This window comes from Chiloscyllium punctatum, chromosome 33 (assembly GCF_047496795.1).
Source record: "Chiloscyllium punctatum isolate Juve2018m chromosome 33, sChiPun1.3, whole genome shotgun sequence".
NCBI lineage: Eukaryota > Metazoa > Chordata > Chondrichthyes > Orectolobiformes > Hemiscylliidae > Chiloscyllium > Chiloscyllium punctatum.
This window is the reverse complement of record NC_092771.1, coordinates 57,788,328-57,860,416: the sequence shown is the minus strand read 5'-3', so window position 1 is coordinate 57,860,416 and position 72,089 is coordinate 57,788,328.

Sequence of the window (72,089 nt, the reverse complement as noted above, 5' to 3'; positions counted from 1 at the left end):
AGGTGAGTCTTGTCTGTGTATTACCCCGAGGTTTAATCTCCTCTCTCTGGGGAGGGGTCGGGGGTGCGGGCTGGCTTTTACCAGGACTTCTGCTCAACCGGGTCTTGTCGGATTGCGGCCTTATCGTTTTTGAACAGGTTTGAAGCCTGGGGCTAAGGTAACTGGGGCCTTGGGATTTGACACAAATACGTCAACCCTTAACCAGCATCACCCATGATGTGTGTGGGGTTAGATTGCTGCTTGTGGGATCTCACTGTGCGTATGTGGTTATTAATGTTTGTAGCCTCAGGCCAACCGCTCTGCGGGGATGTCTGTGTATTTCAATGTCACTGTGATGGCCAGCAATTCATTCATTCATTCATTCTGCAATCATTAAACTAAACCAGGGTCACATGGGAGATTGGGGAAGGCAGAGAGCTGTGGGATCTTGCTGTGCTTTTGGTGCCACTGTTGTATTTTATTTCAATTTGATTTGTTTTTATTTCTCTGTGTTTCTCCCCACCCCCCCCCCCCAACCCTGGGGGTGAGGAGGAGATAGGATAGAGGAGCTGAAGCTCTGGACGACGCAGAGACAGAGACTTAAATCACTTCTGCCGCAAGGAATCCACAGACAGACACACACACACACACGCACACGCGCGAAAGACAGACACACACACAGACAGACACACACAGACAGGGTGTGGTTCAGGCTGTGTCTGGAATATATACAGACACGGGGGGAGGAGAGGCTTATGTGTTTTTGGGGGGCATTTATGTGAGGGTCCTGCTGTATTTGGATGGAGAAAGAACACGGCATTAACAGAGATGGTGTTTAATAATGCGTGGGGGGGGAATGCGTGGGGGGGAATGCGTGGGGGGGGAATGCGTGGGGGGGGAATGCGTGGGGGGGAATGCGTGGGGGGGGAATGCGTGGGGGGAATGCGTGGGGGGGATGCGTGGGGGGGAATGCGTCGGGGGGGAATGCGTGGGTGGGGTTGGAATGCGTGGGGTTGGAATGCGTGGGGGGGAATGCGTGGGGGGGGAATGCGTGGGGGGGAACATGCGTGGGGGGGAACATGCGTGGGGGGGAACATGCGTGGGGGGGAACGCCCCCACCTCTACTGTGCCCCCGTCTCTCTGTCTCCCCTCTCTTACTGTCCCCACTCTCTCTGCCCCCTCTCTCTGTCCCCCTTGTCCCTGTACCCCCCTCTGTTCCCCGTCTCTCTGTCCACCCTCTCTCTGTCCTCCCTCTCTCTCTGTCATCTCTCTCTGTCCCCCTCTCTCTGCCCCTCTCTCTTTCTGTACCACCTCTCTCTGTCCTCCCTCTCTCTCTGTGCCCTCTCTCTGTCTCCCTCTCCCTCTGCCCCCCTCTCCCTGTCCCCCCTCTCTCTGTCCCCCTTGCTCAGTCCCCCTCTCTGTCCCCCCCCTTCTCGGTCCCAGCCCTCTCTATGTTCCCCCCTCTCTGTCTTTCTCTCGGTCCCCTTCTATCCCTGTCCCCCTCTCTGTTCCCCCTCTCTTTCCCCCCTTCCTCTGTCCCCCCCTCTCTCTGACCCCCCTCTCACTGTCTCCCCTCTCTCTGTCCCCCTCTCTCTGTGTCTCCCATCTCACTGTCCCCCCTCATTCTGTCCTCCACTCTCTCTTCCCCCCTTCCTCTGTCCCCCTCTCTCTCTGTCCCCCTCTCTTTGACCCCCCTCTCTCTGACAGCCCTCTCTCAGTCCCCTTCTCTCTCTCTCCCACTCTCTCTCAGTCCCCCCTCTCACTGTCTCCCCTCTCTCAGTCCCCCTCTCTCTCTGTCCCCCTCTCTCTGACCCCCCTCTCTCCACCCCCCTCTCTCTGACCCTCTCTCTCTCTCTGTCCCCCTCACTTCCCCCCCTCCCCCTCTGTCCACCATCTCTGTACACATCTCTCTCTCCTCTCTCTCTGTTCCCCCCTCCCTGTCACCCCCTTCTCGGTCCCAGCCCTCTCTCTGTTCCTCCCACTCTCTGTCCCCCTCTCTCGGTCCCCCTTCTCTCTGTCCCCCTTCTCTCTCGCCCCCCACTCTCAGTCCGCCCCCTCTGTAACGGGCTCTCTTTACCCCACCCTCTGCCACCCCTCTATCTGTCCCCCCTCTCTCTGTCCCCACGTCTCTCTGTCCCCTTCACTCTCTGTCCCCCTTTTCCCTGTCCCCACTCTCTGTTCACCCACTCTCTGCCCCCATCTCTGTCCCTCATCTCCGTCCCTCCCGTCTCTGTCCCCTCTCTCTGTCTGACCTCTCTCTGACCCCCCCCCCACCTCTGTTCCCTCCGTCCCGCCTTCTTGGTCCCAGCCCTCTCTATGTACCCCCTCTTTCTGTCCCCTCACTCTCTCTGTCCCCCTTCTCTCTCTGTCCCCCTCTCTGTCCCCACGCTCTCTCTGTCCCCCATCTCACTGTGTCCCCCCTCACTCCGTCCTCTCTCTGTCACCTCCCTCTCTGTCCCCCCGTCCTCCCCCCTCTGCCCCCACTCTATCCATCCCCCTCTCTCTGTCCCCCTCTCTCTGTTGCCCTCTCTCTGTCCCTCTCTCTCTGTCCCCCTCTCTCTCCCGTTCTCTCTGTCCCCTACTCTCTGTCCCCCTCTCTCTGTCCCACTCTCTCTGTCTCACTCTCTCTGTCGTTCTCTCTGTCCTCATCTCTCTCTCCCACTCTCTCTGCCCCTCTTTCGCTCTATCCCTCTCTCTTTGTCCCTCTCTCTCTCTGTTCCCCTCTCTGTCCCCAGGCTCTCTCTGTCCCCCCTCTCTCTTTGTCCCCCTCTCACTCCCTCCTCTCTCTGTCACCTCCCCCTCTGTCCCCCTGTCCCCCCTCTGTCCCCCATTCTCTCCATTCCCCACTCTCTGTCCCCCCTCTCTGTCGCCCAATCTCTCCAGCCCCCACTCTCTGTCTCCCTCTCTCTATCCCCCTGCTCTCTGTCCCCATCTCTCTGGCCCCCTCTCTCTGACCCCCTCTCTCTCCCGTTCTCTGTCCCCCTCTATCTGTGCCCCCTTTCTCTCTGTCCGCCCTTTCTCTGTCCCCCTCTCTTTGTCCCCCACTCTCTGTCCTTCCCTCTCTGTCCCCCTCTCTCAGTACCCCCTCTCTCTGTCCCGCTCTCTCTGTCCCCTTCTCTCTCCCGTTCTCTCTGTCCTCATCTCTCTGCCCCCTCTCTCTGTCCCCCCTTTCTCTCTCTCCCTCTCTTTGTCCCCCTCACTCTCTGTCCCCCTCTCTGTCCCCACACTCTCTCTGCTCCCCCTCTGTGTCCCCCTATCACTCCCTTCTTCTCTCTATCACCTCCCTCTCTGTCCCCCCGTCCCCTCCCATCCCCCACTCTCTCCATGCCCCACTCTCTGTCCCCCTCTCTCTGTCCCCCACTCTCTGTCCCCCTCTCTCTCTGTTCCCCCTCTCTTTGTCCCCTTCTCTCTGTCCCCCTCTCTCTCTGTCTCCCTCTCTCTGTTCACTCTCTCTCTCTTCCCCCTCTCTATACCCCCCTCTCTCTCCCCATCTCTCCCCTATCTCTTTCCCCCCACTCTCTGGTCCCCCTCTCTCTCTGTCCCCTCCCTGTCTGTCCTCCTTCTCTCTCTCCCACCCTCTCTCTGTCCCCACTCTCTCTGTCCGTCCCCTCTGTCCGCCTCTCTCTTTCCTCCTCTTTGTTTCCCCCGCTCTCTCTGCCCCCCTCTTTCTGCCCCCCTCTCTTCGCCCCCTCTCTCTCTGTCCCCCCCTCTCTCTCGGTCCCACCCCCCGTCTGTCCCCCCCGTTCCCCTCTCTCTCTGTACACCTCTCTCTGCCACCTCTGCTGCCCTTATTCTGTGACCACCACTCTCTGTGTCCCCCCACCTCTCTCTCTGTCTCTCCCGCTCTCTGTTCCCCCTGCTCTCAGTCCGCCCCCTCTGTCCCCTTCTTTCTTTCCCCCTCTCTCTGTCCCCCCTCTCTCCGTACCCCTGTCCCCCCTCTACTGCCGCCCCGTCTATCTGTCTTCCCTCTCTTACTGTCCCCACTCTCTCTGCCCCCTCTCTCTGTCCCCTTCTCCCTGTACCCCCCTCTGTTCCCCCTCTCTCTGCCCCCCTTTCTCTCTGTCCCCCTCTCTCTGTCCCTCACCCCCTCTCTGTCCCCCTCTCTCAGTCTCCCGCTCTGTCCCCCGCTTCTCGGTCCCAGCCCTCTCTCTGTCCCCCCTCTTTGTGTCCCTCCTCTTCCTCTGTCCTCCTCTCTCTGTCTCCCCCTCTCTCTGTCCCCTCTCTCTGCCCCCCCCCCTCTGTTCCCCCCTTCTCGGTCCGAGCCGTCTCTCTTTCTCTCCCGCTCTCTGTCTCCCTTCTCTCTGTACCCCCGCTCTCAGTCTGCCCCCTCTGTCCCCGTCTCTCTTTACCACTCTCTCTGCCCCCCTATCTGTCCCCCCTCTTTCTGTCCCCCTGTCTCTCCCCTTCACTCTCTGTCCCCCTTCTCCCTGTCCCCACTCTCTCTGTTCCCCCCTCTCTCTGCCCCCATCTCAGTCCCCCATCTCCGTCCATCCCCTCTCTGTCCCCCTCTGTGTCCCCCCACTCTCTGACACCCCTCTCTGCACCACCCCCGTCCCGCCTTCTCTGTCCCCCTCTCTCTCCCTTTCTCTCTGTCCCCCTCTCTCTGTCCCCACTTTCTCTCTGCCCCCTCTCTCTGCCCCCTTCTCTTTGGCCCCCTCTCTCTGTCCCCCTCTCTCTCTGTCCCCCACTTTCTGTCCCACCCTTTCTGTCCCCCTCTCTTTGTCCTCATCTCTCTGTCCCCCTCTCTCTGTCCCCCATTTCTCTGTATCCTTCTCTCTCTGTCCCTCTCTCTCTGTCCCCTCTCTGTTCCCACGCTCTCTCTGTCCCCCGTCTCTCTGTGTCCCCTTCTCACTCACTCCTCTCTCTGTCACCGCCCTCTCTGTCCCCCCTGTCCCCCCGTCCAGCACTCTCTCCATCGCCCACTCTCTGTCCCCCTTCTCTGTCCCACACTCTCTGACCCCTCTGTCATTATGTCCTCCCCTATTTCTCTCTCTCTCTCACCTTATCTCTCCCTTGCCTCTCTCTCTCTGTCTCGCCCTGCTCCTTCTCTCTCTATCCACCTCTCTTACTCTCGATCCCCCTACCTCGGTCTCTCTTTCTCCCCACCTCCCTGTTCCTCTCTGACTAAATCTCTCTCCCTCCTGCCCCTCCCTCCCTCTGTGATGCAGTCTGTCTCCCTGACGCGTCCCTCTCCCTCTGATCCAGAGACTGGGGAGAGTAGGAGTGGTTGGTGCTGTGGCTACATGTGGTTGGAGGGGTGGTTGTAAGATGATAGAGAGATGTGGGAAGTGGGAGGAGGGGGAAAAATGGAGTAGAGACGGAATTGGGGAAGGGAGATAGATGGCAGGAGAGAGAGAGGGTGTAGGGGAGGGCGCAGAGGAAAGAGTGGAGGCAGGTGGAGAGAGTGGGGGAGAGGAAATGGGGAGTCCAGGTTGTAGTGGGGGTACAGAGGGAGTTAAACCCAGCTCCTGAGCTCAGGGCGCGGTGCCCTCCCCTTCCCTGAGGACCAGGACTTGGGGCTGTGTCTGTCTCTCTCCAGCTCAGCTTCTCCAACACAAAGACACACAACAACATCGGTCACTCTGCTGCTCGGCACGCTTTAATCAACATTTTTATTGGTTACAAATGGAAGTGATGGATACAGTCAGTGGGATGGTGCCTTTTCTCACGAGCACCTGAGTTGTGAGAAACATTGAAATGTTTCCCTGTAACCCCCCTGGGGGATAAGGATGGACAAACCAGCGCTACCCTCAGTCTGTTACCATAGCGACAGGCTGCTCCATCGCTGAAACACTGAACTGAAATGAGAAAATCCCGGATGGATTGATTAATGAGGGAATTTGATGGATGGATGGATTTGGTTGAAGGGATATTTCAGCACATTCTTCAGCTGCTGCCTGAACTTAGTCTGGGTCACGGCATAAATCGCGGTGTTTGTGCAGCAACTGAGGAGCTGCAGCATGAAGCCCAATTCCTGCACAAAGGCATCGAGAGACACAGGGGTATACACAATCCACACCATCCGGTACCATATAGAATACAGCATTAACGTTGACCATAACAGGATAAAATTGGCCGAGATCACAAACAGTAAAATGATGGATTTTTTTCGGTTTCTCATTTCAGTGTCAGACTGAGCGTCCCCATTGGTGTGAGCGCGGAGTCTCCTGCGGGCTCTGCTGGTCACTAAAATGTGTCTGACGGTGAGAACATTGAGCAGCAGAATCAGGAGAAATGGGACACACGGGGTTAGAATGTGGTGGAGGAACTCGATTGTGACCCAGACACTGGAGGATAGAACACCGACTGTTACATCACAAAACCAGGGGGCGTTCATCAGCGAATATCGAGCCGTGAGCATAAAATACCAGGAAATGTTCTTTAAACAGCTGAGCACAGTCACTGCTCCCAGAACCACAGCCGCCGTTTTCTCACTGCAATATTTACTTTTCAGCTTCTGGCAACAAATGGCCACAAACCGATCAAAGGTGAAAGTGACGGTGAACCAGACAGAGCAGTCAGTGGCTGCATAAAGCAGGACGGCGTGGATATTACACACGGGGAAGGAGTACATCAGGAAATAAAACTGTTCCCAATAAACAATGGGAATGTGTCTCAGGATCAGGTCGAGGATAATGACCAGGAGATCCGCCGCTGCCATGGCCCCCAGGTAACGTCTGACACATGGAGACAATCCACAATCTTTATAAAGCAGGACGTAGATGGTCACTACGTTAACTGTGAGGAAGGAAAACAAACCCATTATCCATCAGCCTGGAGGCAAAGGGACCCGTTTGATCGGGGACCCAGTGAGATTTACAAATGTGTCCCTGTATTCAGGGATTTATTAAAATAATTGGAGCTGGAATAACAAATGGGAAGGTCGGAATTACTGACAAAAATGTGACATAAACCACAAGAAACCCTCCCTCCCCAAACACACAGAGACACATCCATAAGGACAGATGGTTTCTAGAACATTCCCACACACTCGATCACTCGAGAGCAGACACAGGTCACTCCTTCCCAGTTCCTAATACGGAAAGTGGGAACGTTGCTGTCCTGAAGGATTCTCTCCCAGTTTCCTGAAGACAAATGGAGTTTGGGAATTCCTGTATTTTGGTCTAAATTGTGGTCGATCCTGTGTCGTGGAGAAATGTAAACGCAGGGAAAACGTATTCACCCCTTTAACTGCCTGAGGGTCCTTCGGAACAGTGTCTCCTTCTCCCTGGAACGGGATCTCTTCCCTCGGGATCTTATCGTTTGTTCAATTCACTGATGTCTGGCCGTTCACAAACAATGTCAGGGACAGAACGTTCCGGGGAATGTCAGTTATAGAATGTCGGGGACAGAACGTTCCAGGGAATGGCAGTTATAGAATATCAGGGACGGAACGTTCCGGGGAATGTCAGTTATAGAATGTCAGGGACAGAACGTTCCGGGGAATGACAGTTATAGAATGTCGGGGACAGAACGTTCCGGGGAATGGCAGTTATAGAATGTTGGGGACAGAACGTTCCGGGGAATGGCAGTTATAGAATGTTGGGGACAGAACGTTCCGGGGAACGTCAGTTATAGAATGTCAGGGACAGAACGTTCCGGGGAATGTCAGTTATAGAATGTCGGGGACAGAACGTTCCGGGGAATGGCAGTTATAGAATGTCGGGGACAGAACGTTCCGGGGAATGGCTGTTATAGAATGTCAGGGACAGAACGTTCCGGGGAATGTCAGTTATAGAATGTCAGGGACAGAACGTTCCAGTGAATGGCAGTTATAGAATGTCAGGGACAGAACGTTCCGGGGAATGTCAGTTATAGAATGTCAGGGACAGAACGTTCCGGGGAATGTCAGTTATAGAATGTCAGGGACAGAACGTTCCGGGGAATGTCAGTTATAGAATGTCGGGGACAGAACGTTCCGGGGAATGGCAGTTATAGAATGTCGGGGGCAGAACGTTCCGGGGAATGTCAGTTATAGAATGTCAGGGGCAGAACGTTCCGGGGAATGTCAGTTATAGAATGTTGGGGACAGAACGTTCCGGGGAATGTCAGTTATAGAATCTCAGGGGCAGAACGTTCCGGGGAATGTCAGTTATAGAATGTCAGGGACAGAACGTTCCGGGGAATTCCTTGACCTGTCCATGACCTCCCCCCCCTATTCACCCCACCAACATGGTGTACTGTGCAAAGGCCACAGATCCATCCAGCGTGGGGAGCTGCACTGACCAAATCATTGCATTCTCTATAAACCGCAGATAGTCTGACCAACACAGCAGGATGTGCAGTGATCGCACGGGAATTAATCTGTAAACCAGGAGCAGTTACCCCCCCAGCATGTAGGACTGTGTACCCCAACCCCAGTACATTGATCTGTAACCCAGGTGCAGTTACCCTCCCAGTCATGTAGGGCTGTGTACCCCAACCCCAGTGCATTGATCTGTAAACCAGGAGCAGTTACCCTCCCAGCATGTAGGACTGTGTACCCCACCCCAGTACATTGATCTGTAACCCAGGAGCAGTTACCCTCCCAGTATGTAGGACTGTGTACACCACCCCAGTACATTGATCTGTAAACCAGGAGCAGTTACACTCCCAGCATGTAGAGCTCTGTACCCCAACCCACTGCATTCCTCAGTGACACTGTGTTAGATCCCTGCCCAGTGTGGGGAAACTAGAAGCCCGGGCTGGAAGTGACAGGATGTGCAGCTCCCACCCATTTACAGCTCCATATCTCCATTGTTGCCATGACAAGGGGTGCTGTGGGTGTTAACATCACTTCCAGAGAGAGGTGGCGGGGGAATCAGTTTAAATATCATGACATGGGAGGGGTTTAGGAAATAGACAGAGAGGGGGAAACTGAGAGACAGTGTCATGGAAGGATGTGTTCCCAGGTTGCAGAATGCTGAAATGTGGACACTTTGATAGCATTCTGTAACATGAGCCAGTCTTCCCAGGAAAGATGGGAAAAAAGGATCTTGGTGTGAGGTCAGATGAAACAACAGCTGCTGTGTGGTTTTAAAATTACGTTTATGTAATTTTAATAAGTGTCTTTTTGAAACAGTACATTACTGTAGAGTTGGAGTAGGGTAATAAGCAGTTAAGGAAAGGGGGTCTCAGAGTTGTGAATAGTTGATGTAAAATGTTCAGTTTCAGAGTTAAAAAAATAAATTGATGTTTTTATTTAAACAGTGGAATTTGGGAGTCCTCTGTCACTCATATTTTAACAGTTTACAAGGCCAATTGAGCATTTCTTTATGTTTAGTTTATATTACCAGATGAGCTCAATGTTGTGTCCTACCAATTGCTGTGTGTATCTGTGTATCTGTGTGGGGCAGGTCTGGCAGTCTCTGTGGTGCTTAAAGTGATACAATGCCACCCTCTGCTGGCCTCCACACGCCACTGCACAGGTATTGGCAGAGGGTGAAAACCAACAGGGATTCATTCAGAGATGGGGAGGGAGAGGGCAGCTGCTCACAGCACCATCTAAACTGATGTCTTATCCATGGACTGATCTAAATGTCCTTAAAATGTTGTAACTGTCCCTGCTTTCACCACTTCCTCTGGAAGTTCATTCCACACACAAGCCAGATTTGGTCTAAAATAATTACCTCTCGTGACATTTGTGAATCATTTTTCCTCACAACTTAAAATATCCCTCAGTTTTGAATCCCCAACTCTAGGGAAAAGACATCAGCCCTCCCTTCAGCTTCTCTGTACCCCCCATTATTTTATAAACCTCTGTAAAGTTACTGCTTAATCTCATATTCTTCAGTGAAAAAAATCCCAGCCTAGCTCAATCCCTCCTTTCCCAGCAACCTCCAGGTTAATCTCTTCTGAATCCTCTCCAGCTTAATAATATCAAGGTCAGTAACATCAAAGTGAATAGTCAAGGTATTTTCTTAGGGTACGGGGAGACCAAAACTAGCGGACATCAGCTTAAGGTGAGAGGGGAAACATTTAAAAGTGACCTAAGGGGCAGCTTTTTCACCCAGAGGGTGGTGTGCCTATGGAATGAGCGGGCAGAATGACCAGACTGGACACAGTATTCCAGAAGAGGTCTCACCAATAACCTGTACAACCACAACATGACGTCCCAATTCTGATACTCAAAGGTCTGATCAATGAAGACATGTGTGTTAAACACCTTCTTAACCACACTATCTATATGAAATGCAAATTTTAAAGAATTAAATCTGACGGCCTAGGTTTCTGTTCTACAACATTGCCAAAGGCCCTGCTTTTAATTGTATAGATCCTGCTGTTGTTTGATTTACCAAATCCAATGCCTCACATTCATCCAAACTAAACTCCATCCGCCACCCCTCAGCCCAGTGTGTGATATTACTGTCACCTCAACCTCTCCCTTCAATTTTAAAATGCCCATCCCTCTCCAGGAGGCCTGCACACTCCGGCCTTGAGTTTCACAAAGACCCTGAGCTTGGGTTGCCTTGTGTGGTTAGGGGGAGGAGGAACAGATTGCAAGTACAGTCAGTGGGGAGGAGAGACTGGGCAATAATCAGCGGCCTGGTGTCACTTCATGGTTTTAGGAAGAGGGCAGTCGCAAGTTAGAGGTGGGTAAGAGTGATCGGTGTTTTGGGACCAGAAATTAAGCTCTTCCTTCGTCTCTGGTGTTCAGTAATAAATATCTATTTGAGACCCTTCATTGGGCAGAGTGTGGCTGCAGGATTTCTTTCCTTAATATTGCAGACTTCAGATAATAGCAATTAAAGATGGTCATAGTTAATTTCGATAGCATAGCATATAGAATCAATATCCTACAGTTGAGACAAATATCTTGCATTTGTTTAATAATACAAAGTGTTTTTTGTAATTCAGTAATGGCAACCTGATTATAATCATCCACACCGAACTGAAAATGGGCATTAAAATATGACCCAAAATCTGAGTATGGTAGTTGTATTGGGTAGTGTCCCTGTCTCTGAGCCAGAGATCTGGATATGATTCCAATTCCTGAGCTTGTGTGGTAGTGTTTTGTATATTAACCACACTGAAACCCTCGGCTACATTCCAGGCTTTAACTCACTCCGGGATATCTGTTATTCTGTACATAAACGACTCTGAACCCCTCAATTAGATTCCAGGATGTAACTCAGTCTGGGCTATCTGTTATTCTGTATATTAACCACTCTGAATGCCTCAATTAGATCCAGACTGTAACTCACTCCAGGATATCTATTATTCTGTATATAAACCACTCTGAACCCCCCAAATAGATTCCAGGCTGTAACGCACTCCGGGATATCTGTTAATCTGTATATAATCCACTCTGAACCTCTCAATTAGATTCCAGGCTGTAACTCACTCTGGACTATCTGTTATTCTGTATATTAACCACTCTGAATGCCTCAATTAGATCCAGACTGTAACTCACTCCAGGATATCTATTATTCTGTATATAAACCACTCTGAACCCCCCAAATAGATTCCAGGCTGTAACGCACTCCGGGATATCTGTTAATCTGTATATAATCCACTCTGAACCTCTCAATTAGATTCCAGGCTGTAACTCACTCCGGGATATCTGTTATTCTGTATATCAACCACTCTGAACCCCGCAATTAGATTCCAGGCTGTAACTCACTCCGGGATATCTGTTATTCTGTGTATAAACCACCCTGAACCACTCAATTAGATTCCAGGATGTAACTCACACTGGGCATTCTGGAATTCTGTAAATAAACCACTCTGAACCCCTCAATTAGTCTACAGGCTGTAACTCACTCCGGGATATCTGTTATTCTGTATATAAACCACTCTGAACCCCGCAATTAGATTCCAGAGTGTAACTCACACCGGGATATCTGTTATTCTGTATATAAACCACTCTGAACCCCGCAATTAGATTACAAGCTGTAACTCACTCCGGGATATCTGTTATTCTGTATATAAACCACTCTGAACCCCGCAATTAGATTACAGGCTGTAACTCACTCCGGGATATCTGTTATTCTGTGTATAAACCACTCTGAATCACTCAATTAGATTCCAGGCTGTAACTCACCCTGGGCTTTCTGGTATTTTGTATATTAACCAGTCTGAACCCCTCAATTAGATTCCAGGTTGTAACCCACCCTGGGCTATCTGTTATTCTGTATATAAACCACTCTAAACCCCTCTATTAGATTCCAGGCCGTCACTCAGTCTGGGCTATGTGTTGTTCTGTATATAAACCACTCTGAACCCCTCAATTAGATTCCAGGCTGTAACTCGCTTTGGACTATCTGTTATTCTGCATATTAACCACTCTGAAGGCCTCAATTAGATCCAGACAGTAACTCACTCCAGGATATCTGTTATTCTGTATATAAAGCACTCTGAACCCCTCAATTAGATTCCAGGCTGTAACTCACTCCGGGATATCTATTATTCTGTATATAAACCACTCTGAACCCCTCAATTAGATTCCAGACTGTAACTCACTCCAGGATATCTGTTATTCTGTATATAAACCACTCTGAACCCCGCAATTAGATTACAGGCTGTAACTCATTCCGGGATATCTGTTATTCTGTGTATAAACCACCCTGAACCACTCAATTACATTCCAGGCTGTAACTCACCCTGGGCTTTCTGGTATTTTGTATATTAACCACTCTGAACCCCTCAATTAGATTCCAGGCTGTAACCCACCCTGGGCTATCTGTTATTCTGTATATAAACCACTCTGAACCCCTCTATTAGATTCCAGGCCGTAACTCAGTCTGGGCTATGTGTTGTTCTGTATATAAACCACTCTGAACCCCTCAATTAGATTCCAGGCTGTAACTCGCTCTGGACTATCTGTTATTCTGCATATTAACCACTTTGAAGGCCTCAATTAGATCCAGACTGTAACTCACTCCAGGATATCTGTTATTCTGTATATAAACCACTCTGAACCCCTCAATTAGATTACAGGCTGTAACTCACTCCGGGATATCTGTTGTTCTATATATAAACCACTCTGAACCTCTCAATTAGATTCCAGGCTGTAAGTCACTCCAGGCTATCTGTTATTCTGTATATAAACCACTCTAAACCCCTCTATTAGATTCCAGGCCGTAACTCAGACTGGGCTATGTGTTATTCTGTATATAAACGACTCTGAACCCCTCAATTTGATTCCAGACTGTAACTCGATCTGGATTATCTGTTATTCTGTATATTAACCTCTCTGAAGGCCTCAATTAGATCCAGACTGTAACTCATTCCAGGATATCTGTTATTCTGTATATAAACCACTCTGAACCCCTCAATTAGATTACAGGCTGTAACTCACTCCGGGATATCTGTTGTTCTATATATAAACCACTCTGAACCTCTCAATTAGATTCCAGGCTGTAAGTCACTCCAGGCTATCTGTTATTCTGTATATAAACCACTCTAAACCCCTCTATTAGATTCCAGGCCGTAACTCAGACTGGGCTATGTGTTATTCTGTATATAAACCACTCTGAACCCCTCAATTTGATTCCAGACTGTAACTCGATCTGGATTATCTGTTATTCTGTATATTAACCTCTCTGAAGGCCTCAATTAGATCCAGACTGTAACTCATTCCAGGATATCTGTTATTCTGTATATAAACCACTCTGAACCCCTCAATTAGATTCCTGGCTGAAACTCACTCCGGGATATCTGTTATTCTGTAGACAAACCACTCTGAACCCCTCAATTAGATTCCAGGCTGTAACGCACTCTGGGATATCTGTTAATCTGTATATAAACCACTCTGAAGGCCTCAATTAGATTCCAGGCTGTAACTCACTCCGGGATATCTGTTATTCTGTATATAAACCACTCTGAACCCCGCAATTAGATTCCAGGCTGGAACTCGCTCTCGACTATCTGTTATTCTGCATATGAACCACTCTGAAGGCCTCAATTAGATCCAGACTGAAATTCACTCCAGCATATCTGTTATTCTGTATGTAAACCTCTCTGAACCCCTCAATTAGATTCCAGGCTGTAACCCACTTCGGGATATTTGTTATTCTGTGTATAAACCACCCTGGACCCCTCAATTAGATTCCAGGCTGTAACGCACTCCGGAATATCTGTTATTCTGTGTATAAACCACTCGGAACCTCTCAATTAGATTCCAGGCTGTAACTCACTCCAGGCTATCTGTTATTCTGTATATAAACCACTCTAAACCCCTCTATTAGATTCCAGTCCGTAACTCAGACTGGGCTATGTGTTATTCTGTATAAAAACCACTCTGAACCCCTCAATTTGATTCCAGACGGTAACTCGATCTGGATTATCTGTTATTCTCTATATTAACCTCTCTGAAGGCCTCACATAGAACCAGACTGTAACTCATTCCAGGATATCTGTTATTCTGTATATAAACCACTCTGAACCCCTCAATTAGTTTCCTGGCTGTAACTCACTCCGGGATATCTGTTATTCTGTAGACAAACCACTCTGAACACCTCAATTAGATTCCAGGCTGTAACGCACTCCGGGATATCTGTTAATCTGTATATAAACCACTCTGAACCCCTCAATTAGATTCCAGGCTGTAACCCACTTCGGGATATTTGTTATTCTGTGTATAAACCACCCTGGACCCCTCAATTAGATTCCATTCTGTAACTCACTCCGGAATATCTGTTATTCTGTGTATAAACCACTCGGAACCTCTCAATTAGATTCCAGGCTGTAACTCACTCCAGGCTATCTGTTATTCTGTATATAAACCACTCTAAACCCCTCTATTAGATTCCAGGCCGTAACTCAGTCTGGGCTATGTGTTGTTCTGTATATAAACCACTCTGAACCCCTCAATTAGATTCCAGGCTGTAACTCGCTCTGGACTATCTGTTATTCTGCATATTAACCACTCTGAAGGCCTCAATTAGATCCAGACTGTAACTCACTCCAGGATATCTGTTATTCTGTATATCAACCACTCTGAACCCCTCAATTAGATTCCAGGTTGTAACGCACTCCGCTTTACCTGTTATTTTGTACATAATCCACCCCGAAATCAGCAATTAGATTCCAGGCTGTAACTCTTTCTGGCCTTTCTGTTATTCTGTATAAAACCACCCCGAACCCCTCGATTAGATTCCAGTCTGCCCCTCACTCCTGGTACCTCATATGCTGTATGTAAACCCGAAACCCCTCAATTAGATTCCAGTCTGGAAATCACTCCTGGGGATCTGTTATTGGATCTGTGTAGTGATCCTTGTTGAATGTTAGACCGAAGACAAGATAAAGTAAATGGTCAAATGTTACTTTGGGAGCAGGAACACAGAAAGCTGCTGGTTCATTTCTGTCCTGTTACATATCTCCAAGTTTCAGATTGGACTGAATTTCTGTCACAATGGGGAAAGTCTCAAAAGCTGTTTACTGTCCTGCATGAATGCATCATCATAACATGAATTCTCTTGCAAGATAGGAAATGGAGACAGCTTCTGAAAGGTGTCTGTATCTCTGTGTGTGTGATTCTGTGTGTCTGTGATTCTGTGTGCATGTTCAATGTTTTATATATTTTCAAACTGTATTGATTTTACCAGTCTCTCTTGCTTTTCCTTATTTATAAACTCAATGTCATCATTTTGCTGATATAAAATGGTGGCTGTGGACAAATCTAAAATGTCTGCCTGACTGATTTGTGTCAGGAATACTTTCAGCAAGGGAGAGGGGGCAATATGTCAAAAGCCATTTCCATTCATTGATGCCAGCAGAGATAGGAAATGGAGACAGCTCTTTGAAGGTGGTTAAAATGTAAATCCCAGAACCTGTTTACAGTGAATGCGGAGAGACAATGTGACATTCCAGTCAGGTCTGCCTTACTTTCCAAGCTACTAATATATGAGAGAAACATAATATACAAAACCTGAAAGAGCTCAGCCACTGAATTGTAGATTTGGAGCATTGGATCAGAATAATGCCTGGAGATGCGTTATCCCAAATTGAAGGGTTTCTCAAATCCCACACTGACCTTCTGTGGGTTCAAATTGGTAACCCATTGACTAGATTCAAGGCTGTAAACCACTCCGGGCTATCTTTTTATTCTGTCCATAAACTGCACTGAACCCCTTGATTAGATTCCAGGCTGTAACTCACTCTGGACTATCTGGTATTCTGTATATAAACCACCCTGAACCCCTCAATTAGATTCCAGGCTGTAACTCACTCTGGGCTATCTGTTATTCTGTATACACTCCACTGTGAACCCCTCAACTGGATTCCAGGCTGTAACTCACCCTGGGCTATATGTCATTCTCTATATAAACCGCTCTGAACCCCTCAATTAGATTCCAGGCTGTAACTCACCCCGGGCTATCTGTTATTCTGTATATAAACCACTCTGAACCCCTCAATAGATTCCAGGCAGTTACTCACTGTGGGCTTCAGTTATTCTGTATATTAACGATTCAGAACCCCTCAATTAGATTCCAGGCTGTAACTCACCCTGGGCTATCTGTTATTCTGTATATAAACCACTCTGAACCCCTCAATTAGATTCCAGGCAGTTACTCACTGTGGGCTATCAGTTATTCTATATATTAACGATTCAGAACCCCTCAATTAGATTCCAGGCTGTAACTCACTCTGGGCTATCTGTTATTCTGTATATAAACCACTCTGAACCCCTCAATAAGATTCCAGACTGTAACTCACTCTGGGCGATCTGTTATTCTGTATATAAACGACTCTGAAACCCTCAATTATATTCCAGTCTGTAACTCACCCTGGGTTATCTGTTATTCTGTATATAAACCACTCTGAACCCCTCAATTAGATTCCAAACTGTAACTCATTCCGGGCTATTTGTTATTCTGTATATAAACCACACTGAACCCCTCAATTAGATTCCAGGCTGGATCTCACTCCGGGGAATCTGTTATTCTGTATATAAACCACACTGAACCCCTCAATTAGATTCCAGGCAGTTACACACTCTGGGCGATCTATTATTCTGTATATTAACGATTCAGAACCCCTCAATTAGATTCCAGGCTGTAACTCACCCTGGGCTGTTTGTTATTCTGTATATAAACCAATCTGAAACCCTCAATTAGATTTTAGGCTGTAACTCACTCCAGGCTATCTGTTATTCTGTGTATAAACCACTCTGAAGGCCTCAATTAGTTTCCAGGCTGTAACTCACTCCGGGATATCTGTAATGCTGTACATAAACCACTCTGATCCCCTCAATTAGATTCCAGGCTGTAACCCACCCTGGGCTATCTATTATTCTGTATATAAACCACTCTAAACCCCTCTATTAGATTCCAGGCCGTCACTCAGTCTGGGCTATGTGTTGTTCTGTATATAAACCACTCTGAACCCCTCAATTAGATTCCAGGCTGTAACTCGCTTTGGACTATCTGTTATTCTGCATATTAACCACTCTGAAGGCCTCAATTAGATCCAGACAGTAACTCACTCCAGGATATCTGTTATTCTGTATATAAAGCACTCTGAACCCCTCAATTAGATTCCAGGCTGTAACTCGCTCTGGACTATCTGTTATTTTGCATATTGACCACTCTGAAGGCCTCAATTAGATCCAGACTGTCACTCACTCCAGGATGTCTGTTATTCTGTATATAAACCACTCTGAAGCCCTCAATTTGATCCAGGCTGTAACTCATTCCGGCCTATCTGTTATTCTGTATATAAACCAGTCTGAATCCCTCAATTAGATTCCAGGCTGTAACTCGCTCTGGACTATCTGTTATTCATTATATTAACCATTCGAAAGGCCTCAATTAGATGCAGACTGTAATTCACTCCAGGACATCTGTCATTCTGTATATAAACCACTCTCAACCTCTCAATTAGATTCCAGGCTGTAACTCACTCCGGGATATCTATTATTCAGTATATAAAAAAACTCTGAACCCCTCAATTAGATTCCAGACTGTAACTCACTCCGGGATATCTGTTATTCTGTATATAAACCACTCTGAATCCCGCAATTAGATTACAGGCTGTAACTCACTCCGGGATATCTGTTATTCTGTGTATAAACCACCCTGAACCACTCAATTAGATTCCAGGCTGTAACTCAGTCTGGGCTTTCTGGTATTTTGTATATTAACCACTCTGAACCCCTCAATTAGATTCCAGGCTGTAACCCACCCTGGGCTATCTGTTATTCTGTATATAAACCACTCTGAACCCCTCAATTAGATTCCAGGCTGCAACTCGCTCTGGATTATCTGTTATTCTGTAAATTAACCTCTCTGAAGGCCTCAATTAGATCCAGACTATAACTCACTCCAGGATATCTGTTATTCTGTATATAAACCACTCTGAACCCCTCAATTAGATTCCAGGCTGTAACTCACTCCGGGATATCTGTTATTCTGTATATAAAACACTCTGAACCCCTCAATTAGATTCCAGGCTGTAACCCACTCCGGGATATCTGTTAATCTGTATATAAACCACTCTGAAACCCTCAATTCGGTTCCAGGCTGTAACTCACTCCGGGATATCTGTTATTCTGTATATAAACCACTCTGAACCCCGCAATTAGATTCCAGGCTGTAACTCACTCTCGACTATCTGTTATTCTGTATATTAACCACTCTGAAGGCCTCAATTAGATCCCGACTGAAATTCATTCCAGGATATCTGTTATTCTGTATATAAACCACTCTGAAGGTCTCAATTCGATCCAGACTGAAATTCATTCCAGGCTATCTGTTATTCTGTATATAAACCACTCTGAACCTCTCAAGTAGATTCCAGGCTGTAACTCACTCCAGGCTATCTGTTATTCTGTATATAAACCACTCTGAACCCCTCAATTAGATTCCAGGCTGTAACCCACTTCGGGATATTTGTTATTCTGTGTATAAACCACCCTGGACCCCTCAATTAGATTCCAGGCTGTAACTCACTCCAGGATATCTGTTATTCTGTATATAAACCACCTGAACCCCTCAATTAGATTCCAGGCTGTAACTCACTCCGGGACATCTATTATTCTGTATAAAAACCTCTCTGAACCCCTAAATTAGATTCCAGACTGTAACTCACTCCGGGATATCTATTATTCTGTGTATAAACCACTCGGAACCCCACAATTACATTCCAGGCTGTAACTCACTCCGGGATATCTGTTATTCTGTGTATAAACCACTCTGAACCCCTCAATTAGATTCCAGTCTGTAACTCACGACGGGCTATCTGTTATTCTGTATATAAACCACTCTGAACCCCTCAATTAGATTCCAGGCTGGAACTCACTCCGGGCTATCTGTTATTCAATACATAAACCACTCTGAACCCCTCAATTACATTCCAGGCTGCAACTCACTGCGGGATATCTGTTAATCTGTATATAAACCACTCTGAACCCTTCAATTAGATTCCAGGCTGTAACTCACTCCGGGATATCTGTTATTCTGTATATAAACCACTCTGAACCCCGCAATTAGATGCCAGACTGTAACTCGCTCTGGACTATCTGTTATTCTTTATATTATCCATTCTGAAGGCCTCAATTAGATTCAGACTGTAATTCACTCCAGGATATCTGTCATTCTGTATATTAAACACTCTCAACCCCTCAATTAGATTCCTGACTGTAACTCACTCCGGGATATCTGTTATTCTGTATATTAACCACTCTGAACCCCTCTATTAGATTCCAGGCTGTAACCCACCCTGGGCTATATGTTATTCTGTATATAAACCACTCTAAACACCTCTATTAGATTCCAGGCCGTAACTCAGTCTGGGCTATGTGTTATTCTGTATATAAACCACTCTGAACCCCTCAATTAGATTCCAGGCCGTAACTCAGACTGGGCTATCTGTTATTCTGTATATAAACCACTCTGAACCCCTCAATTAGATTCCAGGCTGGAACTCGCTCTGGATTATCTGTTATTCTGTAAATTAACCTCTCTGAATGCCTCAATTAGATCCAGACTGTAACTCACTCCAGGATATCTGTTATTCTGTATATAAACCACTCTGAACCCCTCAATTAGATTCCAGGCAGTAACTCACTCCGGGATATCTGTTATTCTGTATATAAACCACTCTGAACCCCTCAATTAGATTCCAGGCTGTAACTCACTCCGGGATATCTGTTAATCTCTATATAAACCACTCTGAACCCCTCAATTAGATTCCAGGCTGTTACTCACTCCGGGATATCTGTTATTCTGTATATAAACCACTCTGAACCCCGCAATTAGATTCCAGGCTGTAACTCACTCTCGACTATCTGGTATTCTGTATATTAACCACTCTGAAGGCCTCAATTCGATCCAGACTGAAATTCACTCCAGGATATCTGTTATTCTGTATATAAACCACTCTGAACCTCTCAATTAGATTCCAGGCTGTAACTCACTCCAGGCTATCTGTTATTCTGTATATAAACCACTCTGAACCCCTCAATTAGATTCCAGGCTGTAACCCACTTCGGGATATTTGTAATTCTGTGTATTAACCACCCTGGACCCCTCAATTAGATTCCAGGCTGTAACTCACTCCAGGATATCTGTTATTCTGTATATAAACCACCCTGAACCCCTTAATTAGATTCCAGGCTGTAACTCACTCCGGGACAACTATTATTCTGTATATAAACCACTCTGAACCCCTCAATTAGATTCCAGACTGTAACTCACTCCGGGATATCTGTTATTCTGTGTATAAACCACGCGGAACCCCGCAATTACATTCCAGGCTGTAACTCACTCCGGGATATCTGTTGATCTGTATATAAACCACTCTGAACCCCTCAATTAGATTCCAGGCTGTAACTCACTCCAGGATATCTGTTATTCTGTATGTAAACCACTCTGAACCCCTCAATTAGATTCCAGGCTGTAACTCGCTCTGGACTATCTGTTATTCTGTATATTAACCACTCTGAACCCCTAAATTAGATTCCAGGCTGTAACTCACTCCGGGATATCTGTTAATCTGTGTATAAACCACTCTGAACCCCTCAATTAGATTCCTGGCTGTAACTCACTCCAGTGTATCTGTTATTCTGTATATAAACCACTCTATACCCCTCTATTAGATTCCAGGCCGTAACTCAGACTGGGCTATCTGTTATTCTGTATATAAACCACTCTGAACCCCTCAATTAGATTCCAGGCTGTAACTCACTCCGGAATATCTGTTATTCTGTATATAAACCACTCTGAACCCCTTAATTAGATTCCAGGCTGTAACTCACTCCGGGACAAATATTATTCTGTATATTAAACTCTCTGAAGGCCTCAATTAGATCCAGACTGTAACTCACTCCAGGATATCTGTTAGTCTGTATATAAACCACTCTGAACCCCTCAATTAGATTCCAGGCTGTCACCCACTTCGGGATATTTGTTATTCTGTATATAAACCACTCTGAACCCCTCAATTAGATTCCAGGCTGTAACTCACTCCGGGATATCTGTTATTCTGTATATAAACCACTCTGAACCCCTCAATTAGATTCCAGGCTGTAACTCACTCCGGTATATCTGTTATTCTGTATATAAACCACTCTGAACCCCGCAATTAGATTCCAGGCTGTAACTCACTCTGGACTATCTGTTATTCTGTATATTAACCACTCTGAAGGCCTCAATTAGATCCAGACTGAAATTCACTCCAGGATATCTGTTATTCTGTATATAAACCATTCTGAACCTCTCAATTAGATTCCAGGCTGTAACTCACTCCAGGCTATCTGTTATTCTGTATATAAACTACTCTGAACCCCTCAATTAGATTCCAGGCTGTCACCCACTTCGGGATATTTGTTATTCTGTATATAAACCACTCTGAACCCCTCAATTAGATTCCAGGCTGGAACTCACTCCGGGCTATCTGTTATTCTATATATAAACCACTCTGAACCCCTCAATTAGATTCCAGACTGTAACTCACTCTGGACTATCTGTTATTCTGTATATTAACCAGTCTGAAGGCCTCAATTTGATCCAGGCTGTAACTCACTCCAGGATATCTGTTATTCTGTATATAAACCACTCTGAACCCCTCAATTAGATTCCAGGCAGTAACTCGCTCTGGACTATCTGTTATTCTGGATATGAACCACTCTGAACCCCTTAATTAGATTCCAGGCTGTAACTCACTCCGGGATATCTGTTAATCTGTATATAAACCACTCTGAACCCCTCAATTAGATTACAGGCTGTAACTCACTCCAGTGTATCTGTTATTCTGTATATGAACCACTCTAAACCCCTCAATTAGATTCGAGGCTGTAACTCGCTCTGGATTATCTGTTATTCTGTATATTAACCTCTCTGAAGGCCTCAATTAGATCCAGATTGTAACTCACTCCAGGATATCTGTTATTCTGTATATAAAGCACTCTGACCCCTTCAATTGGATTCCAGGCAGTAACTCACTCCGGGATATCTGTTATTCTGTATATAAACCACTCTGAACCCCTCAATTAGATTCCAGTCTGTAACTCACTCCGGGATATCTGTTATTCTGTGTATAAACCACTCTGAACCCCGCAATTAGATTCCAGGCTGTAACTCACTCTCGACTATCTGTTATTCTGTATATTAACCACTCTGAAGGCCTCAATTAGATCCAGACTGTAACTCACTCCGGGCAATCTGTTATTCTGTATATAAACCACTCTGAAACTCTCAATTAGATTCCAGGCTGTAACTCACTCTCGACTATCTGTTATTCTGTATATTAACCACTCTGAAGGCCTCAATTAGATCCCGACTGAAATTCATTCCAGGATATCTGTTATTCTGTATATAAACCACTCTGAAGGTCTCAATTCGATCCAGACTGAAATTCATTCCAGGCTATCTGTTATTCTGTATATAAACCACTCTGAACCTCTCAAGTAGATTCCAGGCTGTAACTCACTCCAGGCTATCTGTTATTCTGTATATAAACCACTCTGAACCCCTCAATTAGATTCCAGGCTGTAACCCACTTCGGGATATTTGTTATTCTGTGTATAAACCACCCTGGACCCCTCAATTAGATTCCAGGCTGTAACTCACTCCAGGATATCTGTTATTCTGTATATAAACCACCTGAACCCCTCAATTAGATTCCAGGCTGTAACTCACTCCGGGACATCTATTATTCTGTATAAAAACCTCTCTGAACCCCTAAATTAGATTCCAGACTGTAACTCACTCCGGGATATCTATTATTCTGTGTATAAACCACTCGGAACCCCACAATTACATTCCAGGCTGTAACTCACTCCGGGATATCTGTTATTCTGTGTATAAACCACTCTGAACCCCTCAATTAGATTCCAGTCTGTAACTCACGACGGGCTATCTGTTATTCTGTATATAAACCACTCTGAACCCCTCAATTAGATTCCAGGCTGGAACTCACTCCGGGCTATCTGTTATTCAATACATAAACCACTCTGAACCCCTCAATTACATTCCAGGCTGCAACTCACTGCGGGATATCTGTTAATCTGTATATAAACCACTCTGAACCCTTCAATTAGATTCCAGGCTGTAACTCACTCCGGGATATCTGTTATTCTGTATATAAACCACTCTGAACCCCGCAATTAGATTCCAGACTGTAACTCGCTCTGGACTATCTGTTATTCTTTATATTATCCATTCTGAAGGCCTCAATTAGATTCAGACTGTAATTCACTCCAGGATATCTGTCATTCTGTATATTAAACACTCTCAACCCCTCAATTAGATTCCTGACTGTAACTCACTCCGGGATATCTGTTATTCTGTATATTAACCACTCTGAACCCCTCTATTAGATTCCAGGCTGTAACCCACCCTGGGCTATATGTTATTCTGTATATAAACCACTCTAAACACCTCTATTAGATTCCAGGCCGTAACTCAGTCTGGGCTATGTGTTATTCTGTATATAAACCACTCTGAACCCCTCAATTAGATTCCAGGCCGTAACTCAGACTGGGCTATCTGTTATTCTGTATATAAACCACTCTGAACCCCTCAATTAGATTCCAGGCTGGAACTCGCTCTGGATTATCTGTTATTCTGTAAATTAACCTCTCTGAATGCCTCAATTAGATCCAGACTGTAACTCACTCCAGGATATCTGTTATTCTGTATATAAACCACTCTGAACCCCTCAATTAGATTCCAGGCAGTAACTCACTCCGGGATATCTGTTATTCTGTATATAAACCACTCTGAACCCCTCAATTAGATTCCAGGCTGTAACTCACTCCGGGATATCTGTTAATCTCTATATAAACCACTCTGAACCCCTCAATTAGATTCCAGGCTGTTACTCACTCCGGGATATCTGTTATTCTGTATATAAACCACTCTGAACCCCGCAATTAGATTCCAGGCTGTAACTCACTCTCGACTATCTGGTATTCTGTATATTAACCACTCTGAAGGCCTCAATTCGATCCAGACTGAAATTCACTCCAGGATATCTGTTATTCTGTATATAAACCACTCTGAACCTCTCAATTAGATTCCAGGCTGTAACTCACTCCAGGCTATCTGTTATTCTGTATATAAACCACTCTGAACCCCTCAATTAGATTCCAGGCTGTAACCCACTTCGGGATATTTGTAATTCTGTGTATTAACCACCCTGGACCCCTCAATTAGATTCCAGGCTGTAACTCACTCCAGGATATCTGTTATTCTGTATATAAACCACCCTGAACCCCTTAATTAGATTCCAGGCTGTAACTCACTCCGGGACAACTATTATTCTGTATATAAACCACTCTGAACCCCTCAATTAGATTCCAGACTGTAACTCACTCCGGGATATCTGTTATTCTGTGTATAAACCACGCGGAACCCCGCAATTACATTCCAGGCTGTAACTCACTCCGGGATATCTGTTGATCTGTATATAAACCACTCTGAACCCCTCAATTAGATTCCAGGCTGTAACTCACTCCAGGATATCTGTTATTCTGTATGTAAACCACTCTGAACCCCTCAATTAGATTCCAGGCTGTAACTCGCTCTGGACTATCTGTTATTCTGTATATTAACCACTCTGAACCCCTAAATTAGATTCCAGGCTGTAACTCACTCCGGGATATCTGTTAATCTGTGTATAAACCACTCTGAACCCCTCAATTAGATTCCTGGCTGTAACTCACTCCAGTGTATCTGTTATTCTGTATATAAACCACTCTATACCCCTCTATTAGATTCCAGGCCGTAACTCAGACTGGGCTATCTGTTATTCTGTATATAAACCACTCTGAACCCCTCAATTAGATTCCAGGCTGTAACTCACTCCGGAATATCTGTTATTCTGTATATAAACCACTCTGAACCCCTTAATTAGATTCCAGGCTGTAACTCACTCCGGGACAAATATTATTCTGTATATTAAACTCTCTGAAGGCCTCAATTAGATCCAGACTGTAACTCACTCCAGGATATCTGTTAGTCTGTATATAAACCACTCTGAACCCCTCAATTAGATTCCAGGCTGTCACCCACTTCGGGATATTTGTTATTCTGTATATAAACCACTCTGAACCCCTCAATTAGATTCCAGGCTGGAACTCACTCCGGGCTATCTGTTATTCTATATATAAACCACTCTGAACCCCTCAATTAGATTCCAGGCTGTAACTCACTCTGGACTATCTGTTATTCTGTATATTAACCACTCTGAAGGCCTTAATTTGATCCAGGCTGTAACTCACTCCAGGATATCTGTTATTTTCTATATAAACCACTCTGAACCCCTCAATTAGATCCAGGCTGTAACTCTTTCCGGGCTATCTGTTATTCTGTATATAAACCAGTCTGAATCCCTCAATTAGATTCCAGGCTGTACCTCACTCCGGGATATCTGTTATTCTATATATAAACCACTCTGAACCCCTCAACTAGATTCCAGGCTGTAACTCACTCCGGGATATCTGTTAATCTGTATATAAACCACTCTGAACCCTGCAATTAGATTCCAGGCTGTAACTCGCTCTGGACTATCTGTTATTCTTTATATTAACCATTCTGAAGGCCTCAATTAGATCCAGTCTGTAATTCACTCCAGGATATCTGTCATTCTGTATATAAACCACTCTGAAACCCGCAATTAGATTCCAGGCTGTAACCCACCCTTGGCTATCTGTTATTCTGTATATAAACCACTCTGAACCCCTCTATTAGATTCCAGGCCGTAACTCAGTCTGGGCTATGTGTTGTTCTGTATATAAACCACTTTGAACCCCTCAATTAGATTCCAGGCCGTAACTCAGTCTGGGCTATGTGTTATTCTGTATATAAACCACTCTGAACCCCTCAATTAGATTCCAGGCTGCAACTCGCTCTGGATTATCTGTTATTCTGTAAATTAACCTCTCTGAAGGCCTCAATTAGATCCAGACTGTAACTCACTCCAGGATATCTGTTATTCTGTATATAAACCACTCTGAACCCCTCAATTAGTTTCCAGGCAGTAACTCACTCCGGGATATCTGTTATTCTGTATATAAAACACTCTGAACCCCTCAATTAGATTCCAGGCTGTAACCCACTCCGGGATATCTGTTAATCTGTATATAAACCACTCTGAACCCCTCAATTCGGTTCCAGGCTGTAACTCACTCCGGGATATCTGTTATTCTGTATATAAACCACTCTGAACCCCGCAATTAGATTCCAGGCAGTAACTCACTCTCGACTATCTGTTATTCTGTATATTAACCACTCTGAAGGCCTCAATTAGATCCCGACTGAAATTCATTCCAGGATATCTGTTATTCTGTATATAAACCACTCTGAAGGCCTCAATAAGATCCAGACTGAAATTCATTCCAGGCTATCTGTTATTCTGTATATAAACCACTCTGAACCTCTCAATTAGATTCCAGGCTGTAACTCACTCCAGGCTATCTGTTATTCTGTATGTCAACCACTCTGAACCCCTCAATTAGATTCCAGGCTGTAACCCACTTCGGGATATCTGTTATTCTGTATATAAACCACCCTGAACCCCTCAATTAGATTCCAGGCTGTAACTCACTCCGGGACATCTATTATTCTGTATATAAACCTCTCTGAACCCCTAAATTAGATTCCAGACTGTAACTCACTCCGGGATATCTACTATTCTGTGTATAAACCACTCGGAACCCCACAATTACATTCCAGGCTGTAACTCACTCCGGGATATCTGTTATTCTGTGTATAAACCACTCTGAACCCCTCAATTAGATTCCAGTCTGTAACTCACGACGGGCTATCTGTTATTCTGTATATAAACCACTCTGAACCCCTCAATTAGATTCCAGGCTGGAACTCACTCCGGGCTATCTGTTATTCAATACATAAACCACTCTGAACCCCTCAATTACATTCCAGGCTGTAACTCACTGCGTGATATCTGTTAATCTGTATATAAACCACTCTGAACCCCTCAATTAGATTCCAGGCTGTAAGTCACTCCGGGATATCTGTTATTCTGTATATAAACCACTCTGAACCCCGCAATTAGATTCCAGACTGTAACTCGCTCTGGACTATCTGTTATTCATTATATTATCCATTCTGAAGGCCTCAATTAGATCCAGACTGTAATTCACTCCAGGATATCTGTCATTCTGTATATTAAACACTCTCAACCCCTCAATTAGATTCCAGACTGTAACTCACTCCGCGATATCTGTTATTCTGTATATTAACCACTCTGAACCCCTCTATTAGATTCCAGGCTGTAACCCACCCTGGGCTATCTGTTATTCTGTATATAAACCACTCTAAACACCTCTATTAGATTCCAGGCCGTAACTCAGTCTGGGCTATGTGTTATTCTGTATATAAACCACTCTGAACCCCTCAATTAGATTCCAGGCCGTAACTCAGACTGGGCTATCTGTTATTCTGTATATAAACCACTCTGAACCCCTCAATTAGATTCCAGGCTGGAACTCGCTCTGGATTATCTGTTATTCTGTAAATTAACCTCTCTGAATGCCTCAATTAGAACCAGACTGTAACTCACTCCAGGATATCTGTTATTCTGTATATAAACCACTCTGAACCCCTCAATTAGATTCCAGGCAGTAACTCACTCCGGGATATCTGTTATTCTGTATATAAACCACTCTGAACCCCTCAATTAGATTCCAGGCTGTAACTCACTCCGGGATATCTGTTAATCTCTATATAAACCACTCTGAACCCCTCAATTAGATTCCAGGCTGTTACTCACTCCGGGATATCTGTTATTCTGTATATAAACCACTCTGAACCCCGCAATTAGATTCCAGGCTGTAACTCACTCTCGACTATCTGGTATTCTGTATATTAACCACTCTGAAGGCCTCAATTCGATCCAGACTGAAATTCACTCCAGGATATCTGTTATTCTGTATATAAACCACTCTGGACCTCTCAATTCGATTCCAGGCTGTAACTCACTCCAGGCTATCTGTTATTCTGTATATAAACCACTCTGAACCCCTCGATTAGATTCCAGGCTGTAACCCACTTCGGGATATTTGTTATTCTGTGTATAAACCACCCTGGACCCCTCAATTAGATTCCAGACTGTAACTCACTCCGGGATATCTGTTATTCTGTGTATAAACCACTCGGAACCCCGCAATTACATTCCAGTCTGTAACTCACTTCGGGATATCTGTTGATCTGTATATAAACCACTCTGAACCCCTCAATTAGATTCCAGGCTGTAACTCACTCCGGGATATCTGTTATTCTGTATATAAACCACTCTGAACCCCTCAATTAGATTCCAGGCTGTAACTCACTCCGGTATATCTGTTATTCTGTATATAAACCACTCTGAACCCCGCAATTAGATTCCAGGCTGTAACTCACTCTGGACTATCTGTTATTCTGTATATTAACCACTCTGAAGGCCTCAATTAGATCCAGACTGAAATTCACTCCAGGATATCTGTTATTCTGCATATAAACCATTCTGAACCTCTCAATTAGATTCCAGGCTGTAACTCACTCCAGGCTATCTGTTATTCTGTATATAAACTACTCTGAACCCCTCAATTAGATTCCAGGCTGTCACCCACTTCGGGATATTTGTTATTCTGTATATAAACCACTCTGAACCCCTCAATTAGATTCCAGGCTGGAACTCACTCCGGGCTATCTGTTATTCTATATATAAACCACTCTGAACCCCTCAATTAGATTCCAGACTGTAACTCACTCTGGACTATCTGTTATTCTGTATATTAACCAGTCTGAAGGCCTCAATTTGATCCAGGCTGTAACTCACTCCAGGATATCTGTTATTCTGTATATAAACCACTCTGAACCCCTCAATTAGATTCCAGGCAGTAACTCGCTCTGGACTATCTGTTATTCTGGATATGAACCACTCTGAACCCCTTAATTAGATTCCAGGCTGTAACTCACTCCGGGATATCTGTTAATCTGTATATAAACCACTCTGAACCCCTCAATTAGATTACAGGCTGTAACTCACTCCAGTGTATCTGTTATTCTGTATATGAACCACTCTAAACCCCTCAATTAGATTCGAGGCTGTAACTCGCTCTGGATTATCTGTTATTCTGTATATTAACCTCTCTGAAGGCCTCAATTAGATCCAGATTGTAACTCACTCCAGGATATCTGTTATTCTGTATATAAAGCACTCTGACCCCTTCAATTGGATTCCAGGCAGTAACTCACTCCGGGATATCTGTTATTCTGTATATAAACCACTCTGAACCCCTCAATTAGATTCCAGGCTGTAACTCACTCCGGGATATCTGTTATTCTGTGTATAAACCACTCTGAACCCCGCAATTAGATTCCAGGCTGTAACTCACTCTCGACTATCTGTTATTCTGTATATTAACCACTCTGAAGGCCTCAATTAGATCCAGACTGTAACTCACTCCGGGCAATCTGTTATTCTGTATATAAACCACTCTGAAACTCTCAATTAGATTCCAGGCTGTAACTCACTCCAGGCTATCTTTTATTCTGTATATAAACCACTCTGAACCCCTCAATTAGATTCCAGGCTGTAACCCACTTCGGGATATTTGTTATTCTGTGTATAAACCACCCTGGACCCCTCAATTAGATTCCAGGCTGAACTCACTCCAGGATATCTGTTATTCTGTATATGAATCACCCTGAAACCCTCAATTAGATTCCAGGCTGTAACTCACTCCGGGATATCTATTATTCCGTATATAAACCACTCTGAACCCCTCAATTAGATTCCAGACTGTAACTCACTCCGGGATATCTGTTATTCTATATATAAACCACTCTGAACCCCTCAATTAGATTCCAGGCTGTAACTCACTCCGGGCTATCTGTTATTCTGTATATAAACCACTCTGAACCCCTCAATTAGATTCCAGGCTGGAACTCACTCCGGGCTATCTGTTATTCTACATATAAACCACTCTGAACCCCTCAATTAGATTCCAGGCTGTAACTCACTCTGGACTATCTGTTATTCTGTATATTAACCACTCTGAATGCCTCAATTTGATCCAGGCTGTAATTCACTCCAGGATATCTGTTATTCTGTATATAAACCACTCTGAACCCCTCAATTAGATTCCAGGCTGTAACTCATTCCGGGATATCTGTTATTCTGTATATAAACCACTCTAAACCCCTCAATTAGATCCAGAGTGTAACTCACTCCAGGATATCTGTTATTCTGTATATAAACCACTCTGAACCCCTCAATTAGATTCCAGGTGTAACTCACTCCGGGATATCTGTTATTCTGTATATAAACCACTCTGAACCCCTGAATTAGATTCCAGGCTGTAACTCACTCCGGGATATCTGTTAATCTGTATATAAACCACTCTGAACCCCTCAATTAGATTCCAGGCTTTATCTCACTCCGGGCTATCTGTTATTCTGGATATGAACCACTCTGAACCCCTTAATTAGATTCCAGGCTGTAACTCACTCCGGAATATCTGTTAATCTGTATATAAACCACTCTGAACCCCTCAATTAGATTACAGGCTGTAACTCACTCCAGTGTATCTGTTATTCTGTATATGAACCACTCTAAACCCCTCAATTAGATTCGAGGCTGTAACTCGCTCTGGATTATCTGTTATTCTGTATATTAACCTCTCTGAAGGCCTCAATTAGATCCAGATTGTAACTCACTCCAGGATATCTGTTATTCTGTATATAAAGCACTCTGACCCCTTCAATTGGATTCCAGGCAGTAACTCACTCCGGGATATCTGTTATTCTGTATATAAACCACTCTGAACCCCTCAATTAGATTCCAGGCTGTAACTCACTCCGGGATATCTGTTATTCTGTGTATAAACCACTCTGAACCCCGCAATTAGATTCCAGGCTGTAACTCACTCTCGACTATCTGTTATTCTGTATATTAACCACTCTGAAGGCCTCAATTAGATCCAGACTGTAACTCACTCCGGGCAATCTGTTATTCTGTATATAAACCACTCTGAAACTCTCAATTAGATTCCAGGCTGTAACTCACTCCAGGCTATCTTTTATTCTGTATATAAACCACTCTGAACCCCTCAATTAGATTCCAGGCTGTAACCCACTTCGGGATATTTGTTATTCTGTGTATAAACCACCCTGGACCCCTCAATTAGATTCCAGGCTGAACTCACTCCAGGATATCTGTTATTCTGTATATGAATCACCCTGAAACCCTCAATTAGATTCCAGGCTGTAACTCACTCCGGGATATCTATTATTCCGTATATAAACCACTCTGAACCCCTCAATTAGATTCCAGACTGTAACTCACTCCGGGATATCTGTTATTCTATATATAAACCACTCTGAACCCCTCAATTAGATTCCAGGCTGTAACTCACTCCGGGCTATCTGTTATTCTGTATATAAACCACTCTGAACCCCTCAATTAGATTCCAGGCTGGAACTCACTCCGGGCTATCTGTTATTCTACATATAAACCACTCTGAACCCCTCAATTAGATTCCAGGCTGTAACTCACTCTGGACTATCTGTTATTCTGTATATTAACCACTCTGAATGCCTCAATTTGATCCAGGCTGTAATTCACTCCAGGATATCTGTTATTCTGTATATAAACCACTCTGAACCCCTCAATTAGATTCCAGGCTGTAACTCATTCCGGGATATCTGTTATTCTGTATATAAACCACTCTAAACCCCTCAATTAGATCCAGAGTGTAACTCACTCCAGGATATCTGTTATTCTGTATATAAACCACTCTGAACCCCTCAATTAGATTCCAGGTGTAACTCACTCCGGGATATCTGTTATTCTGTATATAAACCACTCTGAACCCCTGAATTAGATTCCAGGCTGTAACTCACTCCGGGATATCTGTTAATCTGTATATAAACCACTCTGAACCCCTCAATTAGATTCCAGGCTTTATCTCACTCCGGGCTATCTGTTATTCTGTATATAAACCACTCTGAACCCCTCAATTAGATTCCAGGCTCTAGCTCGCTCTTGGACTATCTGTTAGTCTGTATATTAACCACGCTGAACCCCTCAATTAGATCCAGACTGTAACTCACTCCAGGATATCTGTTATTCTGTATATAAACCACTCTGAACCCCTCAATTAGATTCCAGAGTGTAACTCACTCCAGGATATCTGTTATTCTGTATATATACCACTCTGAAGGCCTCAATTAGATCCAGACTGAAATTCACTCCAGGATATCTGTTATTCTGTATATAAACCACTCTGAACCCCTCAATTAGATTCCAGGCTGTAACTCGCTCTGGACTATCTGTTAGTCTGTATATTAACCACGCTGAACCCCTCAATTAGATCCAGACTTTAACTCACTCCAGGATATCTGTTATTCTGTATATAAACCACTCTGAACCCCTCAATTAGATTCCAGAGTGTAACTCACTCCAGGATATCTGTTATTCTGTATATATACCACTCTGAAGGCCTCAATTAGATCCAGACTGAAATTCACTCCAGGATATCTGTTATTCTGTATATAAACCACTCTGAACCCCTCAATTAGATTCCAGGCTGTAACTCGCTCTGGACTATCTGTTAGTCTGTATATTAACCACGCTGAACCCGTCAATTAGATCCAGACTTTAACTCACTCCAGGATATCTGTTATTCTGTATATAAACCATTCTGAACCCCTCAATTAGATTCCAGAGTGTAACTCACTCCAGGATATCTGTTATTCTGTATATATACCACTCTGAAGGCCTCAATTATATCCAGTCTGAAATTCACTCCAGGATATCTGTTATTCTGTATATAAACCACTCTGAACCTCCGGGGAATGTCTGTTTTAGAATGTTGAGGATAGAACGTTCCGAGGAACTCCTTGACCTGTTCCCCCGACCCACCCCACTAACATGATGTTACGTGCCTGGGCACACTGTAACATTCATGGAGTGAGAGACGGAGAGTCCAATCACAGGAATGGGAACTAAAGGCATTGCCAGATCAGCTGAAATGGTTCGATTTACCACATTCTCAATCCACCTCACAGACCAGCCTAGACACCATAAACCCAGTGGAGATATCTGTTCACCGTTGAACACGCTGTAGACCAGGCCAGTGTACTGCTCAGTACAACCCAGCAATCTGTCCAGATTCATCCATTGTCCTGGTCAATACAATCCAGCGATCTGTCCAGAGTGGAGCACTGTGCAGACCACAGCAGTGCATTGATCTATAAACCCAGACTAGATATCTGTCCAGAACGGGGAGCTGCACAGACCACATCATTGTATTATCTATAAACCTCAACTAGATAGTCTGACCAGCTCAGCGACCTGTGCATTGATCACCCGTGAATTAATTTGCAAACGAGGCGCAGTTACCCTCCCAGCATGTAGGACTGTGTACACCACCCCAGTGCATTGATCTGTAACCCTGGAGCAGTTACCCTCTCAGCATGTAGGACTGTGTACCCCACCCCAATTGCATTGATCTGTAAACCAGGAGCAGTTACCCTCCCAGCATGTAGGACTGTGTACACCACACCAGTGTATTGATCTGTAACCCAGGAGCAGATACCCTCCCAGCATGTAGGACTGTGTACCCCACCCCAATTGCATTGATCTGTAAACCAGGAGCAGTTACCCTCCCAGCATGTAGGACTGTGTACACCACCCCAGTACATTGATCTGTAAACCAGGAGCAGTTACCCTCCCAGCATGTAGGACTGTGTACCCCACCCCAGTGCATTGATCTGTAACCCAGGAGCAGTTACCCTCCCAGCATGTAGGACTGTGTACACCACCCCAGTACATTGATCTGTAAACCAGGAGCAGTTACCCTCCCAGCATGTAGGACTGTGTACCCCACCCCAGTACATTGCTCAGTAACACTGTGTGAGATCCCTGCCCAGTGTGGGGAAACTTGCAGCCCGGGCTGGAAGTGACAGGATGTACAGCTCCCACCCATTTACAGCTCCATATCTCCATTGTTGCCATGACAAGGGGGTGCTGTGCGTATGAACCTCACTGCCAGAGAGAGATAGTGGGGGAATCAGTTTAATATCATCACATGGGAGGGGTTTGGGGTATAGACAGAGAGGGGGAGACTGAGAGACAGTGTCATGGAAGGATGTGTTCCCAGGTTTCAGAATGCTGAAATATAGACACTTCAATAGCATCCTGTAACAAGAGCCTGTCTTCCCAGGAAAGATGGGAAAGTGGGATATTGGTGTGAGATCAGATGATGGAGAGTTTTGTATGAGCATTTGTTCTACAGCTTTGTAAATGGAGTCGTTCATGGCTGGAGGTACACACCATCACCCAGATACCCCTGGATATTCTGTGATCCCTGACACTGATGTCATTTTTAAAAGCATAATGGTCACACGATTGAGCTTTCTCAGCTTGGAGGGGCCCTGCACAGTTTACCCCGAGCATGGCAGATAAGGGACAATTACACCACGGTTTGTCAACAGGGGCATGGAGGTCCTGGTGGATGGGCTAGTACAGAGGGCGACCATTCTCTTCTCAGAGGGGGTGACACCACCAGACCTACCGAGCATGGTCTGAGCTCCCCACCCAGCTCAGTACAGTATCTGTGGTCTGAAGAAATACCCAGCAATACAGGGCAAGCATCAATAACCTTCCCCACTCTGTCAGGATAAGGGTCACCATATTCCCTCTGCTCCCTCACACTCACTGTATATCTGTTATAGCACCGACCCCCGAACAAGGCTCATGGTCCACCACACTCACTGCCTCATGCTGCACCTTCTCTCTCTGTCTCAGTGTCTCCCTCTCCCTCTCTCTCCCCTCCTCCCTCCACTTCACCCCCACACTAATAACACTGCATGGATACAACACTGTGGACTGACTCCCTCCGGACACCTCACCATTATACCATTATCCCCACCGATACCAGCACTAACAGCAGGGCCACCCACTCCCACCCTCACTCCCTCCCTCCCTTTCTCCCATTCCAGGAGAAACAGCCTGAAAGAGGACAGAAAGGGCCAAGCCGGGTGGTGGAGTGCCTAATATCCGTTCCCTCACCCCCCTCCCCCTGCCATGTTGGGAGGACCCTGGTACGAGCCGGAGAGGACCGGGACGCCTCGTGTGGAGATTCGGAAACATCCACGTCCCACCGACCGAGTAAGGAGCAATGTTCATTGAAGGGCAATTCTCACTTTAAACCCACTGGCAGCTCCGTTTCCCCCCGGCACAACTTAGAAGCCGTGGCCCTGATGACATCTCCCTTTTGTGTCGAGCTGGTACAAATTGAATCCCCACGGTCTCGGTGGGCAGGAGGGTGGGCTCACAACACATCGTCACCTCCACCTCCCAGGAAGGGAGCACGGAGACTCCCTCCTACGCCTCCTCCTGTAAACAGCTCAGATACTGAAACTAATCTGTGATAGTTACTGCTCTCCCCACCTGCCCTGATATCTTCAACAATCTGTGCTCATATACACCCAGGGCCCTCTGCTCCTGCACCCCCTTTATAATGGCACAGCCTGTTTTAAACTGTCTTTCATTGTCTTTCCTACCAAAGTGTCTCACCTCAAACTGCTCTGCACTGATCCCCATCTGCCTGAAAACTACTCCAACGTATCACTGTCCTGTCAGAGTTCCACACTGTCCTCCATAGACTTCAGAGTTCTTCCAGGTTCGCTGCCACCTACAAACATTGAGATTGTCATAGCGTCACAGTCCCCATGAAACAACTGAAATCCTGCCCCACATACACGAGTGTGAGCAAGTGAAATACTGATATATTCCTATGGACAAAGTCGAATAATGACATGCTGTCAATGAAGCAACAAAAGTCCTGACACACACCAGACGGAGCGAATGAAATATTGACCAACCACAGAGCAAGAGGAATCCGGATAGGTCCCACTTATCGATATTCATCAGGGTATAATGTGATGAAGTTGAAAGCGTGTACTATACCTTTAAGAGAGAGGGAATGCTGTTCTGAACTGAGAGCTTACAAACTCCTGTGATACGAGAGGGTGGCAGACCCTGAAACAGAATATTGCTATAGAGCTGGAGTCGGGTAATAAGCAGTTAAGAGAAAGAGAGTCCCAGAATTGTGAATAGTTGATGTAAAATGTTCACTTTCAGAGTGAAAAAACGAAATTGGTCGTTTTATTTAAACAGTGGAATTTGGCAGATCTGTCCCTCATATTTTAACAGTTTACGAGGCGAATTGAGCATTTCTTTATGTTTCATTTAAGTTACCAGATGAGCTTCACACCGTGTCCTAACCATCCCCGTGTGTGTATCTGTGTGTCTCTGTGTGGGGCAGGTCTGGCAGTCTCAGTGGTGCTTAAAGTGCTGCAATGCCACCCTCTGCTGGCCTCCACACGCCACTGCACAGGCATTGGCGGAGGGTGAAAACCAACAGGGATTCATTCAGAGAGGGGGAGGGAGAGGGCAGCTGCTCGCAGCACCATCCAAACTGATGTCTTATCCATGTACTGATCTAAATGTCCTTTAAATGTTGTAACTGTCCCTGTTTTCACCACTTCCTCTGGAAGTTCATTCCACACACAAGCCAGCTTCTGTCTAAAATAATTACCTCTCATGACTTTCGTAAATCTTTTTTCCTCGCACCTTGAAAATCCCTCAATTTTGAATCCTCAACTCTAGAGAAAAGACATCAGTCCTTCAGCTTCTCTGTACCCCTCATTAATTTATAAACCTCTGTAAAGTTACTGCTTAATCTCATATTCTTCAGTGAAAAAAGTCCCAGCCGATCCAGCCTCTCCTTGCAGCTCACTCCCTCCTTTCCCAGCAACATCCAGGTTAATCTCTTCTCAATCCTCTCCAGCTTAATAATATCAAGGTCAATAATATCAAAGTGAATAGTCAAGGTATTTTCTAAGGGTACGGGGAGTCCAAAACTAGAGGACATAGGGTTAAGGTGAGAGGGGAAACATTTAAAAGTGACCTAAGGGGCAAACTTTTCACCCAGAGGGTGGTGTGCCTATGGAATGAGCGGGCAGGGTGACCAGACTAGACACAATATTCTAGAAGAGGTCTCAACAATGTCTTGTACAACCACAACATGACATCCCCATTCCGATACTCAAAGGGTCTGACCAATGAAGACATGTGTGTTAAACACCTTCTTAACCACACTATCTATATGAGATGCAAATTTTAAAGAATTATACCTGACGGCCTAGGTTTCTGTACTACAGCACTGCCAAAGGCCCTGCTTTTAATTGTATAGGTCCTGCTGTTGTTTGATTTACCAAATCCAATACCTCGCATTAATCCAAACTAAACTCCATCCGCCACCCCTCAGCCCAGTGAGTGACATTACTGTCACCTCAACCTCTCCCTTCAATTTTAAAATGCCCATCCCTTTCCAGGAGGCCGACACACTCCGGCCTTGAGTTTCACAAAGACCCTGAGCTTGGGTTGCCTTGTGTGGTTAGGGGGAGGAGGGACAGTTTGCAGACACAGTCAGTAGGGAGGAGAGGCTGGACAGTAATCAGTGGCCTGGTATCATTTAATGGTTTTAGGAAAAGGGGAGTCGCACGTGAGAGTTGGGTAAGAGTGATCAGTGTTTTGGGGCCAGAAATTAAGCTCTTCCTTCGTCTCTGGTGTTCAGTAATACATATCTATTTGAGACCCTTCATTGGGCAGAGTGTGTTTGCAGGATTTCTTTCCTTAATATTGTAGACTATAGATAATAGCGATTAAAGATTTTTATAGTTAATTTTGATGGCACAGCACGTACCCTCAATATCCTACAGTTGAGAACAACTATCTTGCGTTTGCTTAACAATACAAAGTGTTTTGTGCAGTTCAGTAATGGGAACCTGATTATAATAAATCCACACTGAGCTGAAAGTGGGCAATAAAATATGACCCAACATCTTGGTATGGTAGTGTAGTGTGTAGTGTCCCTGTGTATGAGCCAGAGCTCTGGATTTGATTCCAATTCCTGTACTAGTGTTCCTAGCTCTGGACTAGAAGGCCTGGATTCAAGTCCTGCCTGTTGCAGAGGTATGTCCCAGCATGTCAGAACAGTCTGATGAACAAACACACAGGAGAATAATGTTACAGCTTTATGGGTATTGTTGAGTGATGCTAGTGTCCCTGCCTCCGGGCACAAAGGTCCAGGCGTAAAGCCCACAGAAGTGTCTCAGGATACATCTGAACAAACTGATTAAAATGGATTTAAAATTGTGACTTGATGGAGAAGGAAGAGGTGTCAATATTGCATTTCAGAATGTAGCCCAGAATGAGTGAAAGTACATCCATCCGTGTTGATTGGGGTCACATTTCACACCAGTGAAGGGTTTATAAAGTCAAAATGGCCATGGATAGGGTGAGTTGTCAGGGGTTTTTCCCCAGGTTAGGGTCGTCCAAAAATAGAGGCCATTGCTGGAAAGTGAGAGGGGAAAGGTTTTGAGGAGGCCTAAAGGGCAACATTTCACGCAGAGGGTGGTGTGCGTATGGAATGAGCTGCCAGAGGAAGTGGTGGTGGCTGGTACAACTACAGCATCTGGGTACTGAGAGACCTGGTGAGCTTCTCCAGCAATTCCTGTATTTCTTTTAAAAATGCATTCAGTTTAACACAGGTATTCTGAATAAATTAAACATTTTTATTTTTTAATGACGCAGGGACATATAAATATATCTTCAAATTGACCGAGACTATTTTCTGTGAAGGGTATGGCTCTGTGTATGACAGCAGCAATGATGCACCGACATGCAACAGGGAATGTGATGGAGACATAGTTTGGACAATGTACAAGGAGACCTCACATGGTCCAGTTTGGGAGAGGATGACATTACTGTGTGATTCAACTCAGAGAGTGAGAAAATGTAATCTGCCTGAGAAGGAATGGCCTATTGCACTCTTTCTCCTTCATTGTTCCTCATCACAGCAATGTGTGCGAGCTAAAAAAAAAACCTCGACAGTCATCGTTACCATTCGTATTTTTATGGAATCCCTGCAGTGTGGAAACATGCCCTTCGACCCAACAAGTCCATAACAACCTTCCCAAACCATTCCCCTATACTTACCCCTGACTAATTCACATAACCAAGATTTCCATGAACATTACAGACAATTTAGCATGACCAACCCACCGAACCTACACAGTTTGTGGTCGGAAACTAGATCACCCATTAGAAGTTCACACAGGTAAGGGGAGAATGTGCAAACTCCACACAGACAGTCACCCAAGGCTGGAATCGACCCCAAGTCCCTGGTGCTGTGAGGCAGCAGTGCTAACCACCGTGCTACACTTTGGATGATCCCGAACCAGAATTCACTGGAATCTATTCATTGCCTAAAGCAAAGGGAGTTCAGCCAAATCCAAACTCTCCCAGGATGAAATCACATTGCTAGCAGCTTGTGTGAGTACAATATCTTCAGAAGCAGAATAACGTTTTGGACAATCTCACAATTTTTCCATTGTCATGAGTTCCAATAATACTTTGGACCAAGTTCTTTCAAGTTAAAATTGTATGTGTGTTTGTGTGTGTGTGTGTGTGTGTGTGTGTGTGTGTGTGTGTGTGTGTGTGTGTGTGTGTGTGTGTGTGTGTGTGTGTGTGTGTGTGTGTGTGTGTGTCTCAGTGTTTTTAGAATGGGAAATATTGATTATATAATTACAATACCCAAACAGTTTGCCATTCAGCTTTCCACCATAGTTTGAGTAACATTGCTCTGGATCATAAACGTGTTGCTTTAGCAGATTAAAGAAACGAGCCTGATTTGTTCCTAAAACTGACCCTGACCCAGTCTGAGACCGATATCATCGGCCATATCACCGACCTGGTCACATTTAACATTTGTTGTGAGCAGTGGAGGAGTAGGACTAGAAAAGGAAACAGTGACCCAAAAGTCGGGGAACGATAGACGGGTGAGCCTGATGTCAGTGGTGGGTAAGTTGTTGGAGGGGTTTCAAAGGGATAGCATTTACATACATTTGGGAAGGCAAGGGCTGATTGGGGTAGACAACGTGTCTTTCTGTATGAGAAATCATGTCTCATTAATTTGGTTGAGTTTTTTGAAGAGATGACAAAGAAGATTGATGAAGGCAGTTTGGTAGACATTGTCTATATGGACTTCAGCAAGGTGTTCATTTAAAGAACAAAGAACAAAGAAAATTTACAGTCCAGGAACAGTCCCTTCGCCCTCCAAGCCTGAGCCGATCCAAATGTACTGTCTAAATCTGTCGGTCAATTCCTAAGCATCTGTATCCCTCTGCTCACCACCTACTCATGCATCTGTCCAAACGCATCTTAAATGAATCTACCATGCCTGCCTCTACCACCTCTGCTAGCAACACGTTCCAAACGCCCACCACCCTCTGTGTGAAGTACTTACCGCGTGTATCCCCCTTAAATATTCCACCTCTCACTTTGAAAGCACGACCTCTCATTACTGAATCCTTCAACCTGGGAAAAAGTTGATCTCTATCCACCCTGGCTAGATTTTGCAAACGTTAATCAGGTCCCCCCTCAATCTCCTTTTATCTAGTGAAAATAAACCTAGCCTACTCAGCCTGCCTTCATAGCTAGTATTTCATTCTGATTGGAAGACAGATTAGTAAGTTTCAGTCACATAAGATACAGAGGAAGCCAGTCACAAATGGCGTGAAGGAAGAGGGATATTTTTTAGCCTGGAAGCTTGTGAGCAGCAGTGTGCTGCAAGAATCAGTACTGAGTTCACTGCATTTCATGATTTATGTAAAGGATTTAGATGTGAATATTGGGGCCATAGTTAGTAAGTTTACAGATGACATTAGAAAGGTGGTGTGGTAGATTATCTCAGAGTACAACTAGACCACAATTAGATGGGACAAAGGGGCAAGGAGTGACAGATGAAGTCTAATTTAGATAAATATGAAGCTTTGCATTTTGGGAAGGCAAATCAGGGCAGATATTATATACTTCATGGTCAGGTCCTGGGGCATGTTGTGAATCAAAGGGACATAGGGCTGCAGGTGCATTGTTCCTTGAACGTGGAGTCGCAGGTAGACAGTGTGGTACAGAACACATTTGGCACATTTGCCTTAATCAGTCAGAGCATTGAGTATAGGAGTTGTGGTGGTATGTTGTATCTGTACAGGATGGTGGTGAGGCCACTTTAAGAATACTGCGTACAATTCGGTTTTCTGCAGAAATGACTGACACGGATGTTCCAGGACTGGAGGTTTAAGCTTTAGGGAGAGTTTGATTAGGTTGAGGTGTTTCCCGCTGGAGTGTCAGAGGCTGAAGGGTGACATTGTGGACGTTTATATAATCATCAGAGGCATGGATATTCTGAACAGCCACGTTCTGCTCTCCAGGATTGGGGAGTCCAGAACAAGAGGGCATAGGCTGAAGGTGAGGGGGATTGATTTAGAAGGGACCTGAAGATAAATGTTTCACACAGAGAGTGGTGTGTACAGAAAGTGCTGTCAGAGGAAGTGCTGAAGGCGGTTACAACCGCACATTTAAAAAGTATCTGAAAGAAGAGGGACATTGGCCAAATGCTGACAAATGGGACGAGATCGGATTTGATATCTGATCGGAGTGAACAGGTTGGACTAACGGGTCTGCTTTCGTTCTGCATGACTCTCTGATTCTATAAGAGGAATAGTGAAAAAATCTGTAATGTCCTTTCAAGTCGGACTTCTCTTCTCTGGAGGTTTATCGTGCCTCTATGTTTACATTGATTGAAAGCTGCATTGGTTAAATATTTGACAAAGAAGTGAGTCACGGATATTGGGATACAGACAGGAAAGTGGGGCTGAGACCCCAACCTGATCAGCCACAATCTTCGTTCCTGGTGGAGAAGGCTCAAAGTATCTAATGACCCACTCCTGCTCCCACGTCCCATGTTCCTGTGTGCCATTCAGCCCCTCATACCTGCTAGACAGGAACAGTTGGAGGCCACTTGCTCCTATAACCTGGTGCACAGAAACAGAGGAGACCATTCAGTCCCTCAAGACTGTCACACACGCTTTGAGGTGATTTGGAAAATGTAATTGGAAAATCCAGCCTGGGTGTGAAAGAGGCCCCTCATCTCTCTTTAGAAAGCTTCCCCTAACTGCAGCTTGTGCTCCATTTGTTGGTCATGTTGTACACCCAGATTCAGTGTGAATACAGCCCACATACCTCACCCAGAGATGGCTCACAAAATCATCTAGTCTCCCTGACTGCAATATGCAATACCAGAATCATTCATAAAAATAACACCCACTAACTTTCCAATAACAGAGGGGGAGAACATCAGAAACAGGGGCATGTCGTTCACTCCCCAAACCTGCCTTGCCCTTCACTAAGATCATGGCTGATCTGCTCCTGGCCTCAAATCCTCTTTCATACCCAATTCTTCATAGCCCTCACCTCTCTGACAGGTCAATATCCATCTACCTCCTCTTCAAATACTTTCAGTCATCTAGCTCCCCGAACACTCTTGAGAAGAGAAATCCTGACATTCAATCCCACCTGTTTGAAGAAAACACGTGCTGCTCCTATATCATGGACTATTGATATGAAAAAAAGAGGTTCCCGGTAAAAATGAATGGCCCTGATATCAAGACAATGGTTGACTTCTGTTGACATCAAGGAGCTGAACTTAATGGGAATCAGAGTAAACTCTCCAGTGTTTGGAGTCAAACATGGCACAAAGGAAGATGTTCATCATCTCAGTCCTGGGCCAGCTCTGTGGGAGATCCTCAGGGTAGCTTCCTCTTCACAAACATCTTTAGCTGCTTCATCAATGTCTCCCCACCCTCACCCGCCCCACCATAAGATCAGAAGTGGGGATGGTCACTGAAGATTCAACAATGTTCAGAACGTTTTGTCCCCCGTCAGCTCCTGAATTGGTCTGTGTCTGTGTGCAGCAAGACCCAGACTCCATTGAGGCTTGTGCTGCTGAAGTATCAGTAACATTCATATACCAGCACTGCCTGACACTGCACATTGCCACAATAAAACAAGAGTTCATTCAGCACCTCACTCTGGTTTCACAGGAATATGAGGAAGTCGTTCAGCCCATTGACGTTACTGGAGATGAACTGGGATAGCCTATTCAGTGCCTCCAGCCTATTACTCAGGAGGAGAAGAAGTCTAGTATGATGGACCACAACAGAGCACCTCGAAAATATTTGATGGCAATAGCCGAGATTTTTATGTTTTCTTATTTTAAAGGAAATGTAAAGTGTCTGTTCCAGATGCAATGTGACTGGTCAAACTACTCGGTGGTAAGCAAAACACCATCTATTTCAACACGAAAGAAGAAATAACACCACAGAAAGAGGAATTTAGAATAACGTAATTGTATTGACAGCTTAACAGAATAATAGATCTAGGAACTATTACTAATGAACTGTTCCAATATAGGGAAATCCCATAAACACAGCCCTTGGCAAAAAGAAATATTCAGACACAGAATGTCACAAATATTTCTCCAATCCAGGAATTAAAAACAGCATCAAGAGAAAATTCAGAGAGAGTAGCAGCCAGGAAACATTCCCTGAAGCTTCCAACTCTGTGGAGACCCCAATAGTTTCTGATGTTACTGAGAAACCAAAACCCAGAGATCCTTATCTGTGAGAGCTGGCCACACCCATTCAGGCTGCATTAAAATAAACACAAGGCTTCCCTAGCTGTTACTCAAGTGGTCTTAACTAGCCAGCTTGGTAACAATCGTTCAATCTCTCTCATAAAAGAAACCAGGATAAAAATAACCTCTTTAAGCTGCAGCATTGTCACACTTGTCAGCACATCTAGCTGTTAAACAGGAACCAGGGGTAACCAGCCAGTCCCTTGGCCCTATCCAATTGGACGAGGAAGAAGCCAGTCAGTCCCTTGAGTCACTTATACAGGAACAGTAGAAGGCCATTCCCACCTCAATGCACTTACACGGGGGCAGAATGAGGTAATTGATGCTGATTCCTGATGAATGTCTTATGCCCAATACGTCGATTCTCCTGCTTCTCGGATGCTGCCTGACTTGCTGTGCTTTTCCAGCAATGACTCTCTACTCTGATCTCCAGCATTGGCAGTCATAGGTGTCTACTAAATGATGCTCTAACATGATGAACAAGTGGGGCAGAGGCTGCACAGACAGACTGTTCCACGTTGTGCCAGGTGGCTCCGTTGCTCATGATAAACATGTGGGACTTTAACATGGCTTTCTAGTGGTAAGCAGGGAAGCCATATGTCTTGTGTGAAGTCTCAAGAAGGCACCTTACATCTCTGAGAAGACAGTCTGGTGTCCCCGATGTAGGGCGGAAGCTGGTGGGAATTGGTACCTGCTTCAGACGGAAGGTATTGTGGCTGCTGTTGGGGATTGTGAGCAACCTGACGTTCAGTACAGGGTTCACGCACCGACTGCACAATAACATGGGGAGAGTTATTTTAGGCATATAAACTATTAGGATAGTCACGTTAGACTGATAAATGGACTCTCTAAGTTCAAATAATCGTGATCTTGTTCATGTTGATCTTGTCCAGTGCACGTCCTGTGCAGTGTAACCTGTGTGCCTTACTCTGTCCAAGTCTATTTCCACCCTATGATCTGTCTGGCCATGCTCACTATGATCCTCCTCCACTGCTCATAAACAAAGTGTTTCCCTGGACTGAGATACACATGGCAATAAATCAAACCAATCAATCCTGGGTAAAGTATGGAATTTCTCACCCTATCAATGTCTCTTTTGGAAATAAGAGTTCGCTGTCACTCCTCGTGATTCAGCATCACCATTTCTTCATCTCTCACAGCTCTCCAGATTAAACACTCAGCTTATTCACTCTATCCCCATGTTACCATCACCGGTGTCTGTCGTAAGCAGATCATTCCTTACAAAGGAGATCAAATCTGCACAGAGTGCCCCTAATGCTCTCTCAGGAAGGCTCTACAACAGCAGGAAGATGGCTTTACTTATGTACTTGAATCATCTTACAATAAAGGACAGCATACCATTGACTGCATCCATTACTTACACAGGGTTTGATTCAGACCGGTCAGCATAGACTTGTGAGTGGGAGATCATGCTTGCCAAATTTCTTAGAGTCCTTTGGTGAAGTGACCAAGAATGTTGATGAGGGCAGAGCGGTTAACGTAGTTTCTATGGATTTCAGTAAGGCCTTTGATAAGTTTCCACATGGCAGGCTGCTCTGGAAGGTTCCATCACGTAGAATACTGGGGGAAATTGGCCAATTGGATACACAGTTGGCTTGTTGATAGGAAGCAGAGGGTTTACTGGAAGGATGCTTGTCAGACTAGAGGTTGGGTCCATAGCTGTTTGTTATCTATGATTTGGTTGAGAATATACAAGGCATGATTAGTAAGTTTGCAGATGACACTAAAGTAAGTGGCAGCATGATCAGTGAGGAAGTTTATAAGAAATTGCAGCAGGACATTAATCAGGTGGGGAAGTGGGCTGAGAAATGGCAAATGGAATTTCATATAGATGTGTGAGGTCTTGCAGTTTGGAATCTCAAATCAAGGTGGGAGTTTCACGGTGAATGGGCGGGCCTTAAGGGGTGTAATGGGCAGAGAGACCTTGTAATTCATGTGCACAGTTCCCTGACAGTGGAATCACAGGTAGGCATTGAGTATAGAAGTTGGGAATTTATGTTGCAGTTACACAGGGCATTGGTAAGGCCGCACTTGGAGTATTCTGTTCAGTTTTGTCAACTTGTTATAGGGAGGATATCATGAAATTAGAAAGAGTGCAGAAGACATTTACAAGGACGTTGCCAGAACCCAATGGTCTGAGTTATAGGGAAAGGTTGGACAAGTTAGGAGCTTTTCTTTAGAGTGCAGGAAACTGAGGGGGACCTTATAGAGCTGTATAAGATCATGAGGGATATGGATAGGGTGAATGATCTCAGTCTATTCCAAAGTTTAGAGAATCAAAGACGAGAGGGGACCAGTTTAAGGTTAAAGGGGAAGGAATAAAAGGGAACCTGAGGGACCACTTATTTACATAAATGGCTGGTACGTGGATGAGCTGCCAGAAGATGTGGCTGAGGGGGGTGTATTAACAACATTTCAAAAGCATTTGGATAAATATGTGGATAGGAAAGGACTAGAATGATATGGGCCAACTGCAGGGAAATGGGGTTAGTGTGGATGGACATTTGCAAGCTGGAGTCAAACCCCTTTGTTAATAAAAACCAAACACCCAGAAAAGCTCGCCTCACATCGTAATCTGTTAACATATGAGTGACACAGATCTCCGACATTCCACTATTTAAACAAAAATTAACAAGTTAGTTTCTTAACTTTTATAGTGAACACTAAACAAAAACTATTCGCAAATACAAGCCCCTCTTTTCTTAGCTACTTACTATCTGACTCCAACTCTGTAAAATATATGCTGTTCCAACAACCCACATATTAAACGTTACAATCTCAAGACCGCACAGTCTCTATCTTCCCCGCTGTGTTCACTCTTTCAGCTGCTGATCTCCCTGGGTCATTTTTTTTTAATGCAAGTACGTTTTACATGAACATGTGTCTTTGATAGAGAGTGTTTGAGATGGTCAGTTAGCACTCCTGCTCTACAGCATTTAATCTGCTGTTGGATGGCAGCGGCTCTCCCTCTATTTTCAAAATGCTGGATTTATTTACTTTCCATGATACAATAATGATCATATTTTGATTGATTTCCAGGTGTACGAATAATAATATTCAAATTCCATTGGCTTCGGATATTCTGAGCATTATTTAAAGTCTAAAATTGCATTTGAATTGCTGTCAAAACAGCAACCAAAACTCATGCTTCCATTTCCCAGCTAATTGTTACATTTGGAACAGTCTGACCTTTATCTGGCATCTGTGGATGTACTTTCGATTCAGCAAAACCCGTCCTATCTTAAAGTGAACAGACATTGATTACATTCCAGGCAGTAACACATCCCGGGCTATCTGTTATTCTGTATACTAACCTCCTTGAACCCCTCGATTAGATTCCAGGCTGTAACTCAATCCGAGATATCCGTTAATCTGTATATAAACAACCCTGAACCCCTCAATTACATTCCAGGCTGTAATTGAGTCCGGGGTATCTGTTAATCTGCATATAAACCACCCTGAACCACTCAATTAGATTCCAGTCTGTAACACACCCCAGAATATCTGTTATTATGGATATAAACCACGCTGAACACGTCGATTCGATTCCAGGCTGTAACTTCCTGTCAGGTTTGAAAGGGAAGGCTGGTAGTTATAGGCAATGCTGGCTGACTAATGAAATTGAGGGTTTCGTTCAGAAAAAGAAGGAAGCATATGTCAGGTATAGATCGAGTGAATCCTTAGAAGAGTAGAAAGGAAGTAGGAGTATACTTAAGAGGGAAATCAGGAGGGCAAAACGCAGACATGAGATAGCTTTGGAAAATAGAATTAAGGAGATTCCAAAGTGTTTTTACAAATATATTAAGGCCAAAGGGTAACTAGGGAGAGAATAGGGCCCCTCTATGATCAGTAAGGCGTCCTTTGTGTGGAGCCACAGAAAATGGGGGAGATAGTAAATGAATATTTTGCATCAGTATTTACTGTGGAAAAGGATATGGAAGATATAGGCTGCAGGGAAATCGATGTTGACATCTTGCAAAATGTTGCAGATATACAGAGGAGGAAGTGCCGGAGGTCTTGAAATGGTAAAAGGTGGATAAATCCCCAGGTCCTGATGAGGTGTACCTGAGAACTCTGTGGGAAGCTAGAGAAGTGATTGCTGGGCCTCTTGCTGAGATATTTGTATCATCAATAGTCACAGGTGAGATGCTGGAAGACTAGAGGTTGGCAAACATGGTGCCAATATTTAAGAAGGGCGGTAAAGACAAGTCAGGGAACTGTAGACCAGTGAGCCTGACCTCGGCGGTGGGAAAGTTGTTGGAGGGAATCCTGAGGGACAGGATGTACATGAATTTGGAAAGGCAAGGACTGATGCGGGATAGTTAACATGGCTTTGTGCGTGGGAAATCATGTCTCACAAACTTGATTGAGTTTTTTGAAGAAGTAAAAAAGAAGATTGATGAGGGCAAAGCAGGAGCAGTAGATGTGATCTATATGAACTTCAGTAAGGCATTCGACAAGTTTCCCCATGGCAGACTGATTAGCAAGGTTAGATGTCATGGAATACAGGGCGAAGTCGCCATTTAGATACAGAACTGGCTCAAAGGTAGAAGACAGAGGGTGGTGGTGGACGGTTGTTTTTCAGACTGGAGGCCTGTGACCAGTGAAATGCCACAAGGATCAGTGTTGGGCCCTCTACGTTTTGTCATTTATACAAATGATTTGGATGCGAGCATAAGAGGTACAGTTCGTAAGTTTGCAGATGACACCAAAATTGCAGGTGTAGTGGACATCGAAGAGGGTTTCCTCAGATTACAACAGGATCTGGACCAGATGGGCCAATGGGCTGAGAAGTGGCAGATGGAGTTTAATTCAGATAAATGCGAGGTGCTGCATTTTGGGAAAACAAATCTTAGCAGGACTTCTACATTTAATGGTGAGGTCCTAGGGTGTGCTGCTGAACAAAGAGACCTTGGAGTGCAGGTTCATAGCTCCTTGAAAGTGGAGTCGCAGGTAGATAGGATAGTGAAGAAGGCGTTTTGTATGATTTCCTTTATTGGTCAGAGTACCGATTACAGGAGTTAGGAGGACATGTTGCGGCTATACAGGACATTGGTTCGGTCACTCTTGGAGTATTGCGTGCAATTCTGTTCTCCTTCCTGTCGGAAAGATGTTGTGAAACTTGAAAGCATTCAGAAAAGATTTACAAGGATGTTGCCAGGGTTGAAGGATTGGAGCTACAGGGACAGGCTGAACAGTCTGGGGCTGTTTTCTCTGGAGAGTCGGAGGCTGAGGGGTGAACTTATCGAGGTTTACGCTGGGGTAAGGGAGTCCAGAACCACAGTGAATAGGTTTGGTTTGACAGGGGAAAGATATGAAAGAGAACTAAGGGACAACTTTTTCACGCAGAAGGTGGTACGTGTATGGAGTGAGCTGCTAGAGGAAGTGGTGGAGGCTGGTACAATTGCAACATTTAAGACGAATTTGGATGAGTATATGAATAAGAAGGGTTTGGAGGGACATTGGCCAGGTGCTGCCAGGTGGAACTAGATTGGGTTGGGATATCTGGTCGGCATTGACAGGTTGGACCTAAGGGTTTGTTTCCATGCTGTACATCTCGATGATTCTATGACTCTATAACTCACTCCGGGCGACCTGTTATTCTGCATATAAACCACCCTGAAACCCTCGATTAGATTCCAGTTTGTAAGTCACTCTGGAGTATCTGTTATTGTACATATAATCGTCCCGAATCCCCTTGATAAAATTCCAATCTGTAACTGACTTCCAATTTTAAGGGACTCTGTACATTAGCCACTTCAATCGTTAGATCAGATTCCCATCTGTATCACACTCCTGGGTATCTGTTATTCTGTATTTTAACCATCCAATCCAAACCCTGTTGAAATTGTCCACAGTGTTCAAGGATATGTACGTGAGGTGCATTAGTCAGGGGCAAATGTGGGGAAATGGATCTGGGTGGGTTATTCTTCTGTGGGTCAGTGTGGTCTTGTTGGGTTGAAGGGCTTGTTTCGCCACTGTCGGGATTATATGAATCACCTGGAACCCTCTCGATTAGATTCCAACGTGTAACTCACTTCCATGTATGTGTGACTGGCATGTTTCAAAAACACCCCAAAACCTTCAATTCTATTCCACTTCGATAAACACGAGGCGCTGCATTTTGTGAAAGCAAATTTGAGCAGGACTTATATCTTAATGGTCAAGTGCGAGGGAGAGTTGCTGAACAAAGAGACTTTGAAGTGCAGGTTCGTAGCTCCGTGAGAGTAGAGTGGCAGGCGGATAAGATAATGAAGGCAGCGTTTGGTTTGCTTTCCTTTATTGGTCAGTGTTTTGAGTATAGGCATTGAGAGGTCATGTTGTGTCTGGACTGGACATGGTTTAGGCCACTGTTGGAATATGGCATTCAATTCAGGTCTCCTTCCTATCGGAAGGATGTTGTGAAACTTGGAAGAGTTCATAAAAGATTTACAAGCAGGATGCCAGGGTTAGAGGATTTGAGCCACAGGGAGAGGCTGAATAGGCTGGGGCTGTTGTCCCTGGAGTGTCAGAGGCTGAGGGGTGACCTTATCAAGGTTTATAAAATCATGACGGGCATGGATAGGAGAAATAGACAAAGTCTTTTCCTTGGGGTGCGGAGTAAAGAACTAAAGGGCATAGGTTTAGTGTGAGAGGTAATATGAAAGAGACCTAAGGGGCAACTTGTTCACTCAGAGGGTGGTACATGAATGGAATGAACTGTCAGAGGGAGTGGTGGGGGCTGGTATAATTGCAACATTTAAAATGCAGTTCGATGGGTATATGAATGGGAAGGTTTGGAGGGAGATGGGCCAAGTGCTTGAAAAAGAGACTAGAGTAGGTTAGGATATCTGGTCGGCATGGTCGGGTTGGACCAAAGGGTCTGTTTCCATGCTGTACATCTCTATGACTGTATGACTCCGTGATTTTGTGACTCATTCCTTGTTATCCGTTGTTCTGTATGTAAACCACCTTGAACCCATCGATTAGATCCCAGTCTGTAACTCACTCCTGGGTATCTCTTCTGCTGTGTGTAAACCCTAAACCCCTCAATTAGATTCCAGTCTGGAACTCACTCCTGAGGATCTGTTATTGGATCTGTGAAGTGATCCTTGTTGGATGTTAGGCCGAAGACAAGATAAACTAAATGGTCAAATGTTACATTGAGAGCAAGAACACAGAAAGCTGCTGGTTCATTTCGGTCCTGTAACATATCTCCAAGTTTCAGATTGAGACTGAATTTCTGTCACAATGGGGAAAGTCTCAAAAGCTGTTTACTGTCCTGCATGAATGCATCATCATAACATGAATTCTCTTGCAAGATAGGAAATGGAGAAAGCTCCTGGAAGGTGTCTGTATGTCTGTGTGTGTGATTCTGTGTGCGTGTTCAATGTTTTATATATTTTCAAACTGCATTGATGTTGCCAGTCTAATTTATACACACTCAATAGACAATAGACAAAGACAATAGGTGCAGGAGTAGGCCATTCAGCCCTTAGAGTCTGCACCGCTATTCAATATGATCATGGCTGATCATTCCTAATCAGTATCCTGTTCCTACCTTATCTCCATAACACTTGATTCCACTATCTTTGAGAGCTCTATCCAACTCTTTCTTAAATCCAAGACTGGGCTTCCACTGCCCTCTGGGGCAGAGCATTCCGCACAGCCACCACTCTCTGGGTGAAGAAGTTTCTCCTCATCTCTGTCCTAAATGGTCTACCCCGTATTTTTAAGCTGTGTCCTCTGGTTCGGCACTCACCCATCAGCGGAAACATGTTTCCTGCTGCAAGAGTGTCCAATCCTTTCATAATCTTATACGTCTCAATCCGATCCCCTCTCAGTCTTCTAAACTCAAGGGTATACAAGCCCAGTCGCTGCAGTCTTTCAGTATAAGGTAATCCCACCATCCCAGGAATTCACCTCGTGAACCTACGCTGCACTCCCTCAATAGCCAGAATGTCTTTCCTCAAATTTGGAGATCAGAACTGCACACAGTAGTCGTGCAGTTTTACTGATATAAAATGGTGGCTGTGGACAAATCTAAAATGTTTGCCTGACCGATTTGTGTCAGGAATACTTTCAGCAAGGGAGAAGGGGCAATGTGTCAAAAATCATTTCCATTCATTGATGCCAGCAGAGATAGGAAATGGAGACAGCTCTTTGAAGGTGATTAAAATGCAAATACCAGAACCTGTTTACAGTGAATGCGGAGAGACAATGTGACATTCCAGTAAGGTCTGCCTTACTTTCCAAGCTCCTAATATATGAGAGAGACATACTATACAAAACCTGATAGAGCTCAGCCACTGAATTGTAGATTTGCAGCGTTGGATCAGAATCCTGCCTGGCTAGGCCTCATCCCAAATTGAAGGGTTTCTCAAATTCCACACTGAACTTCTGTGGGTTCAAATTTGTGTTATCTACAAATAAAAGAAAATAATGCACCTTCAATTGAACAAAGCGTTTCTGGAACTTTGTGTCTCTGTTGGTTTAAGTATCTTTCAACGGGATTGAATATCAATGAGACAGTGAGAGATAGGTCGCACTATAACCAGAATGTCAGTGCAGTATAAAAGGTATATTAATACTTTCAGTGAAAGGGGAAAACAGAGGAGGATAGTCCTCAAACAAGGAAAATTGGGAGTCAGTAAAGTTGTGTAGTTTGTGACTGCATTATGTTTATTTGAGTCAAGATTTGAAACCACTTGGCCAATAGTACACTTTGTGACTCACTCCCAGTTACAAGTTATTTCACATAAAAAGGTTAACATATCCCTCGATTAGATTCCAGGCTGTAACTCACTCCGGGCTATCTGTTATTCTGTATCTAAAACTCCCTGAACTCCTCGATTAGATTCCAGGCTGTAACTCACTCCGGGCTATCTGTTATTCTGTATCTAAAACTCCCTGAACCCCTCCATTAGATTCCAGGCTGTAACTAAATCCAGGGTATCTGTTATTCAGTACATAAACCATCCTAAATCCCTCGATTAGTTTCCAATCTGGAACACACTCCAGGCTATCTGTTATTCCGTATATAAACCACCCTGAACTCCTCGATTAGATTCCAGACTGTAACTGACTCCATGGCATCTGTTATTCTGTACATAAACCATCCTAAACCACTCGATTAGGTTCCAACCTGTAACACATTCCAGGCTACCTGTTATTCCGTTTATAAACAACCCTGAACCCCTCAATTGGATTCCAGGCTGTAACTCACTCTGGGCTATCTGTTATTCTGTATATAAACTACCCTGAACCCTGCAATTAGATTCCAGGCTGTAACTCACTGCGGGCTACCTGTTATTCTCTATATAAACCACCCTGAATCCCTCGATTAGATTCCAGATTGTAACTCAATCCGGGGTATCTGTTATTCGTATATAAACCACCCTGAACCCCTTGATTAGATTCCAGATTGTAACTCAATTCGGTGTATCTGTTATTCGTATATAAACCACCCTGAACCCCTTGATTAGATTCCAGATTGTAACTCACTCCGGGGTATCTGGTATTCTGTATATTAACCACCCGAACCCCTCGATTCGATTCCAGTCTGTAACTCACTCCGGGCTATCTGTTATTTTGTATATTAATCACCCTGAACCCATTGATTTGATTTCACTTCCTGACATGTTGAGCTCATGTTTCCAACACAATTTAATCTCAATAATGATTAATGTATCACTGGTCCTCCTATCTGCTGGCACTACCATCATGTTAACTTTCTGATGTTAACATACATGATTACATGTAGCAGTGAGTCGCAGGTAGACAGAGTGGTGCTGAACACATTTGGCACATTTGCCTTAATCAGTCAGAGCATTGAGTACAGGAATTGTGGTGGCATGTTGCATCTATACAGGATGTTGGTGAGGCCGCTTTAAGAATACTGCGTACAACTCGGATTTCTGCAGAAATGACTTACCCGTATGTTCCAGGACTGGAGGTTTGAGCTATTGGGAGAGGCTGATTACGTTGAGGTGCTTCCCCGTGGAGTGTCAGAGATTGAGAGGCAACATGATAGAGGTTTATAAAATCATCAGGGGCATGGATATTCTGAACAGCCATGTTCTACTCCCAAGGATAGGGGAGTCCAGAACAAGACAGCATAGGTTGAAGGGAAGAGGGCGAATGATTTAGAAGGGACGTGAAGGTAAATATTTCACACAGAGAGTGGTGTGTGGACAGAAAGTGCAGTCAGACGAAGTGGTCAAGGCGGGTACAATCACAGAAGGAATATTGACCAAATGCTGGCAAATGGGACTAAATCAGATTTGATATCTGATCGGAGAGAACAGATTGGACTAATGGGTCTGTTTCCATTCTGCATGACTCTCTGATTCTATAAGAGGGATGATGACTAATTCTGAAAGGACCTTTCAAGTCGGAATTCTCTTCAGTGGAAGGTTATCGTATCTCTATGTTCACATTGATTGAAAGCTGCGTTAGTTAACTATTTGACAAAGAAGTGAGTCATGCACAATGGGACGCAGACAGGAATTTGGAGCTGAGACCACAACCTGATCAGTGACAATTTTAGTGCCTGGTGGAGAAGGCTCAAAGTATCTAATGACCCACTCCTGCTCCTCAGTCCCATGTTCCTGTGTTTCATTCAGCCCCTCAAACCTCTAGACAGGTGCAGTTGGAGGCTACTTACTCCTGTAACCTGTTGCACAGAAACACAGGAGACCATTCAGCCCCTCAGTACTGTCCCAGGCGGTTTGAAGTGAATTGGGAATGTAATTGGAAAACCCAGTCTGGGTATGAAAGAGGCCCCTCATCTCTCTTCACAGAGCTTCCCCTCTCTGCAACTTGTGCTTCATTTGTTGGTCATGTTGTACACCCAGATTCAGTGTGAATACAGCCCCCATACGTCACTCAGGGATGGCTCACAAAATCCTCTGGTCTCCCTTTCTGCAACATTCAATAAGAGAACATTGATGAAAATAACACCCACTAACTTTCCAATAACAGAATGGGAGAACATCAGAAACAGGGGCATGTTGTTCACTCCACAAGCCTGCCTTGCCCTTCACTAAGATCATGACTGATCTGCTCTTCGTCTCAAATCCTCTTTCATATCCAATTCTTCATAGCCCTCAACTCTCTGACAGGTCAATTTCCATCTACCTCCTCTTCAAATACGTTCAGTCATCTAGCTCCTCGAACACTCTTGAGAAGAGAAATCCTGACATTCAATCCCACCTGTTCGAAGAAAACACTTGCTGCTCCTATAACATGGCCTATTGATGTGAACAAAAGAGGTTGAGACAAGGGTTCAGGTAAAAATGACTGGCCCCGATATCAAGGTAGTGGTTAACTTCTGTTGACATAAAGGAGCTTAACAAAACTGGACTTAGTGGGAATCAGAGTAACCTCTCCAGTGTTTGGGGTCAAACATGCCACAAAGGAAGATGGTCATCATCTCAGTCCTGGGTCACCTCTGTACGAGACCCTCAGGGTAGCTTCCCCTTCACAAACATCTTCAGCTGCTTCATCAATGTCTCCCCGCCCCCACACTCCACACCATAAATCAGAAGTGGGGATGGTCGCTGAAGATTCTACAATGTTCAGAACATTTTGTCCCCCGTCAGCTCCTGAACTGGTCTTTGTCCATGTGTAGCAGGATCCATACTCCATTGAGCCTTGTGCTGTTAAAGTGTCCATAACATTCATGTAACAGCACTTCCTGACACTGCATATTGCCACAGTAAAATAAGAATTCATTCAGCACCTCGCGCTGGATTCACAGGAATATGAGGAAGCCATTCAGCCCATTGACACGATTGAAGAAGAACAGGGACAGCCCATTCAGTGCCTCCAGCCTATTACTCAGGAAGGGAAGGAGTCTAGTGTGATGGACCACACCAGAGCCCCTCAAAAATATTTGAAGGCCGTAGCGTAGATTCCAATGTTTTCGTATTTTAAAGGAAATGTAAAGTGTCTGTTCCAGATGCAATGTGACTGGTCAAACTACTCGGTGTGAAGAAAAACACTATCTCCTTAAACACGAAAGAGAAAATGAAACCAAAGAAAGAGGAATTTAGAATAACGCAATTCTATTGGACAAGTTAACAGAACAATAGATCTAGGAACTATTACTAATGAACTGTTCCAATATAGGAAACTCCCATAAACACAGCCCTTGGCAAAAAGAAATATTCAGACACAGATTGTCACAAACATTTCTCCAATCCAGGAATTAAAAACAGCACCAAGAGAAATTTCAGAGAGGGTTGCAACCAGGAAAAATTCACTGAATCTTCCAACTCTGTGGAGACCCCAATAATTTCTGATGTCATTGAGAAACCAAAACCCAGTGATCCTAATCTGTGAGAACTGGTCACACCCATTCAGGCTGCATTAAAATAAACACAAGGCCTCCCTAGCTGTTTACTCAAGTGGTCTTAACTAGCCAGCTTGGTAACAATCGTTCAATCTCTCTTAAAATATTCCAGGACAAATTAACCTCTTAAAGCTGCAGCATTGTCACACTAGTCAGTACAATGAGCTGTCAAACAGGAACCAGGGTTAACCAGTCAGGCCCTTGGCCCTTTCCAATCGGACGAGGTTGAAGCCAATCACTCCCTTGAGTCACTTACACAGGAACAGCAGGAGGCCATTCCCACCTCAATGCACTTATACGGGGGCAGAATGAGGTAATTGTTGCTGATTCGTGATGAATGTCTTATGCCCAAAACGTTGATTCTCCTGGTCCTCGGATGCTGCCTGACCCACTGTGCTTTTCCAGCAATTGATGCTCTACTCTGATCTCCAGCATTGGCAGTCCTCACTGTCTCCTAATTGATGCTCTAACATGATAAACAAGTGGGACAGAGGCTGCACAGACAGATTGCTCCACGTTGTTCCACTTGGCTCTGTTGTTTATGATACACATGTGGGACTTTAACGTGGTTTTCTAGTGGTGAGCAGGGAAGCGATATGTCTTGTGTGAAGTCTCAAGAAGGCATCTTCCACCTCCAAGAAGACAGCCTGGTGTTCTCTATGTAGGGTGGAAGCTGGTGGGAATTGGTACCTGCTTCAGACGGAATGTATTGTGGCTGCTGTTGGGGATTGTGAGCAACCTGACGTTCAGTACAGGGTTCACACGCCAACTGCACAATAACGTGGGGAGCGTTAATTTAGGCATATAAACTATTAGGATAGTCACGTTAGACTGATAAATGGACTCTCTAAGTTCAAATAATGCTGGTCTTGTTCATGTTGACCTTGTCTAGTGCATGTCCTGTTCAGTGTAACCTGTATGTCTTACTCTGTCCAAGTCTATTTCCACCCTATGATCTGTCTGGCCATGCTTACTTTGATCTGTCTCCACTGCTCATAAACAAAGTGTTTCCCTGTACTGAGATACACGTGGCAATCAATCAAACCAATCATTCCTGGGTAAAGTATAGAATTTCTCTCCCTGTCACTGTCTGTTTTGGAAATAAGAGTTCGCTGTCACTCCTCGTGTTTCAGCATCACCATTTCTTCATCTCTCACAGCTCTACAGATCAAACACTCAGCTTATTCACTCTATCCTCATGTTACCATCACCAGTGTCTGTGGTAAGGGAATCATTCCTTACAAAGGACATCAAACCTGTACAGAGTGCACCAAATGCTCTCTCAGCAAGACTCTACAACAGCCGGAAGATGGCTTTACTTATGTACTCGAATCATCTTACAATGAAGGACAGCATACTATTGTCTGCACCCATTACTTTCACCGGGTTTGATTTGGAGCAGTCAGCATAGACTTGTGAGTGGGAGATCATGCTTCCCAAATTTCTTAGAGTCCTTTGATGAAGTTACCAGGACGTTTGATGAGGGCAGAGTGATAGACGTAGTCTCTATGGAGTTCAGCAAGGCCTTTGATAAGGTTCCACATGGCAGGCTGCTCAGGAAGGTTACATCTCGTAGAATGCGGGGGGACCTGGCCAATTGGATACACAGTTGGCTTGATGGTAGGAAGCAGAGGGTTGTGTGGAAGGATGTTTGTCAGACTGGAGACTGGGTCCATTGCTGTCTGTTATCTATGATTTGGTTGAGAATGTACAAGGTATGATTAGTAAGTTTGCAGATGACACTAAAGTAATTGGGAGCATGATCAGTGAGGAAGTCCATCAGAAATTGCAGCAGGACCTTAATCAGGTGGGAGATGGGCCGAGAAATGGCAAATGGAATTTAATATAGAAGCGTGAGGTCTTGCATTTTGGAAACTCATATCAATGTAGGAGTTTCCTAGTGAATGGGAGTGTCCTGAGGGGTGCAGTGGGCAGATGGACCTTGGTGTTCAGATGCACAGTTCTCTGAGAGTGGAGTCACCGGAATACAGGGAAGTGAAGTAGGCTTTTGGCACATTGGCCTTCATCAGGCAGGATATTGAGTATAGAAGTTGGGACCTTATGTTGCAGTTACACAGGACTTTGCTAAGGCCGCACTTGGAGTATTGTGTTCCGTTTTGTCACCTTGTCATGGGGAGGATGTTATTAAATTAGAAAGGGTGCCGAAGAAATTTGCAAAGACGTTGCCAGGACCCAATGGTTTGAGTTACAGGGAGAGATTGGACAAGCTAGGACCTTTTCTTTAGCGTGTAAGAGACTGAGGGAGTCCTTATAGAGCTGTATAAAATCACGAGGGGTATGGATAGGGTTAATGCTCTCAGTCTTTTTCCAAGGTGTAGAGAATCGAGGATTTGAGGGGATCAGTTTAAGGTTAAAGGGGAAGCAATAAAAGGGAACCTGAGGGGCCACTTCTTTACACAGAGGGCTGGTACTTGGATGAGTTGCCAGCAGATGTGGTTGAAGGGGGTACATTAACAACATTTCAAAAACATTTGGATAAATATGTGGATAGGAAAGGACTGGAAGCATATGACCCAACTGCAGGGAAATGGGGTGAGCGTGGATGGACATTTACAAGGTGGACTCGAACCCCTCTGTTAATTAAACTCAAACACCCAGAAAAGCTCGCCTCACCTTGTAATCTGTTAAAATATCAGCGATACAGATCTCCTACATTCCACTATTTAAACAAAAATTATCAAGTTAGTTTCTTAACTTTTATAGTGAACACTAAACAACAACTATTCACAAATACAAGCCCCTCTATTCTTAGCTACTTACTATCTAACTCCAACTCTGTAAAAATATGCTGTTCCAACAACCCACATATGAAACATTAAAATCTCAAGACCATGCAGTCTCTATCTTCCCCACTGTGTTCACTCTTTCAGCTGCTGATCTCCCTGGGTCATTTTTTTTTTAAATTGCAAGTAGGTTTACATGAACATATGTCTTTGATAGAGAGTGTTTGAGATGGCCAGTTAGCACTCCTGCTCTACAGCAGTTACTCTGCTGTTGGATGGCAGTGGCTCTCCCTCTATTTTCAAAATGCTGGTTTTATATATTCCCCATGATATAATAATTCACATAATCTGATTGCTGTCCAGGTGTCCAAACAATAATATTCAAATTCTGTTGGTTTTGGTATCCTGAGCGTTATTTAAACTCTTTGGTTGGAATTGAATGGCTGTCAAAACAACAACCAAAACTCAGGTATCCATTTCTCAGCTAATGGTGACATGTGGAACAGTGTGACCTTTTGCTGGCATCTGTGGCTTTAATTTCTAATCAACAAAACCCGATGTGTCTTAAAGTGCCCATACATGTTTTTGGCTTCATAAAATCTTCCCACTTCAGAAAATAAAATGAACCAGCAGAATGAAAAGATGGCATCATTTCTTTTCCTCTAATTCTTAATCCCAACTATATGAAATACAAAAGTATTAATCTCAGTTATATCATTCATATTAATTCTGCACACCAATACAACACTGGAATAAGTCAAATCTTATCTCCACTGCTTTCCTTTAAATCCGCGAAAACCCATCTGCTATCACATTGTAGGAGCCGCAGCATGTACATTTTGTGAGTTTAAAGTCGGTAAGGTAAGACTCCAATTAAATAGTCTCATATTCTGGTCTTTAAATATTCCAAAAAATGCGAGAGATTTGTCGTTGTCCACAACCATCTCCGACAATTTGTTTGTCATATACACATTAAAATATTGTCAGGCCAGTGTGAAACTTAATCATTCTTGTTCAATAATGGAGATTTTGTATTTTTTTTCTGGTGGATATTGAGTTTTTCAACAAGTAGCCAATTAGCCATTCAATTCCATCATCCGAATTCTGTATCAAAACATCTCTGACCCCTATATCCCAAGCATCAAAAACAATTTTCAAAGGGTTTCAGAATATTTGGTGTATCTAAAACTGGTGTGGTGATTAATCCTGCTTTAAAATTCTCAAATGCCTCCTGGCATTGTTCTGTCCACCACAACTCTGTGTTCCTCTTTAATAAATCCATCAGTGGTGCCCATACGCTGCTGACATTTGGAACAAACTTCCGATAGAATCCACTCAGTTCCAAAAATCGAAGCACCTCTTTCTTCGAGGATGGTCGTGGAAATTCCTCAAATCCCTTTGTCTTTGTGTTCCATGGGGTCAACCTTCCATGTCCAATGTAATGTCCCAAGAAAATCCATCTCTGCTTTCGTGAATTCTGTTTTCTTTAAGTTTATTACCGAGTTTGCTTCTTGTAATCGTTCAACATGCTCTGTCAACTGTAAAATGTGAGCTTTCAATCACTTGGTAAAGATCACTACATCATACAGATAAGCTGCACAATTTGTTCATCTGGCCACAACTCTGTTTCTGGGTCTTAAATGTGGCTGGTGCATTATTCATCCATATGAAATACTCGATAAAGTTTTTTGTCATCTCTGGTATCTTTACTAGATAGTTTAACTGACTCCACGTTTTTTAAAATTTGAAACGGGCCACTAAACCTGGATTTAAAGAGATTTCTTACCATTGGTGGCAATACTAATACGTCATCCCCACGGGAAATCTTCAATTTTTCAGTGTTTTTATCTGCCACCTGCCACCTATTCTGTGCTCTTCATATACTGTTTAGCAAACTCACCGACTCCATTTACTCTCTCCTTTACCTCGTACACATAACCCAGGTGTGAGATTTATGACTTCGGTCCTGTCAATTTATATTTAATTAATTTCAAAGGACCTCTCACTTCATGTCCGAATATTATCTCAAAGGAAGTAAAGTGAGTAGATTTATTTGGGGCATCGCTAATGGCAAGCAATTTAATGGGGCACCTTTATCCCAATCGTTTGGCCAACCATGACAGTACGCTGTTAATATGGTCTTCAGCGTCTGATGCTAACTTTCCAAGGCTCCCTGGGATTCAGGATGGGACGCCCTTGATTTGAAGTACTGTATGCCTAAGCCATCCATGACTTCCTGAAACAGCTGAATGGTAAAATGAGACCCTTGCTCTGACTGAATCTCTGTGGGCAGTCCACAGTGAGTAAAGAAAGCTACCAACTCCTCCACCTCCCTTTTTGCCTTGATACTCCAATCATTGAATTGCCTCTGGAAATCTGGTAGACACATCCATTATGGTCAGCAAATATTGGTTTCCACTTTTACTTTAGAAAGGGGAGCGACACAATTAATCATAACCCACGTGCAAGGTTCTTCAAATGCAGGAATTGGCAAGAAAGGTGCTGGTTTTATTACTGCCTGTTACTTACCTACCATTTGGGAAGTATGTCACGCACAACAAAAATTAACAGCGTCCTCGTGCATTCCAGGCCAGTGGAAATGCTTCTGCACCTTATCTTGAGTCTTCTGTACACCTAAGTTACCGCCTGCAGTTAGTTTATGAGCTACCCGTAACACTGTACGTTACTGCTAACACAATCTGGTGCACTTCGGACCATTTCCTTTCTGCAGTAACCTATCGGGGTCTCCATTTTAATTTTATGATTCTTTCTTTAAGTTAATAACGTTCAACAATATATTCTGATTCCTTTTCTGTGTGTGTGCATGTGTATGTGTGTGTGAATGTGTGTGTATATATCTGTTGTAAGTCCATTAGCCTTTCTGGACTAAATCTCCCTGCCTGACCCTCTGCCTGTTTAGGTTTATCCTGCACCGTTACATCAAACAGGGGGTCAGTTCACTGAGCATCACCCCATTTGTCTTTTTCGTTCGTTTTTCCTTCCTGCTGTAACTTATGACAGTGGGATCTTGTTACTACACAGTCTGGAAATTTTTCTTTTAACTCACCAATTCCCTCGTCTTCCTTTGGCTTCTCCACCACGAGGGGTGCCTCTCCCACCTCACCTCCTGCTAAATCGTTCCCAAGAACAAACTATATTCCTGGATCTGACACTCTGTTACTCACTGTCACTGTTACTTCCCTAATCTTGTTTGGCATTCCATCCCGATGTTACACAAGGGAATGCTTAATTTCTGTTCTCATTCCACATGTTAACACGGTCTTGATTAACACGCCAGAAAGAGTGAAAAAGACTTTCATCTCTTACTATTAGAGGGTGAAAGAAAGTGAGGGCTGCAGATGCTGGAGATGAGAGTTGAAAAATGTGGGGCTGGAAAAGCACAGCACGTCGGCAGCATCCGAGGGGCAGGACGTTGACGTTTCAGGCATAAATGCTTCATCAGGAAAGTGGGAGGTAAGGGAGGGGGAAGGAGGTTGAAAAATAAATGGGAGGGTGGGGGTGGAGCTTGGAAGGCGATAGGTAGATGCAAGTGGGGTGTGATGGTGATAGGTCGGACAGGAGGGTGATAGGACTCCTATCGGTGGTAGGACAGCTGGAACCCTCAAACCGTATAGCATCAACGCTGACTTCACCAAATTCCAAATCTCCCCTCCACCAACCTCTCCCAGATCCAACCGTTCAATCTAGCATTGCCCTCTTGGACTGCCCTAACTAGCCATCTTCCTTTCCACCTATCGACTCCACCCTACCCTCCGACATATCACTATCAATCCCACCTATATCTTCTTATTGCCTTCCCAGTGACCCTTCCACCAGCTCAGCTACTACCCTCGTATTTATCTTTCAGCCCCCTTGTCCCCCCGCCATGTTCCTGATGTTGGGTTTCTGCCTGATATTCGACTGTCCTGCTGTCTGGATGCTGCCTGATCTGTTGTTCTTTTCCGGTGTCTCACTTCTCAACTATTAGAGACTGAGCAGATCCCGTATCTCACAAAATTATAACTTCTTGTTCTTCTCCCCCTGTTCTTTCTGAGTAAACTTTATCCACAGAGGTGAATTCTTTCGAGAGATCAGGCACTGCCTCCATACCCAGCCCTTGCCTAGGCTGTGCAATTTCCTGCAGCTCCTCGGCTCCACTTGGGGTCTCCTTTACCAGTTTCACTAATGCCACTGGGCTTAGCCTCTTCTACAACATCTTTCCCCAAAGTGTCTTCCTTTAACGCCCAGCACGGTGTGTCCCAGCTTACTGCAGTGAAAACAACTTTTTCCCTGTGCCCTTCTTAAACCACCAGCATTGTAATTTTATGTTTTCCACTCCCTTATCGTGAGAGCACCTGAGGCCTTTCACCACCTTTCAACCCCCTTGGGCTTCTTACTTCACCTGTAGTAAACTATTGTGAGCTACTGTTCCCTTTGTAATGTGTGATCGTCCCTTCTCCCAATTTCTATCCCTCACAGGATGAAATTCCTGCCAGAAGCTAAATTTCATCACATGCCCCAGTGCATATTTACCTGCCATTTCTGCCGCACTTCTCACTTCTTGAACTTTCGATTCATTCACATGAATTCTTACTATCTCTGGAAGTGAGTCTTTTAACTTCTCCAGCAGATTAATCTCCCTTCAAGCCTCACAGGTCTTATCCATTTTTAAGGCCAGCACCCACCTGTCAAAATGACTGTGGTTAATTCTTTCAAACTCAATATAAGTCTGACCTTGTTCCGTCTCTATTTTTCTGAACTTCTGTCCATATACTTCTAGTACCAATTCATAACCAATCAAAATAGCCAATTTCACATCTTGATAATCTCTTGATCCCTCATCTGACAGCGCTGCACATACCTCACCAGCTGTGCCCACCAGCTTAGTCTGAACTAGCATGATCCACAAGTTCACTGGATACTACATCTGCCTAGCCATTTTTCAAATGAAATAAAAAAGGTTTTGACATTTTTCTCACCGAAATATGGCAAGTTACTAACCTAGTTGTATACATCCCTACGTTCTCCCTTCATCTCTATCCTGTTAATTTAACTTTCTTGTCTAATTCCTAACTTCTGAATTTCAAATCCCCTCTCTCTTTCTTTTTCCTCTCTTTCTCTTTCGTCTCTCTCTGTTTCCGTTCCTTTATTTATCTTCTATCTCCAGTTGCCACATTTGCAATTTAAGTTTTTATAACTCTACTGCAATTACCTATTTCTCTGATGCATTAAAGTGCTTAACTAACTCCATTACAATTTCAGCTTCCCTTTTCTCCCTGGTTAAACACAATTCCAACCTATTTGCTAATTCTAAAAAAATGTCCTCCTTCTGTCTTTCTAAACTTCCTTGGAAAATTTGGGAACCTCTTTCGTAATGGTAAAAGCTATTTCCCTCACATTTCATTTTACCAACCACAAGTAACAAAATTAAATGAATTTTCCCACTGGTTTTATTTGAAGATCAAAGACACTAATTCCAATGAGTTGGAATTTACTGGGACCTGTTGTATCTCAAATCTGTTCAAGTCGGTCCAAGTGCCACACGGCAAGGTCCCAAACTGTTATGACATCAATGTCGAACCCCTTTGTTAATTAAAATCACACACCTAGAAAAGCTCACCTCACATCATAATCTGTTAAAACGTGAGCGACAGAGAACTCCTAAATTCCACTAATAAACAACAAATAACAATTTATATCTCTGCAAGTTAGCTCACTGAGCTTGAAGGCATGTTTTCAGAAGTTTCGTCACCATGACTAGGTGACATCATCAGTGAGAGTATCTGCTGAAGTGCTGGTGGGATGTCCCGCCTCTCTATTTATAGGTCTTGGTTTCTTAAAGTGGGTGATGTCATTTCCGGATATTTTAACAAGACAATGTAGACAGGATCTAAATTAATGTGTTTATTGATGGGCTTCTGGTTAGAATACCATTCCTCTGAGAAGGTCCTTGCGTGTCTTAATATGTGTGTGTGCTTTGTACCAGTCAAAGTGGTGCCCTTCTTTGTCTGTATGTATGGAACATAGTGATAGTGCGTCATGTCTTTTGGTGGTTAGCTGGTGTTCATGTATCCTCGTAACACAACAACAGGACAGTTTCAATGGTGGAAAAATGATTTTATACACACTGTTTAATCAATGTGTGTGTGCAGATAAGTCGCATTTTTCATATGTGCACAACACATTGTAAATGAACAACAGAGACACAGTTAACGAAAAATGATGCATATGATGTATAAAATTAATAAAAAAATTAACTTGATTTGATCCTCTCAACGTTCCCTCCTTTTCTGGAATTCCCAACTCTAATCTCTCATTCTTACCAGGATGTGTGCTCCAAATTCTTGATTCTGGTGTCCCAACTTATTTCAGTTAACCCCCTTTCTACCGGGACTTCAATATGTTGGCCTGCTGGTATCTTTCCAAAGCTAGGGTCTGTCATATTATTGGAGATAAATATTCTGGCATCAGTTCAGCATTTAAACATATTACTCTGTTGTGCATGCACTGTACCAAGGGCCACAGCACAGAGGCATTGCTAAAACATTGGGGGATGTTCATCTACTTCTTTCGATAATGTAGTTTTCTCATTTTCCACATCTACATATCTGTATCCTGTCTCTCGTTCTCCCTTTGTATCTAGTTGAGAAATCCACCAATTATTCTTCGTGTCCCATCTCCCAAAACTCCTTTTTTTCAGTTTATATCTAATGCTCTCTTCAAGATGTAATGTGGTTATAATTAAGCAATGTAACTACCGAGACATGCAGGAGGAGCTGGCCAGAGTTAATTGGAAGGGGAGCTGAACAGGGAGGACCATGGAGCAGCAATGAAAGGAGGTTCTGGGGATAATTCGGAAGATAATACCAGAAATGCAACCCCAAGAGCTTGAAACATACTCATGGGAGAACATGGCAGCCATAGGTGATAATGTTTCAAACCAAAAGAGAAAATATACAATGTGGTGAAGATGATTGGGAATCCAGAGAATTCATTGGCTTTGCAATTACATAACGCTGGCATCACTGACACTACAGAGCTCTTAATCATAGTCAGGGAAAGAAACAGAGGAAAAAACATTCACTTTAAATACAGAAGATGCTATTTCTCAAGGAAAAAGATTCAGGTGAATTAAACATTTGCATTAAGATCAGTTAAATTCTTTTGCGGAATGTGTCAGATTGGAAGCAAGACCCAGGGAGAGACCCTCAGCAGAAAGAGATTATGAAAATGGAAGTATTTCCACATCAGAAACCAGGCTAGGTCACTGAGTGCAGGGCTGATGGGTGAATGGGTCTCAGGGAGAATTGGGGAACAGACAGCAGAATTGCAGTGCAGATATTGCAGCTCGAAACTGCGTATTCATGTCGTGCTGCAGACCACAGCAGCAGGAGAAGGAGAACACCATTCAACCACAAACTGTAACTTTTTGCCAGGATAACACCTCAGTTTGTCATCACCATCAACACCACCTATGGCTCAGTGACGAGTGTGGGTGAAGATATCAGAGTCAGAATCACATGAACTTTAACCTGATGCTAACTCATTAAAGCTACCAGACTTGACCAACAGATCGGATCGAAGCACTGCAGTCCTGTCACATTCAGTCATAAATGATGATGGACGATTAAACAAATGACTAAAGGAGAGGGATCAACAAACATTCCCATCCTAAATAATGGAACAGACCTCCGCATCAGTGTAAAAGATATTTTACCTGCATCATCTTCTGCCAGAAGTGTTGAGTCGATGATACACATCACCCTCATCATGATGCCCACAAAATCACAGATGCCAGTCTTCAACCAATTTGATTCGCTGCACGTGACAGGAAGAAACAGGTGGACACAGTGGAAAGGACACAGACAATGGGTCCTGACTCCATTCCTGCAATAGGACTGACGACTTGTGCTGCACAACAAGCCGTGTCCCTGGGGAAGCTGTTTCATTCCGGCTCCAACTCTGGCATCTCCCTGGCAATGTGGAAAATTACTCAGCTATTTCCAGTCCCCGAAAACGGGAAAAATTACAATCTGAACAATTACCACCTCCTCAGTCCCATCATGACAGTCAAATTGCTGGGAGTTCTTTTTGACAGAGCTGTCCAGCAGTACAGAAATAACCTGCTCAGTGTGGTTTTTGACAGGTGAAGATGATGTGAAGGTGGTGCTGTTGTGGAAATGTTACTGGATTACTAATCCAGACCAGGCTAATGATCTGGCAGCGGGTGGAAGTTAAAGACAATTAATAAAATATCGAGATCTAAAATCTGGGGTCAGTAACAGTGACCTTGAAGCCAATATCGATTGCAAACAGAATTTCCTTCTCCAATGTAGTTTTAGGAAGTGAATCTCCCATGATTTCCTGTGCTGGCCTAAAAGTGACTCCAAAGACGCTGACATGTGATAAACATTTCAATGGTCTCTGAAATTGCCAAGCAAGGGCACTCATTTGTATCAAACTACTCCAAGGTCTGAAAGGATGAAACCGGACAGAACACCCGGCCTCAGCATCAATGGGAACACAGTCCTGTCAACCCTGCAGAGACCTCCTTCCGAACATCTGAGAGCTTGTGATAGCGTTTACAGAGCTTTCCCAAGGACTGCACAGAAACATCGGGAATGGAAAACACATTTAGCCTCCCCATTCTAATTCATGGAAAAAAATCTCCTAAATGCACTTACCCCACACGATATACATATCTGTTAATGTGAGTAACCTTGGGAAGCTATAAAAATAGGTGGTGCAGTAGTACGTTTGGTCCTTCGAGTATGCTAACCAATTCAATATAATGATGGTTGTCCCTTCATTTCCATACCGTACTCCTGCTCTCCCACCATCCCTTTACTGTCTCTAAATCCTTACTTATAATCAGTGTCTCGGTTTCCAGGTGCGAGCGAATTCCCCAGGTTCCCCAGTCAGTGAGAGCAGACATTTATTATCATCTAAATGCAGAGAGACTGCCTGTACCTAATATTGTGGCCCCGTGTTTTAGAAGTGCCAGCCAGGGGAATTATCATCCCTGCTTCCAATCTGTCTCACCCTATCAGAGTTTTATATATCTCACTGAGATCTCCACTCATTTTCCTAAATCACATGAAATACTGGCCCAGTCACCCCAAACTCTGCTCCCACAACAGGCCTGTCATCCCAGACATCAGTCTGGTCATCCTTCGCTGCTCTCCCTCAATGTCAGGTTTGTCCTTTATTAGGTAAAGAGACCAAAACTGCACACAATACTGCACAAGGTTCAAGATGATATCTCACCAAGGCCCTGTACAGCTGCAGTAAGACACCTTTTCTCCTGGACTCACATTCCCCTGAAATGAAGGTCAACACTCCATTTATCTTCCTCACTGCTTTCTGTTTCTGCAATATTACTTTCAGCGACTGGTGTACAAGGAGATGCAGATCCTTTTCAATGTTACAGCTCCCCACTTGGTGGATCTGTGTACACTGGGCAGCGTGCCAATGCCATGCCCAGTATTGACTTCTGGTTGCAGAACTCACTGCACTGCATGGGCCTCAGAGGTTTATGCAGAAGGAAACAACAAAAAGGAGCATACGTCCCTTTGTAGATCAACATGTTTCAACCAATCCCTTTCAACTGGTAGGCTGCCAATTTATCGTTTCCACCAAAAGGCACACTGTCTCCTCTTTCCACATTGTTCTCCATCTGTCACGTATTTACCCATTCACTCCACGTGTCTTACTCTTCTCGGTGCTTTTTTATAACCTCCTCACCCACTCATAATTCCACATCCGTTAGTGCTGTCAGCAGGCTGGGATATATTGTATCTGATTCCAGCAACCAAATGTTTAAAGGGCATTGTGAACAGCTGGGCCCCAAGCACCGATCCCTGCGACACCTCAGCAACCGTCCTCTGTTAATTTCTATTTATTTATTTTGTGAATCTCGGAGTCACTGGCTGGGCCAGCATTTATTGCCCGTCCCTAGTTGCCCTTGAGAAGGTGGTGGTGAGCTGCCTTGTTGAACGCTACAGTCTCCCTGCTGTGATTGACCTCCAATGCCATTAGGGAGGGAATCCCAGGATTGTGACCCAATGACTGTGAAGGAGCGGTGGTATATTTCCAAGTCAGGATGCTGAATGGCTTGGAGGGAACCTGAAGACAATGGTATTCCCATACATCTGTAGTCTTTGTCCTTCTAGATAGACATGGTCGTGAGTTGGGAAGATTGTCTCTGAGGATCTTTGGTGAATCATTTCATTGCAGCATGTAGATAGTAAAACACTGCTGCTGCTGATGAGCGTTGATTGTGGAGCATTGTTGATGAAGGGACAGTCAAACTGGCTGCTTTGTCCTGGATGGTATAAAGCTTCTTGAATGTTGTTGGGGTTGCACTCATCCAGGCAAATTGGGAGTCTCCTATTACACTTCTGACTTATGCGTTGCAGGTGGACAGACTTTTGGAGGTCAGGATGCGAGTTACTTGCCACAGTATTCCTAGCTTTGGACCTGCTCTTATAGTTACTGTGTTCATGTGGCGAGACCAGTGTGTATCTGAGCAATGATTACCCACCAGTTATCTAATACTGGGGGAATTCAGTGATAGTAGCACCATTGAATGCCAAGGGGCAGGTTAGATTGTATTTTAGTGGTGATGGTCATGGTCTGGCATTCCTGTGGGCTGAATATTACTTGCCACTTGTCAGACTGGATACTGTCCAGATCTTGTTACGTTTGAATATGGACTGCTTCAGTATCTGAGGAGCCACAAATGTTGCAGAACATTGTACAATCATTGGCGAACATCCCCACTTCTGACCTTGAAATGGAAGGAAGGTCATTGATGAAGCAGCCCTGAAGAAGTTTTCGGTCAATGCTCGAGGGACTCCTACAGACTTGGAGCTGAGTTGACTGACCTTCATCAACCGTGACCATGGCCTTCGTGTCAGGTATGATTCTAACCAGCGGGGAGTTTGCCCCTGATACCCATTGATTCCAGTGTTGCTAAAGCCCCTTGATACCACACTTGGTCAAAGACAGCCTTGACTTAAAGGGCTGTTACTCTCACCCTACCTCTGGAATTCATCTCTTTTTTCCATGTTTGAACCACGGTTATGAAGTCAGGAGCTGAGTGGCCCTGGTGGAGCCCAAACCGGGCGCCATTGACCAGGGTATTGCTGAGCAGGTGCTGATTAAAAACACTGAGATCTTCCACCACTTTACTGATGATCGAGAGTAGATTGATGGGGTGGTATTTGGCCGAATTGGATTTGTTCTGCTTTTTATATACTGGAGATACTTGGGGTATTTTTCCACATAATGAGGAAAAGCCATTGTTGTAACTGTATTGAAATAGTTTGGCGAGGGATATGGCAAGTTATGGAGCATAAGTTTTCAGTACTATTGCCAGAATGTTGTCAGAGTATGGACTCTTTGGAGAGTATCCAGTATCTCCAATCGTTTCTGGATATCGCGTGGACGGAACCAAATTGGTTGTTGACTGGTAACTGAATTGCTGAGGACCACTGGAGGGGGCTGAAATGGATCATCCACTCAGCATTTCTGACTGAAGATTGCTGCGAATGAATCAGCCTTATCTTATACACTGAAGTGCTGGGCTCTTCCATCATGGAGGAAGGGGTTATTTGTGGAATCTCTTCCTCCAGTGAATTGTTTAATTGTCCATAACTATTCTCGACTAGAAGTAGATAGACTGCAGAGCTGAGATCTGAACCGTTGCTTGTGGGATAACTGAGCTCTGTCTATCACTTACTGCTTATGCTGTTTGGCACGCGCGTTGTCCTATTTGGTGGTTTCACCTGGCTGACACCTCATTGTCAGGTATGCCTGATGCTGCTCCTGCCATCCTGCACACTCCACTGAAACAATGTTGATCCTCTGGATTGATGGCAATTGTTGCGAGGGGGATATGCCAGGCCATGAGGTTGTGCAGGAGTATAATTCCACTGCTACTGATGACCCACAACACCTTATGGACATCCAGATTTGAGCTGCTAGATCTGTTCGAATTCTGCCCTATTCAGCACTGTGATTGTACCACCCAAAATGGTGGATGTTATTCTCAATGTGCAGGTGTGACTTTGTCTCCACAATGACTATGCGGTGGTCACTCTTACCGGTACTGTCATGGACAGATACTCCTGCAACTGGCAGATTAGTAAGGCTGTGGTCAAGTATGTATTTTCCTCTTGTTGGTTCCTTCACCAACTGCTGCAGAACCAGTCTAGCAGTTATATCCTTTGGGATCTGGCAAGCTCGATCAGAAATGCTGTAGCTGAGATACTGTTGGTGGTGAATATTGAATTCCCCCACCCAGAGTACATCTTGCGTCCGTGCTAACCTCAGTAGTTCCTCCAAGTGTTGGTCAGCATGGAGGAGTACTGATTCATCAGTTGCGAGAGGCTGGTACATGGTAATCAGAAGGAGGTTTCCTTTCCCATGTGCAAACTAATGCCATGAGACTTCATGGGATACGGAGTTACCGTTGAGCACTCTAAGAACAACTCCATTCCAACTGTATCCCACTGTGTCGCCACTACTGCTGTGACCATCCTGCTGATGAGACAGGAGACACACGGTGAAGGTAATGGGGAGTCTGGGACATAGTCATACTCATAGAATCATACATTACAGACAATGTCAGGCTATTACTTGATGAGTCTGTTTATTTCTATTCACTGTTTCCTGCCAGCTGTCCCATTCTAGAAACATGTCCATATATTAGCCCCAATCCACTCAGATTTGATTTTGCAAATTGGGCTTGGAGCTTTACCAACATTTTTCTAAAAATCAATATGTTTTACATCCATTGCTTCTCTTTCATTTGTCTCCCAGTTTGTTTCTCAAACATAATTCCCATTTCATAAATCTATGTTAGTGTTGTCTATGGCCATTCATTTCAGCCACAATAATTTCTGCTAAAACATTTACTTACTATGTTCTATGTTCCATGTACTCTATCATTTTCCTCCACCAGACTTGGTTTTCCTTGTATTGTTAGAAAGTTTTGTGAAGACAGAACTGAAGTAGTGGCTTCATAGTT